Source organism: Lissotriton helveticus, chromosome 3_1, assembly GCF_964261635.1.
Source record: "Lissotriton helveticus chromosome 3_1, aLisHel1.1, whole genome shotgun sequence".
Taxonomy (NCBI): Eukaryota; Metazoa; Chordata; class Amphibia; order Caudata; family Salamandridae; genus Lissotriton; species Lissotriton helveticus.
The window spans coordinates 660,191,357-660,263,445 of NC_136061.1; the positions used below are offsets into that span (position 1 = coordinate 660,191,357).

Below are 72,089 nucleotides of genomic sequence, written 5' to 3' on the forward strand. Positions count from 1 at the left end.
TTACTAAAAAATTGCGGGGTGCGCGCACCCGGTCGCGCACGTCGGAATAAAATGGCGTTTTACCCGATTTACATAAAAGTTTCAGAACGTGAAAAGGAGGAAAGATAGACAGTCCCTGACCCCCTAGAGTTTCTCAGGGGGTCCCAAAACAACTCAGACGGGCAAAAAACCCTTTTTTAATTTTTTTTATTTGCGGGGTGCGCGCACCCGGTCGCGCACCTCACAATTGAATTAAAAATAAAAAAGTCGTCATGTGACTCAAAAACAACATTTTTCATTGGTTCATAGTAGTTTCAGATCTAGAATCTTCAAAACCCCACCCATTTCCCTCACTATTTGCTTTATTCTCCTGGAAGAAGGACCCTTTTTGGAGCTGGAAGCAGAAAAAAGAACAGGATGGCAGAAAGACAAGAAACATCATCTGACTCCCACATGGAATATCGCCAGCCAGCTAAGAAAATGAAATCTTTTATTTGGAAGTTTTTTACTTTTCCTGAGCATCAAAAAAAGGTAAATGCCCCTAAAGTAACGTGTACCCTTTGTGGTACTGTTCTTTCAAGGGGAAACCCTCTTAAAAAATACTCTTTTTCTATCCATACCATGGTAAGACATTTAAAAAATGTGCACCCTGTGCAATATGCCCAAGCAGCCACAAGAGCTCTGGCCCAGCAGATTCCACCAGCTGTGGCCAGCACATCTACAGCTCCACCTCCATCGCCAGTAACAGCAGAAATGGACTTTAGGCCATATTTGGCACATGTGCATATGCGGTGCAACAAATGTTTTGATATTATTGTTTATGGAGAACATAGCCTGAATCTAATTGAACGCATGATTCAGAATCATAAATGCTCTGAAAGGAGATAATTTTTTTTCTATTTTTTATATATTTTGTTCCGGTTGAACAGTTTCCTTGTTGCAGTTCCTTAATTTTCTTCAACAAAAAAAAAATACATCTCAATTTAAAAAAAAAGAAATAAAATATATAAAACAACAAAAGAAAAAAAACTGTTCTTTTCAGAACTCATTCAATTCTCTAAAAAGAGTTATATTCTTAAACACTGTGTCGTTCATTTTTTTTAATGAAAGCGTAGTGCATAAATGACTGATTGAAATGACTGAGGGAAGGAAGGGACTGAGGGAAAGAGTGAGAAAAGGGGAGTATGGTGAGTGACAAAAGAGGAGTTGAAGAGTAACTGAAAGAAGGGGACTAAGGGTAGGGGAGTGAGTTAAGGGGACTGAAAAACTAAAGGAAGGGCAATAAAGAAAGGAGGAAAAAAACTACTTTCATAATAAAAAAGGAATTTTACACATATTTTATTTAGGGGTTAGCATTTAAAAAACCTTGCAAATTCACAAAAAAACATAGGTTTTACACATGTTATAGTTAGGAATTAGCATTTAAAAAACCTAGCAAATTCACTGAAAAAACCATAGGTTTTACACACGTTATAGTTAGGAATTAGCATTTAAAAAACCTAGCAAATTCATTGAAAAAAACCCATAGGTTTTATATCAGTTATAGTTAGCTGGACAATTTACTCATACAAAACCATTGAAAATTCCCACGTTATAGTTAGTTGTACTCACTATAACTGGCGCACCCGCAAAGCACTGCTAATGACGTCACATATTACATCACTCATGACATAGTCAGTGACATCACTGATGACATCTCAAATGACATCACTGATGACATCATCCAGTGAATGTGTATCTTTCTGATAAAAAAAAAATATATTTTATATATGTGTACCTAAACATCGATGGAAAAACAAACTATTAAATTAGAGTTTAAATGGATGGGGTTTTTTAATTGATTGTATAATTAATTTATTAAGTGTATGTTACTAAATATATGTATTACCAATTATTGTTTAAAATTGTAAATACCTGTATCACTGTCTCCCTTTATCTATAGACGGATGCTTAGGTTGGTGAGTAGCTACATGATTGTCTATATGGGTTATTAGTTAGTTTTTTGAGTATTAGTACGAGTGTCTTAAGTTTGGTGGGAGGTATTACTTTGTGCATATATGAATGAATGAGTGCCTTACTGTTTGCATATGTTTTGAAGACAGCATGTGTGCACGACTGTATGGATGGATGAGTGTGTGTATAGGTGTGTTAGTGAGTAAATGACTGTCAGAATCATTTCTTTATGAGTAACTACATATGTTTTAAATTACTATAAGTAAGAATTAATGCATATAGGTAAGTATATGTGAGAGTGAGAAATTGTAAGAGTTTCTGTATAAATACTTTTTTGTTCCTATAAGAGATAGTTTTAGTAAAAAAGAATGTGTACTGTGAAGGGTCAAAGCCTACCTCCGGGTTGCAGCGACCACGTACGAACGCCCATAGGGGCGACCACACTAACCTGCCGCCCAAACCGGCTACACCTCTCTCTGTCTCCCTGCAGGTACCGACAGCATCGCCGGCGCCCAGCGGACCGGAAACGACCTGGAATGACCCCGGAAGTGCAACGGCCACTAAAAGACCGGAAGTGACCCTGCGTGACCCCGGAAGCCTTTCCTCAGCGACCCAAGGGGATCGTATAAAGACCGACAACACAGAGGAAGATGGATCCCTAGCGGTGGACTCGTGGCAGGAGTTGGCGAGAGGCGAAGGATCAGCGACGGAGGTTGTAGGAGAGCGGAGGCGAGGAGAGAGCGAAGAAGAGGAAGAACTGTGGTGCGAGGATTGGTGGCATCCTCAGGAGGAGGCTGGAAAGCGGCCGTAACTCGGATGAGAGTTACGGCGGGGCACGTGAGTAATCCGTTATCATTCTCCGTGTTTACCCCTCCTTGTGTAAATAGAGTATATAGTGTAAATCTTGTACAGACATCACGCGCACTTGCACTGTGTAAAATAGTCACCCCCACACTGTATGATACATATCCGCCCCCCCCTTCCTTCACGACAATCCACTCTATCCCGACCCCTCCCTTTTCTTTCCCATCTTACCCTACCCTGTTCTTCTCCCACACCGTCTATTTCCGTCCCTACACTCCTGGTGTCGGTAACGGTCTTCTAAGTTCCGTGTGCTTTGGAACTAACTGCCCTGTGTCTTTCTTACTTACCTCCGAGGGTCACCCCAACACCCGCCATCAGGAAGGAGATCCCCAGCCCGGTGGAGGAAGACCTGCCTGTGTTCCCCTCTTCGGACCCCCTCTCGAGGACCCGGAACAGGACCAGCAAAGCGTATACCCGGACACTATTCCCAAGGATTTGATTTCTTTTGTATACAATAAATACCTGCTAACCATAGCACACTACATTCGGCCTCCACGCCTGTTATTCCGGCCCGCACACCCCCACACCCCACATGTACGTTTCTGTAGAAGTAAGAGTAGTGGTGTATGTATAGCTGTATAAGCAAGTGCATGGTTGTTTTATAATTTATTTGCTTGTGAGTATGTGTGTGAGTAACTAAGGATGAGTGTCGTTTTGTAACAAAATGTATAGATGAATGAGTATTTATGATGATTGAGTATGTGTATGAGTAACTATATGAATAAGTTGGTGAATGAGCGAATGTGTATGTAGATTTTGCAATTTCTGAATAGATTGTTGTAAGTGGAATTAGTTTCTCCATTGTTTTGTAATTATTTGATTCTATTTTTCAATGTGTGTATCAAAACTTATATTACACTGAGAGAGTCTGCCATTTTTTCACAAGGATGATGTCATCAGTGATGTCATTTGAGATGTCATCAGTGATGTCACTGACTATGTCATGAGTGATGTAATCTGTGACGTCATTAGCAGTGCTTTGCGGGCGCGCCAGTTATAGTGAGTACAACTAACTATAACGTGGGAATTTCAATGGTTTTGTATGAGTAAATTGTCCAGCTAACTATAACTGATATAAAACCTATGGTTTTTTCATTGAATATATATATATATATATATATATATATATATATATTATTCCAAGTTGCCTCAGAGCTCAAAGACGCGACTCCGCAGTAGGTTGGACAACACTCCTTTATTTTCAGAACCGGCTCACCCTCCAAATTTATAACGAATCCCCTAACGCGTTTCAATGCAAACATACATCTTAATCATAGGGCGGGGACTGGCAAAGTCACGTGTCCATAGTTATTATCTCCACCTTTCAATTCGTGGGATGCTGGGTCATGTAGTCCTTAATTTCTCCCTTTCAGTAGGGTCCGTTTTTCTGCCAAATTATGCTCCCAATGTCATTTCAATGTGTCTGGCTCTCCAGTGAGCCTTGGAGGGGTGCTCCGGTTGTAGCGTGTTTGGAGGCCCCCGCACATCAAGTGGCCTGACGAGTTGCTGGCAACGCTTCGGCATTGGACTTGGTCATGTTGACATTGTCAGGCCCACCACATCATCCAGGTGAAATGGACGCGGTGTTGAGGACACTGTTCCTTACGCTGGGCTAGCTGCACGCGCCGCATGCCCCCGCGAAAGAGACATCTGGGAAGTGTGGTTGTGCGGTGGGGACGGAAGGAGGCTCTTTCTTTGCCAACTTGGGAAACACTGGACAGTGAGAGTGCACCGCCCTGCTTAATGGCCTTTTCCTGATATCATCAACGCCGCGGGACCTCGGAATAATACTGTGCATTCTGGGTCCTGTAGTTCTAGTACCGACAGTACGAACTACCTGCGGTGGAGCCCTTCAGGGGGAGGAGTTATGGCAGCCAATCCAACGGCAGCAGGACACCTACAGGTGCAGACCCACTTCCTTCTTCCCATTATTTCCACGGCGCTGATGATGGCAACAAGACGCCGAAATGCATACGCCTTGGTGGAATTTTTGTTAAATAAAGGCTTCCTACCTGTTCCTGTGTGGCCTCCGCCTTTTCTGTTTGGGAAGGACTGTTGTGCATCAATTACGCGCCTGCCAGTGGCGTGTTTGGAGGCCCCCGCACATCAAGTGGCCTGACGAGTTGCTGGCAACGCTTCGGCATTGGACTTGGTCATGTTGACATTGTCAGGCCCACCACATCATCCAGGTGAAATGGACGCGGTGTTGAGGACACTGTTCCTTGCGCTGGGCTAGCTGCACGCGCCGCATGCCCCCGCGAAAGAGACATCTGGGAAGTGTGGTTGTGCGGTGGGGACGGAAGGAGGCTCTTTCTTTGCCAACTTGGGAAACACTGGACAGTGAGAGTGCACCGCCCTGCTTAATGGCCTTTTCCTGATATCATCAACGCCGCGGGACCTCGGAATAATACTGTGCATTCTGGGTCCTGTAGTTCTAGTACCGACAGTACGAACTACCTGCGGTGGAGCCCTTCAGGGGGAGGAGTTATGGCAGCCAATCCAACGGCAGCAGGACACCTACAGGTGCAGACCCACTTCCTTCTTCCCATTATTTCCACGGCGCTGATGATGGCAACAAGACGCCGAAATGCATACGCCTTGGTGGAATTTTTGTTAAATAAAGGCTTCCTACCTGTTCCTGTGTGGCCTCCGCCTTTTCTGTTTGGGAAGGACTGTTGTGCATCAATTACGCGCCTGCCAGTGGCGTGTTTGGAGGCCCCCGCACATCAAGTGGCCTGACGAGTTGCTGGCAACGCTTCGGCATTGGACTTGGTCATGTTGACATTGTCAGGCCCACCACATCATCCAGGTGAAATGGACGCGGTGTTGAGGACACTGTTCCTTGCGCTGGGCTAGCTGCACGCGCCGCATGCCCCCGCGAAAGAGACATCTGGGAAGTGTGGTTGTGCGGTGGGGACAGAAGGAGGCTCTTTCTTTGCTAACTTGGGAAACACTGGACAGTGAGAGTGCACCGCCCTGCTTAATGGCCTTTTCCTGATATCATCAACGCCGCGGGACCTCGGAATAATACTGTGCATTCTGGGTCCTGTAGTTCTAGTACCGACAGTACGAACTACCTGCGGTGGAGCCCTTCAGGGGGAGGAGTTATGGCAGCCAATCCAACGGCAGCAGGACACCTACAGGTGCAGACCCACTTCCTTCTTCCCATTATTTCCACGGCGCTGATGATGGCAACAAGACGCCGAAATGCATACGCCTTGGTGGAATTTTTGTTAAATAAAGGCTTCCTACCTGTTCCTGTGTGGCCTCCGCCTTTTCTGTTTGGGAAGGACTGTTGTGCATCAATTACGCGCCTGCCAGTGGCGTGTTTGGAGGCCCCCGCACATCAAGTGGCCTGACGAGTTGCTGGCAACGCTTCGGCATTGGACTTGGTCATGTTGACATTGTCAGGCCCACCACATCATCCAGGTGAAATGGACGCGGTGTTGAGGACACTGTTCCTTGCGCTGGGCTAGCTGCACGCGCCGCATGCCCCCGCGAAAGAGACATCTGGGAAGTGTGGTTGTGCGGTGGGGACGGAAGGAGGCTCTTTCTTTGCCAACTTGGGAAACACTGGACAGTGAGAGTGCACCGCCCTGCTTAATGGCCTTTTCCTGATATCATCAACGCCGCGGGACCTCGGAATAATACTGTGCATTCTGGGTCCTGTAGTTCTAGTACCGACAGTACGAACTACCTGCGGTGGAGCCCTTCAGGGGGAGGAGTTATGGCAGCCAATCCAACGGCAGCAGGACACCTACAGGTGCAGACCCACTTCCTTCTTCCCATTATTTCCACGGCGCTGATGATGGCAACAAGACGCCGAAATGCATACGCCTTGGTGGAATTTTTGTTAAATAAAGGCTTCCTACCTGTTCCTGTGTGGCCTCCGCCTTTTCTGTTTGGGAAGGACTGTTGTGCATCAATTACGCGCCTGCCAGTGGCGTGTTTGGAGGCCCCCGCACATCAAGTGGCCTGACGAGTTGCTGGCAACGCTTCGGCATTGGACTTGGTCATGTTGACATTGTCAGGCCCACCACATCATCCAGGTGAAATGGACGCGGTGTTGAGGACACTGTTCCTTGCGCTGGGCTAGCTGCACGCGCCGAATGCCCCCGCGAAAGAGACATCTGGGAAGTGTGGTTGTGCGGTGGGGACGGAAGGAGGCTCTTTCTTTGCCAACTTGGGAAACACTGGACAGTGAGAGTGCACCGCCCTGCTTAATGGCCTTTTCCTGATATCATCAACGCCGCGGGACCTCGGAATAATACTGTGCATTCTGGGTCCTGTAGTTCTAGTACCGACAGTACGAACTACCTGCGGTGGAGCCCTTCAGGGGGAGGAGTTATGGCAGCCAATCCAACGGCAGCAGGACACCTACAGGTGCAGACCCACTTCCTTCTTCCCATTATTTCCACGGCGCTGATGATGGCAACAAGACGCCGAAATGCATACGCCTTGGTGGAATTTTTGTTAAATAAAGGCTTCCTACCTGTTCCTGTGTGGCCTCCGCCTTTTCTGTTTGGGAAGGACTGTTGTGCATCAATTACGCGCCTGCCAGTGGCGTGTTTGGAGGCCCCCGCACATCAAGTGGCCTGACGAGTTGCTGGCAACGCTTCGGCATTGGACTTGGTCATGTTGACATTGTCAGGCCCACCACATCATCCAGGTGAAATGGACGCGGTGTTGAGGACACTGTTCCTTGCGCTGGGCTAGCTGCACGCGCCGCATGCCCCCGCGAAAGAGACATCTGGGAAGTGTGGTTGTGCGGTGGGGACGGAAGGAGGCTCTTTCTTTGCCAACTTGGGAAACACTGGACAGTGAGAGTGCACCGCCCTGCTTAATGGCCTTTTCCTGATATCATCAACGCCGCGGGACCTCGGAATAATACTGTGCATTCTGGGTCCTGTAGTTCTAGTACCGACAGTACGAACTACCTGCGGTGGAGCCCTTCAGGGGGAGGAGTTATGGCAGCCAATCCAACGGCAGCAGGACACCTACAGGTGCAGACCCACTTCCTTCTTCCCATTATTTCCACGGCGCTGATGATGGCAACAAGACGCCGAAATGCATACGCCTTGGTGGAATTTTTGTTAAATAAAGGCTTCCTACCTGTTCCTGTGTGGCCTCCGCCTTTTCTGTTTGGGAAGGACTGTTGTGCATCAATTACGCGCCTGCCAGTAGCGTGTTTGGAGGCCCCCGCACATCAAGTGGCCTGACGAGTTGCTGGCAACGCTTCGGCATTGGACTTGGTCATGTTGACATTGTCAGGCCCACCACATCATCCAGGTGAAATGGACGCGGTGTTGAGGACACTGTTCCTTGCGCTGGGCTAGCTGCACGCGCCGCATGCCCCCGCGAAAGAGACATCTGGGAAGTGTGGTTGTGCGGTGGGGACGGAAGGAGGCTCTTTCTTTGCCAACTTGGGAAACACTGGACAGTGAGAGTGCACCGCCCTGCTTAATGGCCTTTTCCTGATATCATCAACGCCGCGGGACCTCGGAATAATACTGTGCATTCTGGGTCCTGTAGTTCTAGTACCGACAGTACGAACTACCTGCGGTGGAGCCCTTCAGGGGGAGGAGTTATGGCAGCCAATCCAACGGCAGCAGGACACCTACAGGTGCAGACCCACTTCCTTCTTCCCATTATTTCCACGGCGCTGATGATGGCAACAAGACGCCGAAATGCATACGCCTTGGTGGAATTTTTGTTAAATAAAGGCTTCCTACCTGTTCCTGTGTGGCCTCCGCCTTTTCTGTTTGGGAAGGACTGTTGTGCATCAATTACGCGCCTGCCAGTGGCGTGTTTGGAGGCCCCCGCACATCAAGTGGCCTGACGAGTTGCTGGCAACGCTTCGGCATTGGACTTGGTCATGTTGACATTGTCAGGCCCACCACATCATCCAGGTGAAATGGACGCGGTGTTGAGGACACTGTTCCTTGCGCTGGGCTAGCTGCACGCGCCGCATGCCCCCGCGAAAGAGACATCTGGGAAGTGTGGTTGTGCGGTGGGGACGGAAGGAGGCTCTTTCTTTGCCAACTTGGGAAACACTGGACAGTGAGAGTGCACCGCCCTGCTTAATGGCCTTTTCCTGATATCATCAACGCCGCGGGACCTCGGAATAATACTGTGCATTCTGGGTCCTGTAGTTCTAGTACCGACAGTACGAACTACCTGCGGTGGAGCCCTTCAGGGGGAGGAGTTATGGCAGCCAATCCAACGGCAGCAGGACACCTACAGGTGCAGACCCACTTCCTTCTTCCCATTATTTCCACGGCGCTGATGATGGCAACAAGACGCCGAAATGCATACGCCTTGGTGGAATTTTTGTTAAATAAAGGCTTCCTACCTGTTCCTGTGTGGCCTCCGCCTTTTCTGTTTGGGAAGGACTGTTGTGCATATATATATATATATATATATATATATATTCAATGAAAAAACCATGGGTTTCAGGCCTTATATAGTTCGGAATTAGCATTTAAAAAACCTTTGAAATTCACTCAAAAAACTATACGTTTTAGGGGTGTTATAGTTAGCTGGACATTTCACTCATACAAAATCATTGAAATTGCTCCTATATAGTTAGTTGTACTAACTATATTTCGCGCACCCACAATCCACTGCTGATGATGTCACATAGTACATCATTCATGACATGGTCAGTGACATCACTGATGACATCTCAAATGACATCACTGATGACATCATCCAGTGAATGTGGTTTGCTTCGTTATTTAAATATGCATTATATATATAGCAATTTGCATTGAGGAATAAGTAGATATATAAAAATAAATATTTGGATGGAGGATTTAGTAGCAATGTAATTGACTGTTTACTTTAACAATGTATAGTGTCTCACTAAATATAGTGGATAGTGACTAAACTGTGTGAATATCTGTATCACTTTGTCAGTTGTTGTGTGAACTGGTTCTCCAGTTGCTTACTAGCTTTGTAAAAGTGTATTTTAGTTATTAATTAGTTAACTGAGTATTTGTATGGGAGAGTGAATGTGTGTGTGTGGTTCGGTAGGGGGTGTGTGACTGCCCAAAGATGTGTGAATAGTTGATTCAGTAGATATATGAAGTTAAAACTACATATTCTAACAGTTGTTTGGGTGAGTGAATATCTTTATGGGTGCGTTGATGAGCAAATATATTTCTCAATGGTACATGTCCAACAAACTAGAAAAATAAAAGGCAGTGTATGTGACAGTATAAGTATACATAAGACTCAATGATTGTGTGAGTGACTGTATACTTGTAATAATGATTTTATAATACACTAAGTATGACTTACTATGAAGTGGTGTTTGTATAAGTATGTAGCTAAGTAAGTATGTAAGTATGATCCATTGTTTGCATAAGTGAGTAGGATAACTTCATATGTGAATAGGTTGTGTGCTTGTGTGTAATGTCGATATAGGTGTATAAGTATTTTTGATAGTGTTCTATTGTTCATTGACAGCATGTATGAGTGAATCTACAAGTAAGTGATTAGATGTGTGTATACATCTAGGAATCACAGAGTGGGTTTTTAGATACTTGTATTGCTGTGTCAATGGATTCAAATATGATACTCTGTATTTTACAAAGAGTGATGAAAGATTTTACTAGAGAAGGAAAAATTGTATGTGATTGTCACGTGGATGATGTCATCAGTGATGTCATTTGAGATGTCATCAGTGATGTCACTGACCATGTCATGAATGATGTAATATGTCACATCATCAGCAGTGGATTGCGGGTGCGCGAAATATAGTTAGTACAACTAACTATATAGGAGCAATTTCAATGGTTTTGTAGGAGTGAAATGTCCAGCTAACTATAACACCCCTAAAACTTAGTTTTTTGAGTGAATATATATATATATATATATATATATATATATATATATATATATATATATATATATACACACACACACATACACAGGTATGTACTTATCTAAGTGTGCGAAACCAAATCAAATGTAAAAAGCTTATTTCGTAACAAATTAATATTCAGGAACAATAATTGTATATATTTAAAGAAAGGAAATCAGTACTAATAAACATATCCAGGTACAGGTGTGTCGGTTAGGACACTGGACCGAACCAGTTGAATTTTGTCAAAGATTTTATGTAATAAGGCTGAGAGCAGGTCGCATTTTAGTTCTGTGTTAGTTTGTCAGATCTTTGATATTATTTCTGGTCCTTAATTTGTTGTTATGGCAGATTGATCACGTGTTAAACATGTCATCTGACCCTCTGTGAATCTTTAGTTGTGTATTATGGAGAGTTGTGGTTTTCTGAAATTACACAATGTTTGGTGGGTGGTAAGTAAAGGAAGTGTTAAAATACACTTGCTGGAGTCTGGTGGGAGAGTTGCAGTAGTGTTTGGTGGGATCTCTCAACCAACCAAACACTATGCTTTGGAGGGACTGGTAATTTATATGAAGTGTAATTATTTATGTTAGCCATGGGTGGATAATTGAATCCATCCTATAGGACTGATTGGTCTAGGTACAGATATTGGTTTTTACTAAACTAATTTTCCACCCACATGGTGCCCTTTCTAATAAGCCATCCAGTTCATGTTTGAGGGCGATACCCGATTGGGGGCTGAAGTTTACGATGTCCTGCGTGTTGAAGTGGTGATGATGTATTTCAGAGTTTGTACGGTCAGCTTACAGATGAGTCTCATTAATTTTGGAGGGATATTAACATTAAATCCCGTAGGTGTAAGGGAGAGAGTGTATTGTGGATATGCGTCCGGTAGATCATCTGCTGCATCCCGGTGCCCTGCAACCGAATCTGGAAAAGGTGTAAAGAATGGATCCGAAAGATACTTTTGGTATTATCAGCAGTGCTTAACCCTGGTGCAAATCAGCAAAAGGAAGGATGATAGGAGATGAAAATCACAGCAGAGGTGCTAACCAACGAGATCCAAGAGCAAATCAGTACATCATCACAAAACAACAAAAGCGTTAATAGCAGCGGGTTAAGGTAGGTAAAGAGCAGTGAAGGCGAGATGCACACTCTAGATCTCTTAACAAAAACATTAATACTGCCATGTGCCCCAACCCCCAAGCGAATCTACACTACGCACATGGACAAGCAGTGCTGATAGCTGAGCTGCGGTCTTGTTGTCATTCAACTTAAATATGTTCTTGGCTGCCACTCTGGCTAGTAACCAACAGCACAGAAAGCACAGAGGTTGGTGGTGTGAGAGGATTGCATGCCGGGGCTAGGAGTGGAAAACCTGGCACTTGTGGGTAATGTGAATATCTAGCACTGGTGTGAAGTGAGAAAGAGCATTAGTGTGCACTGTGAGCGAGTGGCACTGATATGCAGTGCGAGAAGCTTGCACTGGTGGGCAGTGTAAGGAGCTAGCAGTAGCTGCCAATGTGAATAGCTGGGACTGAAAGGAGCACACAAATGGGGGGCAGTATAAAGATTTTCCAATGGAGAATAATGGATGAAACTGACACTGATGGGCAGTGCGAGGTGAAGGTACTTGCAATAGTGAACAGTGCACAGCATTACCAAGACATGTCAGGAGCAGGCACTAACGAACAGTGAGAAGCGGGAAGAGATGCATCCACTAATGGGCAGTGTGAGGAGATTTCTACTTTGTGTGCGGTGAGGATACGACAGTGGTAACAACATAAGAAGGTGGGCTATGTGACAAGCAGCCCACCGTCAGCTTGCATTAATGTCTATCTGTCCTGGTCATTGTGAGGAGCTGCCACTGGTACGCCATTTGAGTATCTGACATTGGAATGTAGTGTGAGAAGGTAGAACTGGTACGGAGTTGGTGGGACTCGTGCATAGTATTGAAAACAGCCATGATTATGGTTTTTCCATTTCCAAGATGGCCATCAGATCCTACACTGTAGCAATATTATCACAAGGGCTGCCTCTGGGACATAACATCTCACACTATTACCATGATGTAAAAAAAGGGATGCATCTGGGACCAAAGATATCGCTCGGAGGCAGCTGCATCTGGGACAACAGATCCCACACATTGGGACCAGCCTGCATCGGTGCCGTTTTCATCAACACGGTATAGAAAAAGGGGTCCTCAAACCAATCATTCAACAAGGTAAGCACACATTACATCAACTTTACTTTATCAGACCTAAATTAATACCATTCTCTTTTTGGTAAACCATAATTTACACAGGAAAAAAGGTGTGCGGCAGCCAAACGTCAAATGAAAAAACAGTAAGTTTTTCTTTCATTAGTTAGTAAAAATATATACCTTTTTTAAATTTGCAATAATCTAAGAAGAGGTTTCTCCGAGGAGAGCGTGCAAAGGAGAGATGTGCTCAAAAGTTTCAGTGGGCGGTAAATGATCCTAGAGTGAAGTAAAAAGGAAAAGTAGAAGGGTTGATCTGAGATTGAGCAAACATATCAATCTTATTCGCCTGGCCCAATGAAATATTTTACAGGGTCTATTTACATTGTTCACAATCACAGATTATTATCTTGTGTGGCACATAGGGGATATGCACTGGTAGGGTCCAGGTAAAAGGGGATGTTCGTCGACGTTTCGACTCGTGGCAATTAGGCTAGTTGCACCTGGGCCTGCGAGTCTTCCTCAGGGCAGGGGTGAATGGGAGCGGGCAACCAACAAGTGGTATGGAATTCCTCATCTAAAGCAAGAAAGGCTGCTATTAATACTAAAGAGATAAAGGGGTTAGTCTCACTCAGGATATGTTTGTTCGAATTCGTCCATAAATATAATGGCTAGGTTAGGGGCAAAGCTAGCCCCCATAGCCACGCCATAAGTTTGCAAATAGTATATACCCTGAAAGCAAAAGAAGTTCTTAGTCATGGCGATCGATAGGAGTTCAATCAAGAAATCAGTGGGTACCAGATGTGGACGTGGTTGTTTATTCAGAACTGACCTTATGCAATTAAGGGTTTGGTCTTGGGGGATATTGGTATATATTGCTGTATAAGACTGATATGTTTGATCAATCTCAGATCAACCCTTCTACTTTTCATTTTTACTTCACTCTGGGATCATTTCCCGCCCACTGAAACCTTTGAGCACATCTCTCCTTTGCACGCTCTCCTCGGAGCAACCTCTTCTTAGATTGTTGCAAATTTGAGAAAGGTATATATTTTTACTACCCAATGAAATAAAACTGTTTTTTCATTTGACGTTTGACTGCCGCACACTTTTTTCCTGTGTAAATTATGATTTACCAAAAAAGAGCATGGTATTAATTTAGGTCTGATAAAGTAAAGTTGATGTAATGTGTGCTTACCTTGTTGAATGATTGGTTTGAGGACCACTTTTTCTATACCGTATTGTACCCAGGTCCACAAACTTGTATTGGGGTAACACCTTACCTGTAATGTTTTCATAAACATAGCAGTCTGGCACTGTGTAAGGCAGCATCGGAGGCAGCCTGGGTGCAGTGTGGTAGTTCAAGGAAAGGAAACAACACTTACTGGACAGGGAAAGAGAAGGGCTACAATAAGACTAGAATTTAATGGTGTACCAAAGATCCCCACGCATTTCTGTATTTTCCAAATACCAATCTTTAATTGAGGTCACCATTTTATACATACGATCATCAAAATAAAATAAGGCTTCATGTCAATATTAAAACAGTAACTGCATCTTCCTTTAGGCTTCTAAAATAGATTTTAAGATAGATGCGATACAGTGAGGTCTCTTGAGCGCCTGTACAAAAAGAAACAGTATCATTTCGAGATCCCAATTTTTTTCCCCCGCTAGCCCCGTGCCAGGTTGGGTTTGTAAGTAAGAGATAATACACAGCCATCCGACATAGATGGCATTAGACCACTGAGAGAGCAAGCAAGCCATTCTTGGTAGTGTTCAAATTTGACCGATGGTGTGCTTGGCGGACTTAACTGTGGCGAACATCAAGGAGGAAGCTCTGCTTATCAGCTATGCAGCAAAGGAACAATATGACCAGAAAAGGGTGAAAGTAAAATCGCTACTTCCTAAAAGGTTACTTTCAATGCCCCGTTAGTTGGCTCCAGAGGGTAAACCCTGCACTTCAGACAAGCCTGTCCTTTTGAATTACAGGTTGGGTGGGCAACAAAACAAATCTTGTAGCGTGCCCAGCTCTTACTGAAACTGTAAAAGGAAAAGAAAAACATGCCTTCCTTCCTTATGGTCTTTCTTTTTTTTCTGCCAGTCACGAAAACCGCTTTGTAGCAGCCACAAAAGACACGTCTTGACAGATACAACCATGGACAGGCAAGTTAAGCCCGTCAATGCAATGGCACTTGCTGCTCCTACAAAACCTCTATCCTTTTTCACTAATATGCAAAAGTAAGATAAAGGTACTAGGGGCAATGACAGTGGAAGTCCTAGCTAGCCTAATGGTAACTGCCAAGCAGTGGACCTGGTTCTGTCAGCTACTGCAAATAGATTGATTCTTTTCTTACAGCTTCTAAACAACATTAAACTGTTTAATCAAAAAGGCACTGAAGATAGAAAGGGATTGCTTTGCTTATCTTCACGTGTGAGCGCAATTTTAATAGAGATGGAGTGAGGCTATCTATGTATGTTAGAAGTAGGATGAACACAAACGAATATCACCTGAACCCCAATTTACCAGTCCTGAAGCATGTATTAGATAAATCAGTTTATCCTCAGAGTTATAGACTTGGTTCTTTGAAATCAATAAATAAAAAAACCTGATCAAGATTTGTTAAAGAATAACACAGTAAAAATTGGTGTCCCAATAAAATTAAGTCCCAATAAAATTAAGTCATGTAAACTACAAGTTACCATAAGAGGTGGGGTAAAACATACCCTGTAGAGTGAATGAAAGCATGGGTATTCAGTCAGTGCATGTTTGTGCAGGGAAGCAAACAGTGTTTGCTGTGAGAATGCACAGAGGGCAGTGGGCAGCTACAGCAGGACCAAATCTACAGGAATACTATTGTGGTTTTTGTGGAAGCAAGCACATGTCTTCAGCGTGAAATTCAGTCATTAAGGGACTGTGCAAATAGAGGCTTCCACAATTGTAAAGGTCTTCTGAGAGCCCCCCTCCCCCTACAACAGCAAGACAAAGACACCAATGATGGATCAGTCATTCCTCTTGCTCTGCATATCACACCACTAACAGCTTCCAGTTGAAAACACTGGAGTGCACACTGTGCTCTCAGTATCTTTCCACATTTACAATATGCACTCGCAGGAGAAAAATAGCAGACATTTAGCAGCAGTCAGCACATGTAGCATTTATAGTTCATTCAGTCCATAGAGGTCGGTTTTCCCTGCTGGTATAAGAGGCCGTCTGCCTCCATCTATGCAACAAAACACGGAACACGTCCACCTCAAAAGTGCTGAGGTTCCCAGATATTGGGCTGATGAGTAACGTTAGGAAACATCAACAGTGTATCCAGGAGAGTAGCGATCTGGAGTAGGCTTCAACATGTACATCCATCCGCATGTACTCGAGGACGATGTTGGAGCGTAGGATTTGTGCACACCCGGCAGAGAAAGAGCAGACTTTCTACATATGGCAGCAGCCTAATTTTTCCATTAGATATCAATGATGACAAACACTTCTGGCTTCTCCTCCTCGTGAATCTGCATTGCTGAATAGGTGATGGCCTTCACCTCTGTGCCCTGAGGGAGACAGAAAGGGGTGGACATATCAGTGCTATGGACTGTACAAGAATTCTTTTGCTAGGTTCTAGAGAATCAATAAAGCACAACCCTCCGAACCCCACACACCTTTTTGCCCAAGTAGAACAGGGAAGACAATTTGATTATCTGTTGTCTCAACAGCCCGTGGCAGGGGCTCCGATCTACAGAGCCCCATGGCCATGCCCTTTCTTGACACCACTAAAGAACATCCTGGCACCTTGGAGCCTTAAATATGCACATTTCTTTCAGTGTTAGGTGATTTTAACCTCCATAAGGACCCGCCTTTAGATGTTGAGGTAGCCTCCTTTAGACATTTTGTCTTCACGCGGCCTCGTCCCACAGGTGTTCAAACCTACACACCAGGGCGGTCATATCTTAAACCAAATCTTCTCCAACTTAAAGACTGTATTGTTTGACCCTTCCCCATAAGTATGGTCAGATCATCATTTAATTTGGTTCACATTTATTCACAATCAGCTTCAGAAACTAAGACCATGGCTAGAACATTACATAGAGTTCTTCCGCCAGCCTCTAGCTGCGTCTTAGAAGCAAATCCCCTTTCTTTGTCTGGGGATCCTGAAGTAGACACTGTGCACATGAATGATTGGATTCTTAGGAGCATTAATGACTAGCTCCACTCTCTGCACTACGATCCCTCAGAACTAAACAGTCAGTCAATTGGTTTAAAGAGATTCTCAGGACGTGTAAAAAACACTGTAAACGTCTTGAGAGGAAGTGGCAGAAAACTACAGTCTAGAAGACAAATGCACCTATAGGGCAGCACTAAAAGACTTTTACTCTCTGGTCCGCCTAGACAAAAATTGAAGAATCAGATAAAATCTAAAGACATTTTTCAAATTGTTAAAACATTTCTTAACCCAGATGCTGCTATTAGACGCCAACAACCCTCGCCAACTGGGGTGACCAGCTGGCCGTGTACTTTTACGATAAAATAACCACTACTCAAGAAAGCCTGTTGAGTGTGACTCAGGTGGCTGACTGTTCTAATGAGGTGCCTTACTCCAGTGTGACCACCTCCGAGGCGCCTAACCTATTTAATTTTCCACCCATTTCAATGGACGAATCTTTACTGCCTATCAAGAGATTGAAGTCTAGGTCCCCGTCCGATCCCGGTCTGCTTAGACTACTTGTCAAAGTGGCTCAGACTAATAACCCCGCTGTAAATAGTTTTGAACACGTCAATGTCTTCTGGAAGGGTGCCTACCAAATGGAAACAAGCCAAACTTCTGCCAATACTCAAAAAGCTGTTGGTGAATTCAAAGGTCCTAGCCAACTACAGGCCAATCTCTCTTCCGGCATTTTCAAAAGTATTAGAAAACATGTTAACTCTCATATTTCAGGCTACCTCTAAAGCAACAATCTTCAGCATCTAAGTTAGTTGGGTATTAGAGCAAACTGCAGTACTGAACAGCTTTGCTGGAAGTAATTGACCTCATTGAAGACAAGCTAGATAATGAGGGCAAGGCCATTCTGCTTATGTTGGATTTATCGGCGGCCTTCAATACAGTACCCCATGAAAGACTGCTTGACTCGCTACAATCCATTGGGATTGGAGGTCTGGCCGTGAAGCGGATGATTTCCTTTTTGAACAACTGAAGCCAAGAAGTATGGATTCCTATGCTTGCATCCCAAATTCGAAAGTTGGAGTACCTCAGGGCTTGGTATTGAGCCCTACATTATTCAATGCCTATCTTGCCCCTCTGGCCGTCCTTGCTGAGGCATTGGGGGCTAAAGTAATATCATACACCGACAATACTCAGCAGCTTTTCAATTGTGAAAAAGGGGCACAATTTGACGGAGGAGATATTAAATCCTGTCTTATTAATGTGTTCAATTGCCTGTCAATTAAACAACTAAAATTCAATCCTGATAAAACATAGATTGTGTTTTTTGGCTTTACCCCACTTTAGGTTAGGAGGTCTTGATGCCTCAGGGTGTTCCTCCCCCTGGCACTAAGAGCTTGGTAAAAAAATTTGGGAGTTAAAATTAAATTGACAGTGCACTGACTTTTCAACCTCAAATTCGGCCTCTGGTGGGCACCTGTTTTCGGCTGCTGCGCACTGATTTTTGTTTTTACCTCTGCTATCTGTCAAAACTAGGAAAACTGTGATCCAGGCCCTGATTACATCCAGGCTTCGCAATGAAACTTTACTTTATCTGGGTCTTCCTGATTATCTTCTGAGTCGTCTGCAAGTGGTCCAGATTGCGGTGGCCAGAATAGTCCTCAATCTTGTTGCTAGAACTTATATGACCTCGCATTTGAAATCACTCTATTGGCTACTCATTAAAAAGAGGATTCTCTTTCAGACAGTGGTCCTGGCTCATAAAGACCCTCATGAGAAAGGAGCAGTGCACCTAAGGCCAGCACCCCGAAAATGTTCCACACAAGAATTGGAGGCAGATTCTTTTCTTATCTCAGATCAAGGGCCTTGAACAAACTCCTTCTGGAACTGCATGCTATCTCTAAGCATCAGGTTTTCAGAAAGAGGCTAAAACCTGGCTTTTCCAGCAAGTGGCTTAGAACATTCATCTTTTAGTCTGCAGGTTACCTTACACCCCAGCATCGGACACTCTCTGGAGCATACATGCGCTCTACAAATGCCTTTTCATTTCATTAAAGTAATAAAAAAAAGTATGATGTACTGAACTTGCAGTTACCTGGGAAAAGGTGAGATTTTAACACATGCCTAAAGTTTGGATTGTTGTCCAAAACCCTTACTTGAAGGTGCAAACAAATGCATAACTGTGCGTTATAATGTTTGATTAAGAACACTGGATTCCAAGCGGAGTGTAATCTTTTAGTTGGTATGTAGAAGTCAAATCTGGGGGAGGAGCCGCGTCAGCGACCAAGATGGCCGCTTGAAGACCGGATTCGCCGTCCCTTTCCTCCCGACTTATTATCCTGAGGTCCATCCTTGGCCCCCTGACCCCACTCCCTGGCGGGGGAACGGTAGCGGTGCCCGCAGGCGAAATTCTGGTCTTCCCCCGGCATCCGGAGCCTGCGAAATGGAGCCCGGGAGGTCGCGACCTGCCGGCCTATAAAGCCGGGGTCCCGAGTGGCAGGCTCCCCGCCACGAAGCTTGTCAACATCGGCGGCCAAGAACGGGTGACGTCGGTCCGTCAAAACGACCTGTGGGAATTATTGATGAGCGTGTGCTTCGCAGGCGCATAAACACACTTTAATCGACTGGGCTCGGCCTGACCGGTGGGGAGAGGCCGGGTGTGACCGGGCGGCCGGGCTGTGGCCTGCAGTGATCCTTTAGTGGCCCCGCGGTGCACAGACGTCGGCCGTGCGAGAAGAATTAGATGCGGCGGCTTTGGGGCCCCTAGGGACCCGATCAGTATTGAGGGAGGTGTGGTTGTGGCGCGCAAATCGCATGAGCATCGGACCCATCGGCCTAGCGATAGTGTGGGGCCCTGAGGTGTTGCCGACACCGATTGTCTGGTGTTGCCTGGATTGTCTGGAAGCTTGGATTCCCTGGCTGGGCCGTGGCAGTGGAGAGCGGACGCCTATGAGATATAGGCCATAGGTCCCCGATGGTCCTGGCAGTTATTGTCACAGTTTAATAGCCGTTTGCCTCGAGATCGCACCTGGATTTGAGTGAGACCTGGACTTAACGACTGCGCCTCTCATAGCAGTGGGCTGCCGGGAAGGACCTGGTGGAGCTGCTTGATAGCGAAGTGCGGCTGTATCGCGACTGAGTGGGAGGCATTGGAGATGAAGCCTGAATAGACGTCCGGGGCGGGGGCTGGCAGGAGAGAGCGTGGTGCACCTGGAGGCTTGCGGTCGCTTCCCTCGGGAGCTGGAGGGGACGCGGTTACCTGGAAGGTGGTCGAGAGGAGGCGCACAGTTGTCGAGTGGCGTGATGGCGGCGAGAATAGACCCAGACAAGCCCCCTACTAAGTCCATGAGGGGGGCCAGACAAGTCCATTCCAACAATCTGGATCGCTACACGCTACCCAAGGGGTCCCCGATCGACTCGAAGAAAGGCCAGACGGGAAGCTCTGAGGAAGCTCCTACGAGTGAGGATCCTACTTTGGCAGATCTCATGGCTGCAATCACCGGCGTCTGGACTTCCTTGGACCAGAAGATGGAGGCGCTGGACAGTAAACTGGATACCGTGACGATCGAAATGGGGCTGGTACGGGCGGACCTCACAAAGGCAAGTGAGAAAGTCAAGTCGTTGGAGGTCAAAACAGCTAGCCTCATTAACAACGTTAACCAGTTGCAACAGGAGGTGCTTGATCTCAGGGCTTCCAGGGATTTGACGGACCGCAAGCTTGATGAATATGAAGGACGGGCGCGGCGCAACAACATCCGCATTTTGGGAGTACCTGAGAAATCAGAGGGTCCAGCGCCGGATCGGTTTGCGGAAAACCTTATCCTCAATCACCTCAAACCTAAAGGCCTAAGCAAATTCTTCACTGTTGAACGTGCCCATAGAGTTCAGAGTGAGAGACCTCGCCCTGGGGTGCTCCCTCGCCCGATGATAGCCAGAATCCTTAATTTCCGGGATAGAGATGTGATCCTCCAGGCGGCTCGGGCTGGGACCCCATTGGCATTCGAGAACGCGACCCTTCTGTTCTTCCCATACTTCACTAAAGCAGTGCAAAAACAGCGACAGGGATTCGTGGCGATCAAGAAGAAACTGAGAGACCGGGGCATTAAATACGCCATGATGTTTCCGGCCCGCCTTCGTGTAGAGCTCCATGGCAAGACTTAGTTCTTTGACAACCCTGAAGTGGCAGCGGACTGGTTAGATAATGTCCACATCTCGGACTCCGGGGCCAGAGACAGGAAGGAGGCGGAGGACCAATGACTTCGTGAGGCGGGGCTGTAGGGGGAGGACCCCATGATGTTCATTGTTATTGGGGCGACGGGGATATATATTGATAATCCTGGCTCATGCAGCCTGATTAGATTTCTTGATTGAGAATTGCAGGGGTGGTCATTATGAGTCGGGGAAGGGGAGGGGATGGCGGGCCAAGCAGAAGGTCCTCCTCAGTTTTTTCTACCTTTAGTTACTTGTAGATTAGTTGGGGCGACAGGCACACTGCTAGTTGGGGGTTAGCGTAAGCTATATGCAGGGGTGCAGGGAGGGGAGTGGGGGTTTCTTAGGGCTGAGTGGGGGTTTTTGTTTTGTTTTGTTTTTTGTAATGAAGTTTCTACTTATTGGTTTTTTTATGCATCAGGTGGCTTGAACAAGTTGTATTACCTTAATGTCTTCGATTAGACAGGGAGTGGGGATTACCACGCTTAGCTGGAATGTGAACAGGTTGGGGGATAAGATAAAGCAAGGGATGGTCAGTCAGTTGATCTGGAGACATGCAGCCGATATTGTTTTGTTGCAAGAGACAAACCTTGTTGGGAATCGTTTTATGGCGTTGCACAGGGGAGGATACAAATTGGTAGCACATGCCGGATTCACCTCGGGGTCCAGAGGGGTGGGGATGTTGCTACGGAACTCTTTCCCGCTGGCAATTCAAGCCACCTGGACAGACAGCGGAGGTCGATATGTTGGGATCTCTGGGTTGTGGGAGGGTAGGACTGTGACTCTTTTGTCCGTTTATGTTCCGCCCGCTCTCCAGTCTGACACCTTCCGTAACCTGAGTAGAATTTTCCTATCCTTGCCCCTTGGAATATTGATTGTGGGAGGTGATTTTAATGCAGTGATGAATGGTGAGTTGGATAGGTTTCTTCCCCGAGTTTTGCCGTCCTCTTGCCGTTGGTTGTCCGCAATTGTTGAGACTACTGGTTTGACGGATGGGTGGAGACTGAGAAATCCGTTGGACAAATACTATACGCACTCTTCAGCGGCTCATGGTTAATTGTCGAGAATAGATTAGGTCTTGGTGCCCACGTCACAAATAGCCGGAGTTCGAGAGGTGAGACACCTGGGTAGGGGAATCTCCGATCATTCGCCGATCTCGTTTTGCATAGAGGCAGGTTGCAGGGATGTTAGTAGAATTGTCCCCATAAGTTAAAGGATCCTTCCATCAAGAAAGGGGTGAAGAGAACTACAGATAGCTACTTACATAATAATGTGGGCACAGTTGAGTCGGGGAGCACCCTTTGGGAGGCATACAAAGCTGTGATTCGGGGAGAAGCCCTGTCCCTGATTGCCGGAAAGAAGAAAAAAGGTCGGGAAGAGGTGGATAGATTGGAGGCTGAATTAGTGGCGCTGGAAAGGGAGGAATCTGAGACTAGCACTCCGGAGGTGCGGCATAGTTTGCAACTCCTCCGTATTGAGTATAAGACTATGGCGAGAGAGATGGCTAGGGCGCAACATGCGGACACTCAAAGTAAGCTCTATGAACATGGTTACAAGGCTGGGAGGTTGATAGCATGGCTAGAGAAAGGGGACAGGGCGGTGAGGTCCGACACTATTCAACATCTATGTGTCGGACTTGGCGAGGGTCATTAAATCCCATCACCTGGCGGTGACATCCTATGCTGACGACACCCAGATTGTCTTGGCTATTAATAAAAACGGAAATGAAGTGGCTTCTAATTTTAGCTCAGGAATGCTGGCAATAAGTGACTGGATGTCCACAAATTGCCTGAAGCTTAACTCCGGTAAAACGGAGGAGATGGTGTTTGGTAATCTCTCCCCAGCTTGGTCACCCACTTGGTGGCCTGATGTTCTTGGACCACCCCCATCTCCAGTGGCCAAAGCAAGAAATCTGGGGGTGATACTGGACACTAAACTTACATTTAAACACCATGTTAATGCTGTAGTGTCATCCTCATTCTATACTATGAGAATGATCAAAAAACTCCTCCCTTACCTTCCCATGAATATGGCCAGGACTTTGGTCGGTGCATTAGTCATATCCCGCATTGACTACTGTAACGCGCTCTTAGTCAATGCTCAGGAAGGAGTTATAAAAAAACTACAATTGGTGCAGAATGCTGCGGGCAGACTGATCACTGCGACCCCCAAGTTTACCCCTATTTCCAGCACTATTGAACAGCTTCACTGGTTGCCAGTAAAGAAAACAACTAAATTTAAGTCACTCTGCATTGCCTATAAGGCAATTCACTCCCTAGGATCTGCTTTCCTAAAAGATGCCTTTTGCCCTTACACTCCTGTCCGACCCCTTCGTTCTTCTACCGCTGGTCTTGTACAGGTCCCAAGGACTAGGAAAGTTTACTGGGGTGACAGGTCCTTTATAGTGACCACCACCAAACTTTGGAACAGTCTTCCTAGCCAAATAAAAACCTGCACTTCCCTCCTTTCCTTTCGCAGACAGATAAAAACCTGGCTTTTTAAACAGTAATTCACTTCTCAGACAGCATAGTGGACACTCAGCGCCGAGACGCGCCGAGACACCCTCGGGTATTTGTGCTTAAACAAATTTTCAAAAATAAAACAAATTTTCAAAAATAAAATGAGGTTGGTGCCAGAGCTGCATTCCAACGACTTAGGTAAAATCACGGACCCACAGCAGATAGTGGAGGAGTTCTAGTCATATTATAAGCTAGTTTACACGGCGGCTAGTACACATACGGAGACTGAAAATGCAGACAGGCTGCATGATATTTGTATGCTGGTTCTGTCGGAGTAGGATCGGAGTTTTCTCGACTCTCCCCTTACGAATGATGAGATAGCGCAGGCAATTAGGGGAGTAAATTCCAAGAAGGCCACAGGCCCAAACGGGATCCCTGTAGAACTTTACAAACCGAATGCCAACACTTTGGCGCCCTTTCTGCGGGGTATGTTTTTGACTAGCAAAGAGGAGGGACAGCTTCCCTATGACCAGCGTATAGCTAATATTGTAGTCTTTCCCAAAGAGGGAAGACCTCCAACGGAGTGTTCCTCCTACCGACCAATCTCTTTATTGAACGCGGAGCCCAAGATACTGGCGAAATTATTAGCCACCAGACTAGTGAAAGTTATCACGGCATTGATCCACCCGGATCAATCTGGATTTATGCCCCGCCGTAACACAATATTAAATGTACGAAGGCTACACGGGATTCTGGCCAGCACATCATATATCCATGAGCCAGCGGTTCTCTTATCATTAGATGCCACCATGGCTTTCGACAGGGTTGAATGGCCGTATTTATTCGCAGTTTTGAGTAAAATGGGCATTGGCCCGGAGTTCATTGGGTGGGTGCGCCTCTTGTACTCACGCCCTCTTGCCAGAGTCGTGGTGAATAATCACAAGTCTGCAGACTTCCCTCTGGGATGGGGGACGAGACAGGGATGTCCGCTCTCCCGTTGTTGTTTGCATTGGCACTTGAGCCGTTGGCGGCGTGGGTGAGATGGGACAGAACGATTAGAGGACTAAGATGGACACCGGACTGGGAGGACAAGATATCGCTATATATGCTGATGACATTTTGCTTTATCTTACCACTCCCCGTGTCTGATTGATTAATTTCCTAGATGTCCTGGCTATATTCGGGAGACACTCTGGTTTTGCCATTAACTGGAACAAGTCGGTCCTCTTTGTGATCAGCGGTTATCCACCGGAGATCCCGAGCTACTGTCCCCTTCGGAAAGAACAGGTAGGCTTTCGATATCTGGGAATCTTCATTACTTTGGACCCGAAGTTGCGACACAATAATAATCTGAGGCCCCCATTAACTCAGCTCCGCCAGGACATGGAGAGATTGAAAGAGTTGCCGCTCTCCCTGTTGGGACGGGCCACTCTGTTTAAAATTATTGCATTGCCCCGGTTCTTATATGCGCTCCAGAATGCAATGGATCCGGTTCCTCCCTCATATTTCAGGGATATAGAGTCTCTTCAGAGACGACTCATCTGGGAAGGACGGCCGCGTATTGCTTATTCCAAGCTCACACTGCCTTGGTATGATGGGGGAATCGGTTTACCTGATCTCCGTAAGCACTACTGGGCCTCTCAACTGGCGGCGATTAATCACGCGGTTTATGGGTCACCCCTAGACCCCGGGTATGCAATGGATCGGGGCCAAATGCCTGGACATGATTATATGAGAGCCCTATATGCCAAGTTGGGTAGGATCTCCCTCATTGGTCTAGCGGCGCATGCAGTTCGGGTGTGGCACACGGTCAATCGGCATCTCAAGTGGGATGGGAGAATCACTCAGGCCACTCCTCTCTGGAGCTCTGAGGACTTAGGAAACTTGTGGAAAACGAAGGGGTTTGACCGATGGGACCTCGTCGGGATCTCAAGAGTCAAAGATGTGTGGGGGGGAAGATGGGATCCTCTCATTTGAGACCTTGCAAAACAGTTACGAGCTGAGTGAGAGCGAGAGATATAGATACCTACAGATGAGGCATTCCTTACTGGCAAATATTCCTCGGGGTGTTACGCCTCCTGAGGCTTCCCCACTGGAAGATTTGCTGGATGGTCACCTCCCCAATAAGACCATTTCACTGATATACAGGAAATTGATCAATCATATGGAGGATCCACTGGCGACCCCGAGAGAGCAGTGGAGTGCGGACGGTTTAGTCATAGATGATGAAAATTGGAGGGAGGCGATGTCTTCTCCCAAAACAGTGGCCGTCCAGATGAGGTTAAGGCTAGTGCAATTGAAGATCTTACATCGGTCCTATATGACGGGGCCTCGACTGGTGCGTATGGGTTTGGCTCAGGATGAGGGGTGCAGGAGAGGATGTGGAGAGATTGGAACATTTGTGCATATATTGTGGCACTGCTCAGAGATACAGGCCTATTGGGCTAAGATCCATGAAACATTTCGAGAGGTTTTGGGGGTGGAGGTAAAGACAGAGGCTAGACGTTGTATTTTGAATGTCTGGGAGCCCTCGGACCTCACAACTGGGAAACAATGGGTGACACTGGCATGTATGATTGCCAAGCGCAACATCGCGCAGCTGTGGGGTGCTACGCAGGCGCCTAAACTTGGTAAATGGATGGAAGATTTAGATCGGAGTATGTTCAGGGAGAGGTCGGTATATGTTGCCAGGGGTCACCCTGGGAAGTGGGGAAAGATCTGGGGCGCATGGAATAGCTATAGAGGAGATATTTGCGCCCATCCGACTGTACAAATTGATGTTGCGGCGTTGGAATCTCCGTGATCCCACTGAAAATCTGCTGTATCTATTGTACTGATTGGTAATGCCTAATTGATTACTCTGAATTTCTTGATGGCCACCTGACGATTCTTATTTCTTTTGTGTTTTTTGAATAAAAAGATTTAAAAAAAAAAAAAAAAAAAAAGAAGTCAAATCGGTTTACAAGAAACAGTGTCCTGCACATTAATGGCTTTCTGTACAATTTTTTTAAATGAATTAAGCCACTGTACGGCAAGGCTTGGCGAGGAGTGTTTATTACAGTTATAATATGCATACATCTACTCACAATGTTAATGCTGCGAAACAAAAAATAAATAAAATACATCAAATCACTTAATTCATTAATCCTTCAAAAGCCTTTTAACTACAATACAGCTTGTTGCATATTTGCATAACCTGACTGCTGAGGGATTTATCAAAGCAGGCTGTATACAGGATATGTTTTTAAATATTCTTGAGATTGATCTTCTCAACACTAATAAACCTGTAACATATAGTGTTCTTCACAGAGTAAATGAAATGCCCAAGAAAAAGGACAGCAATAAATGAAACTATTCAACCCTAAAGCAACACACTAAAGAGGTGGCGATACAAGCACGTACTGTACAATAGCGAAATAAGGTTATAGAGAAAACAGCAGGAGACAAAAACCTTTTTTTGCGAGCCAAAAATCCAACAACATACAGATCGCCGATTAGCACAGGCTTCCCTTCTTGATCGAAGTGTAAACGGTTTTCAAGTAAAGGCAGTGATGCTTGGAATCACACATGAGGCTCTTGCAATCCCCAGAGAGCTTTCTTGTTTGTCAAGAAACTAGCCACTCTATTTGTGTGATTCATGTGGAATTTCTTATCTCGGAGCAGATGGCGAAGCACTCAGATTTGCATCGGTCTCACCAGCCACCTTCTGGTGTAGCGCGTGGCTAACAAGATGGCGGTAGTTTAGCATACATAAGAATAGTTGGTTGAAGTGTGTGAGGTTTAACGGAGTAGTAGGAGCATAATACACCAAACTTCACAAGGAATAAGCTTGATATCTTGCTGAGAGCATGAGCAAAGGCCTGCTGTGCATGGAGCTACTTACTAACTTTAGGGTAGATTTAGTATACAGAGAAACTGATGTAAACAGGCAAGGTCCAAAATATATAAATACAGCTTAAGAAGTCTAGTCAGCAGAAAACAAAAAACCTTCCTCTAGTTGCAACAGATGGCCGAATCCACCAGAGGCACCATTAGAAACCAAAATAAGGAATCTACCCATGAGCAATGAGGGCTAACCCACTAGTGGTATTACTAAGCCATCGTAGACTGATGTATGAAGTCCATCACTGAGTAAAAGTATCAACCCCACTGGATATAGGATAACTTTTTGCAGTAAACACATTTGGGTTTTTAAAGATTTGGAGTTAGTGGAGTAATATTTTAGGGAATAATAAAGCTTTTATAGAGTTTCAGAACTCTAGGTCGATTGCGTATTTTATGGCAAGCCATGGATACCCACATTAGGCATAACTCTTTTACTGCTCTTCATACACTGTAGCAACAAGGATAGAACTTTAACACTAGATTACGTAAAACATTCTGGAACATGCATAAAAAAAGAAAACCTACAGCTGTCTTCATTCTTTTATTACTGCTCATGCACATATAAGTACTATCTATGCCTTAGGGTTGGTGATTTATGTATGAGCTAGAATGTTTACAAATTTGAAAAAGAGTTAGTGGAAAAAACGGAAATTGGTAACAAAATAATTTATGGAAATATATTAGATTATATTTACACTATAGTAAATAATCTTATTCGGTCTTTTAATAATTTTATATATACTATTGATGGTTATTGGGGGACTTCGCATAAGGATCATACTGGATTTGATTATGAAATGGACTGCAGTGAGTGCTGTTAGACTTGGGCGACCGCAGTGAAAGGAAAGCTGAGGAAGTATCTGTGGCAGTCAGAGCACTTCCCTCGTGCTTAATTTTGAAAAAAAGACATGGGACTAGTGCGCAACGTCTCAGTGACAGACAGAGGCTGCTTACGTACATTCAATGTGTATTTACAGATAAGCGCACTTCCACTGAAGCTGGACAGGGCATGGAGGGTTCTGGCGCAGGCATTGCTTAAAGACCAATGTTGTTCGTAAACGGAATTTACTTTGATGAGCTGCCATACGTGTCTCCATTCCAACGTCATAGGGAAGCCATTTTGAAAGGTTGAGAGAATATTGTATTTAATGAATATTTAACACTATCATATCATGGAACAACACAAAGAGGAATTTGGTACATCAGCGCTGTTCAGTTCATTAGGTTCATCAAGAAGGAGTTTGTTGTATTGGAGGTATTTTAGAGAGAAATAATTTGGTTTTCTACGAAAGGTAATAAATAGATATTAAATTATTTTCATTAAGGCAGTTGCTTTAGATGAACACAGACTTGAGAAAACTCAGACATATATGGACTTATCTGTCTGAACAATTAGATAAATACTTTGATGAGTGTGCAGGGAAAACAATACCTCCTAAAGAGAAAGTTTGCGATTTAGCAGAAGAAGAAAGATTTTGGTCGATAAGCGAGTTTGAGTTGCAGATGACTATGGGTACATTGGAATGGAAAAACGTGACACAGAAAAGCAAACATTTATGTAAGAAAAGGGCTAAGGATCGAGGCATAAAAGGACAGGATGGTTCTAATATTAAGGTCATGAAACCCTCATGCGCCCTCTGTTTAATGGGCCTAACAAGCAGAGCTCATGTCGCGTTACGCCTGTGGCACTTTACGGTGCACGAACACTTGCTTGAGCTTTCCCTAGACCATTGATTCCATTACCCATGATGGAGTGTAGCGTCATTCCCCAAACCACAAGTGTCCTTTAACCTTAGCTCTATGTTGTGTGCAGCGCTTTCTGGCGTGCCATGATTTCATGCCAGAGTTTCCCACTCCCCCTGATTCCATTATTCCTGATCAGGCAAGAATTCCCTGAACATGTGAACCAATGGCTTGCCTTGCTTTCGATGTTACTAGGGTCTTAGTGTTATTCCTCAGCATATTTAGACAAAATTAACATCCGTTTCCTGTTTACTGCTTCCATCCATTACTTTGCCCCTGCTCTTCCTGTAAGGTTAAAGCCAGTATACAAACACATATTTCCTTCAGGAGTCTGGGAGAACTTTCCATACTGCCACGTGCACCACATGTTTGCGTTGTATCCATTGGACACTGAACATGTTATATAAACCATGCCCAAACCCAGTCCCCGTGCTTGGCCTATGCTCCCTGCAGAACAAGCTACCTGCATACCCACTCACCTGAAGAATCGACCGACCCGGGCAACTCACTTCTTGGCGGCAGTTCAAAGTTCCTTCGGTGATCCCCTTGGCTCCAGCTCTCTCGAGGCAACCTTCATCTCTGCCTCCTGCTCAGCTACTCCAGTTCCTCGGCAACTTCCAGAGTCAAGACCTCGAGACCGTCTTCGAACATAGGACAAGTTTAAGTACTAGGCAAACGTCTTGATATCAGGTTAGTGCGCACTACTCTTTTATAGTAGCAAGAAGGCTGTAGTATCAGCGTCGTCAAGATTATAGACTTGTCTTCAAGTTTCCTTCCAGTGACTTCCCTCCAGTTTACCTTGATTGTATTTGCTCCGGACCCTTCCCGCAACCTTAGCCTTTGAACTGTGGTTGTACAAGGACTAGAGACTTTGCTCAGTATTTCTCTGATGAACAGTAGTGCCTAGAGAATTCTCCTCAAAGCGTATTAATTCATATGCGATCCTTGTACCAAGATCAATGTGCCTAGTATAACTTGGGAGTGTCATACTGCAAACCGTGTTCCTAGTGTACCATGGGAGTGTCGTACTCCAACCTGGATGGCTAAGTTTACCTTTGGGGTATCATACTCCAATCTGTGCTCCCAGTATACCCTGGGACAGCCAGAAACTCCAACCCATGTTTCGAGCGTAATCTTGGATGTGGCTTACTCCATTCTATGATTTTGGTACTGCCCTCATGCTATGCTGCTGGTGAAACTTGTACATGTATGTTACTAAAGTTAGGGCATGGTTATTGTATGTTGAGGCCTGTTACTGTACTGATGGTAATTGCCTCCTCTTGTTACTTCCAGTGTATTACGCCATCGTAAACTAAGAGGCTCAGGTCTGGTGCATATCTACCGCACAGACCCAGAAGGTCTCTGAAGTGACGAAATCCTGTTACACACTATCATCCAGCTGCTGAGCATTTCCAGTACCACTAGTCTCTCTTTTCTTATTTTATTCCAACCCCATCGCCCCCTGAAGGATAGCTTGTATTAGAAGGTTTTGCTTCCTTTGGCATGTCCTGTCTTCGGGAGGGATAGAAGGTCCAGCATGGGCTCCATTGTGGTCTCCCTTGTTGGGACCAGGTGAGTGCACAACCGTTAAAAAGATGGCATCAACTCATAAAGGAGCACTAGAGAAGCCTATAAGGGCCAAGAACATGGACCACAAAGATGTGGCTTGTGATGAATCATTCAATAGTGGAGATAAGTGGTTCATCGGATTTTGACAAATCAGATAAGTAAATTGAGAAGCCTAAAATAGAACGTTGGAAATATGTTTTAATGTTCAAGATGGCAAAAGGTTATTTGACCCATTTGGGACTATATGTTTGATCCATTGTTAGTGCAGCATCCTCTGTCACCTCAGTGGTCTCCAAACTGGCATGTAGCCCATTATTTTAAATGTTGGATTTGCAGAGAAAGGCCAAAGGAAGTAAGGACATGCTTAAATGAGAATATCCTAGAACGAGTTTGTAATAAAAAATGTTGGTGTTCTTGACAGAAAGAAAAACCCAGCTTAGGAACCGAGGAAAGGACTAAACAATGTTTTGGGACCTTTGACAAAGGTTTTTGATAGGTGTGGGGATGCGTATTTGCACAATACAGTCATCAATGTGGAAGAATTGCGCCAGTGGGTGCAGAGAGCTGTTTGATAGAAAACACTGCTATTTTTCGTAGATGTGTTCCTCTCTCATTGAGCCCCACTCTTGCGCTATTGTACATTCAGGGGGAATGCTACAGCATGGAGCTAAAAACGTCTGATCACATCTCCATGGCCTAAACTGGCTACTTATCAGACCCATGAGTAATTTGTAACTATGCATCACTGTTCACAAAGTAATGCAGAACGAGAACTGTCCACACGCGCTGCAGAACTGCTTACCTTCGGAGGAGTTTCGAAAGGCTTGGGAAGCTAATACACCTTTCTCCTGGAAGTTCCAATCTTCTAGATGCAATTAATCCTTCAGCATAGAACGCGTTGCCAGCATCCTCGAGGAAATCTGCTCCTTTCCTACCTTTCCGGTAGCAACTCAAGACGCACCTGTTCAAGCAACTTCTGGAACTCTGGTATTTGCTTATTTCCTCCACACCAACCCAAATTTCTCCGTATGTATCCACCACCCTATGATTCTCTAATTTCTGCTTGAACAGAACTCTATTTTATTATATTAGTTTATCTCCCAGATCTCATGTTTTAACACTCAGATTATTTCGATGTAAAAGCACTCTTATAGCTGTTGTTGGAATATATATATATATATATATATATATATATATATATATATATATATATATATACACACACACACATCACAAAAAACTCCGTTTTCTGGGGGCCACCGACTCTGCAGGGCGGGCTCAAGGATTGCAGGAGCGGAGAAGCCTGCTTGTTGAACATTTCACAAGGATAGAGCCCCACTCCGACTTCTGTGCAGACAAGAAACTTTATTGTTCTGAGGCAGCATTATATAACTCACATCCTGACCGGTTTCGGCGTCACCACGCCTTGCTCACAGGTGAGTTCAATTTTTTCCAAGTGGTCACGAGGCCATAGTATTACCTACAAACCCCAGCATGCATCACCATTGTTTCATAATAACGAGGCATTGCATAATTGTTCATATTTGCCAAATAGCGTTTTTTTGCACAATGTCACAGCAAAGTTCCAAATAGTAGTGTGCACGTATTTTTTTGTCCAGCAAGTGCACTGTAATGCTGCCTCTGTCCTCGATAAGGGTCTGCACTGCAGAGCTTCCAAGAGGAGAACACAGCTCCCCTATTCCCTTTCTCCCAAATGCGCAACCAATACCTGTGGCAGTCCTTTGGTTGGTGCGCGAGAGCGTGTCATGCCCCCTCCTTTCAACACATCACAAAAAACTCCGTTTTCTGGGGGCCACCGACTCTGCAGGGCGGGCTCAAGGATTGCAGGAGCGGAGAAGCCTGCTTGTTGAACATTTCACAAGGATAGAGCCCCACTCCGACTTCTGTGCAGACAAGAAACTTTATTGTTCTGAGGCAGCATTATATAACTCACATCCTGACCGGTTTCGGCGTCACCACGCCTTGCTCACAGGTGAGTTCAATTTTTTCCAAGTGGTCACGAGGCCATAGTATTACCTACAAACCCCAGCATGCATCACCATTGCTTCATAATAACGAGGCATTGCATAATTGTTCATATTTGCCAAATAGCGTTTTTTTGCACAATGTCACAGCAAAGTTCCAAATAGTAGTGTGCACGTATTTTTTTGTCCAGCAAGTGCACTGTAATGCTGCCTCTGTCCTCGATAAGGGTCTGCACTGCAGAGCTTCCAAGAGGAGAACACAGCTCCCCTATTCCCTTTCTCCCAAATGCGCAACCAATACCTGTGGCAGTCCTTTGGTTGGTGCGCGAGAGCGTGTCATGCCCCCTCCTTTCAACACATCACAAAAAACTCCGTTTTCAGAAGTCGGAGTGGGGCTCTATCCTTGTGAAATGTTCAACAAGCAGGCTTCTCCGCTCCTGCAATCCTTGAGCCCGCCCTGCAGAGTCGGTGGCCCCCAGAAAACTGAGTTTTTTGCAGATTCAACTAACTACTTTTTAAGGTCCGTCGTTATGTAATTAATATTAATACCAAAGCAGATCAACACAGGTATGGCCCTTTTGGGCACAATGCTATATACTTTGTAGATCGAGAGGGTTGTTGTTTTTATTAGAAAAAAATGCGATTTGCTTATGTTTTGCTCTTATGGAACAGTCCAGAACCAGTAACAGAAAGAAAAAAAATGTTACAATTCTAGGATTCTTTCGTAACATGTTAATTATGCATGCTTCTAATAATCATTTTGAAATTATTTTAAACAATTCTGCATACTTTTAAACTATGTTTTTTGTTGTAGACTTGTTTCAAAAGGGAATCAAAATACCAGGTTTCACTGTGTTTCTAATGTTTTTTTACCAGCCTGGACATAAAAATACAGACAAGGCTGGTACAAAACAAACCAGGTGGCAACCCTATCTGTAAATCCAAGGCCAACTAAATTTTGGTACAGGTGGGAGTGCAAAAAATAATTTGCCACAACAGGGTGCAAAGCCAACCCCTGCACTGAATTTAAGAAGCATGCCAGTTAGTAGTGGGACAGAAAGGAAGGTTGTGTAATCCAGCTGATCTTGGTGAGAAACCCAACATGTTAAACTGCGTACTCATCTAGCAGCAATCAATCTGACCCCGTTGTGGCTCTTCAACATTTTCCACAAGACACATCTCAAGCTAGAAGGGGACCAAGGTAGGACCCTGTGACCCTACGATCACTGAGACACCTTGCCCCACCCTCTTGACCTCTGCCTGGGGACATCATAGGCCAGTCACCGGGTAACCATTTTTCCCAACTCAAAAGTACGCAAACTTTCATTTTCCAACAATATGAAAATCTGTTTCCTGCTGTACTGCAGCTTTGTGGCCAAGCTGGGGGGAGGAGAGTCTATTGGGTGCCACAAAAAAAAGATTGAACAAAGCTGTAAAATGTTCTCCCTGTTCAACCCATCCTTAAATTTGAATGGCCAAGGCACAGGGTAATTTAGGGGAAGTAGAATAACGAACAGCAGTGGTAAATTACAATACAGACCATTTGTGGTGTCCGGAGCTCCTAAATGTCAGTCTCTGGTGCCAGTCTTGAGACCACAAAAACGTATCATGCCGAGTTAGAACTAATGCATTATTGACTATTGAGGTCACAAATACCACCCACGCCAAGACAGCCAGGCGCAGATTTACATATTTGTGATGGTGCAAAGTGATGTAAATCGATGCCAAGTCTTGCAAGGGTAATTACTTTCTGGCGCAAAAAGTATTTTGTGCTGAAATGGTGCCCTTTTCTCAGTGCAAATAGCACTCTTCACCACTTTGCATTAAGGGGGCATTATTTGGGTATTTCTTTGGAAGATCTGTGCAAGCACAATTAGGCTTTGCGTCAAGAACACTTCCTTGAAGCAGCCACCACTGATGAGAAATGCTTTATTTCTGCAAATATTCTATACATTACATGTACGCTGCACTGCAGATCACACATACAAACTGTGGAATGTTTATGAATTTGTCTGGGCATAGTATTTTGTATAGGAAGGGTAGGCCTGTAGTACACCTCTTATGCCAAACAGCACACCCACACCTCTGTACCACTATGCAAAGAATGTGTGTGGCGCTAGGCAGGTTTTACAGTAAGGCACCAGCAGGAGACTAATTAAAAAAAATATATGGCTCAGCCCTCCTTTCTCCCTCCTTGAACAGCTTGAGTTGCTGCGCTACTCAACAAATAAGGAATCTGCCCCTTTATATAATCGTTTTCTAGTTTAATTGACTTTGTTTCTCACATCTTTAAAATATGAGTAGTGCAGGCAAAGGCCCAGAGCAGCAAGCTTTGCTGGGCGGCCCATAGGTTAATAATACAAATATTTGTGGTTAGAACCTGAGAAACAAAGGCTAAAGGCCTGTGGAATTCACTACAGATCTTCATTTAAAAAGTTGTAAGTCGAAAAAGAGAGAGAAAAAAGACCATTTGAAGCAATAACTGTCTGGGCTTTGATTTTTATTATTTACAAAGTTGTGTGTGCTATCTTGTTATCTTGTATCAACATTAATAACACAAAGAAAGAGTTGAGCATTCATACCTCAACTAAAGCTGAAGACTGAAGGAAACTAGAGCCACATCTAACCACTGCATATTTTGTACACAGAATCCTGATACGGTGTTGAGAATATGCATAATGGTATCTCAAAGTGCTAAATACTCCTTTCAACCAATAGGATCACAAGACAAAAATACAAATATGCTGAAGATGGAGAGGCAAAGCATATGCACAAGAAAGATAAGCAAATAAAAAGTCACAAACCTGGGGATGTTTTTCCAAACTAAACTCATCTCCCCACCTACAGGACAAAGTAAATGCAAAGGTTTATAAACCAACGAGCACACCAAATATTAAACATTAGCCAATGGCCATTAACACAAATGACCTTCCTCTATACCTTCAACTACCCCTGCTGCCCCCATGCAACCTCCTACTCACTCACCCAATGGACCGGATCTTGAAAGCCGTTCGATCGACATGCAGCACTTTCACCTCCTGTAAAGAAAAAGCTACATTAGTGGTTAGTTCCAAGAGCCCTCTACACATACTAAAATCTCAACTTACAAAATGATGACAACCTAGAGCTTTAGAAAGAAATAACTGAAATCATGGAACAAGCAATGTAGAGGTATTCTAATAGGATTTTCATCGAGTGTATCGTCTACAGAGGAAAATCTAAAACACTGAAGAAAGTTTTGTGAGAAATTCCATTCAAGAGAATGCCTAAAAATACATCCCCAACATGGCATCAAATCCCAAGCATGATAATGATAATTATTTTTCAAAATACTAACAAACTTCCAACAATTTTAAAAAGAAGGAAACACAGAGGGATTTAGAAAAAAATGAAGCAATATAAAAGAGAAAAACACCGAGTTTGGGGCATTTTTTTACGGACAACCTTACAAAAGATGGATAAGTCTGAGAGACACCTAAAGATGGAGCACTGTTGGCAGACAACAGCTACAGAAAACAAGCATTGGCATAGTCAATAGGTCTTGCCTTTGGGACCTTATAAGTGTTTCGTTTTCCAGCACAATATCCTTGGTGCAACAACATCAAGTGTTGCATGGCTAAACACATATAAGGTCCAAAAGGCGAGACCTATTGGCTATGCCAATGCTTGTTTTGAGTGAGTGGCTCGTGCAGGTATGCCACTGTGAGGTACAGATGCTGCTTTTGCTTTCACAGGAGCCCCTATGACATTACGCCTCTTCAAAATGTATCTTAGGTCTGGTGTAATACGTCTAGCCCCTATTCACGCACCCAATGCATCCTTAAATGTCCCATGTACAGCCGGGGTTGACACTCCTATTACCCCTGCCCTCCAGTGACACTTTACCCGTCACCGGTGCTGGTGGTGGACGTAGTGGTGGTGGTGGTGGATGTGGTGGTGGACATGGTGGGCGTGGTGAAAGTGATGGTGGTGGACGTGATGGTGGTGGACGTGATGGTGATGGATGTGGTGGTGGTGGGCGTGGTGGTGGTGGGCGTGATGGTGGTGGACAAGGTGTTAGTGGTGGATGTGGTGGTGGACGTGGTGGTGGACGTGGTGGTGGTGGACGTGGTGGTGGTGGACGTGGTGGTGGTGGACGTGGTGGTGGTGGACGAGGTGGTGGTGGTGGATGTGGTGGTGGATGTGGATGTGGTGGTGGATGTGGAGGACGTGGTGGTGGATGTGGAGGACGTGGTGGTGGATGTGGTGGTGGTGGTGGATGTGGTGGTGGTGGAGGACGTGGTGGTGGTGGAGGACGTGGTGGTGGTGGAGGACGTGGTGGAGGTGAGGACGTGGTGGAGGTGGAGGACGTGGTGGAGGTGGAGGACGTGGTGGAGGACGTGGTGGAGGTGGAGGACGTGGTGGAGGACGTGGTGGAGGACGTGGTGGAGGACGTGGTGGAGGACGTGGTGGAGGACGTGGTGGAGGTGGAGGACGTGGTGGAGGTGGAGGACGTGGTGGAGGGGGAGGACGTGGCGGTGGTGGAGGACGTGGCGGTGGTGGAGGACGTGGCGATGGTGGAGGACGTGGCGGTGGTGGAGGACGTGGCGGTGGTGGAGGACGTGGCGGTGGTGGAAGACGTGGCGGTGGTGGACGTGGTGGTGGTGGACGTGGTGGTGGTGGACGTGGTGGTGGACGTGGTGGTGGACGTGGTGGTGGACGTGGTGGTGGACGTGGTGATGGACGTGGTGATGGACGTGGTGATGGACGTGGTGATGGACGTGGTGGGGGATGACTATTGAGAAGGAGGGTACTGGCAGAATGCGGAAGGAGGGCACATGGGAGAGCAGAAAGGAGCTGAATATTAGAAACAAACAAACGCTGAACAAAAGAAAAGCGCACGGCTGCCATTGTTCACTATTCGGCTTAGCAAGTGCAGCTGTTGCGTTGGTTTAATAACGGGTGGAAGTGCTTCACGACGTAAACAAGCGGTCTTCACGCGGGAGCGAGCAGCGGACACATGTTTGTAATTAACATGGCTGCTCTGCTGCTCGCTCCCGCATGGTGGATGCCGCCACAAGCACGAGTGCGGGTGCTTGAAAAGTGAAGACCGATGGCTAAAGGCCCTCCTAGAGCAACACATGCGAGACCTAGACAGATGAGAAATGAGGTAACTGGCAGGAAAAGTTAATTTGTGAAGGGGGAACAATCCAGGGGCAGGGAAAGGGTCTAATTTAGTGCACATAACAATTAAAAGTAAAATAGGATGGTGTAGGAGGGAACCAAACACAAATAAAAGGTGGGTATAAGGAGTGAGTTTCCCTCAAATGATGATAAAATGAAAAGAAAATCCAGAGGTGGTACTATGAAAAAAAGAGAAACAAAAAGTAGGAACAGTCAGCGGGTCTCTCCTGAGGAAGGGAATACAAAACAAACAGGCAACAATACAGCAGTTTGTTAATGAGGGGGGTAGGTAAAAAAAGAAAATTAGTGTAAACCTTTAAGAAAAACTAATTTGTAAAGTGCAATTTTGTGATAAAAGGCATATAGTGAATTTGATCCTAATATTCTGTGAATGGAATTGATCTTGGAAATTTCAAGGAATAAAGGGATTCTCATTGGAAGTACTCAAAATTGGTATTCTACTGATTTACTTTCTCAGCAATCATATCCAGCCCTTTACAAGAGTGCATCGCGAGATGAGGGGATGAAATACTCACTATAGCTATAGAAAGATAAAAGGATGGAAGCACATACCCTGGGAATGAAGAACTTATCAGCACTGAATTGATACAGCCACTCATCAAGGAAATTGTAGAGAAGTGACAACATGTCATGACCTGGGAACATAGATACAAGGGGGCATTAGATTAATGAATTGAGGCAACATTGTGTGAAATACTCTGAGTGGGACCAACACACGGACCTTCTACCTCTACCTCCACCGTGTCAATGGGCTCCACTGTGTCAATATCTGTAATGTAACCAAACATGGCCATAGCACACTGCTCAAAGGCCTCTTCCATTGTATCACCCCAAGCGTGTAATCTGCAGAGAGGACATAAAAGAACTTTCAGAGGGTGTATAGCAGTATGGAAAGCTGGGGGAGGAGAAAGGTAGGGATGAAGTGGTGACATTAACCATATAAAGTGGAGAAGACCACCCTTCAGGCTGATAAACGTAGTCGCGGGGCAGTGGACCATGGACCAATTTTCTTATCCAAAATCAGATGTTTAGGCTGAACAAACAAGCAGATTACTGCAAAGAGATCCATTGCACATGATATATTTACAGAAATCTACATACTGCCCTAGATCCACTAGAGGGCACAAGTTCAAACATTACATGTACAGAACGTGGCCAAAGAAGTTATATTCTCTGGTCTAGAAACGAGCTGTCTCTGGAGAGTCCTAGACCATTTATAGACCCATTTGTGTTTGCCATTTGTTCTCAGTGCTCTCGGAAACTACCCCATGTATGTTCTTCTGTTCCCATGTCCCTTCAATATTTTTAAATACTTCCCTTTCTCGGACCCTTGACAAGTAATAGCTATCCCCTTTGCAGCCAACACTGAAGAAGGCCTCTACCACCAGCTACTCACTGCACATCCGCGGTGTGATCCAGATCTGAAAGAATAAACAGATCAAGCATTAATTGAGCACCACATGAATCTGTAATGTAACATTTATGGTTAGAGACTCTGCAGCGTGGGTGTACCATGTTTTATTATTTTGTAAGAACATTTGATTAATTGTGTCCAATATACACCACGCATTTGTTAAATGTGCCCTTTATCATGATTTAAACTGTGCATTATGTCTGTGCACCTAATTTATCTACAGTAAAGCACATTTCTTCTAACAAATATTTAAACCAAAACTTGAGTTAGCCTATCCCGCATAAGTATGCATTTATATCTGCACCAATATTATATTACATCGTTGGTACATGATTAGAGATGATTATATCAAATTCAAAATTAGCTATGTCTGCTTATACCCTCTTTGGTCCTCTCTTAAAAGTCTTTAACACCCCCAAAGTAGGTGTATCTTTACACTGCCTACCGGCGCATAGTGAAAGGCTAATTTCCTACAACAATCACATGACACCAATACTATATTTATCGTTGGTTTGTAGTGTATGAAGCATGCATACTGAAGGCTGGTTCAATGCACGAGGTTACACGACATGGTATTTTATTAACAAGCATTTACAATGCAATGGTCTCGGCATCATTAAAGGTAGAGCTATTGGCATTGCTCATGACATTTCTTTTTTTTTCTTGAAGAGGTGTGGCGCCGCGGCCAGGGCGACTGACGCTGGAATCTGGGGATCACGGTTCGATCCCCGGCTCCGGCGCCAGGTTAGCCCAGCACCATGTGACTCTGGGCAATAGCTCGCTTAATCTTCCCGACGGCCCCCCAGCGCCTAGAGACCCTAACGGGTGATTGTGCGCTTTACAAATGTGGACTTTTAAATGTGGACTTTAAATCATAAATAAATGGCATTGTCATTTACATTGCCAATACACAGCACTCTGCACTCAACAGCACACACTACTCTGTACTCAACAGCACACACTAATCTGCACCTGCACTCACTACTCTGCACACTCACTCTGCATTCTGCACTCACTACTCTGCACTCACTACTCTGCACACTCACTCTGCACTCACTACTCTGCACTCACTACTCTGCACTCACTACTCTGCACTCTGCACACTCACTCTGCACTCACTACTCTGCACTCTGCACACTCACTCTGCATTCTGCGCACTCACTACTCTGCACTCACTACTCTGCACTCACTACTCTGCGCACTCACAACTCTGCGCACTCACAACTCTGCGCACTCACAACTCTGCGCACTCACAACTCTGCGCACTCACAACTCTGCGCACTCACAACTCTGCGCACTCACAACTCTGCGCACTCACAACTCTGCGCACTCACAACTCTGCGCACTCACAACTCTGCGCACTCACAACTCTGCGCACTCACAACTCTGCGCACTCACAACTCTGCGCACTCACAACTCTGCGCACTCACAACTCTGCGCACTCACAACTCTGCGCACTCACAACTCTGCGCACTCACAACTCTGCGCACTCACAACTCTGCACTCACAACTCTGCACTCACAACTCTGCACTCACAACTCTGCACTCACAACTCTGCACACTCACTCTGCACTCACTACTTCACACTCTGCGCACTCTTCTCTCGCACTCACCTTCTGCCTCACAGAGGGATGAAGTGAGCGCCGTTCTACTGGGCAGACCTGGGGTCGGGTGTGAGATTCTATAGCAAAGTGTTTAGAAATGAGGAAACACACGATTTAAAAGCGTAGTTAATAAAATGGGGAATCACATGCAGAGGAGCAGGCAAAATGGCAGTATTATTCACCTGTGCCTGACCTGGTGGGAGAAGAGAGTAAATGTCCTCCTGGGTGATCAGTTGCAGACTTGGTTGGAATGCCCCCGGCCCTCCTGAATGCTCGCTTCCAGGCCTAGCAGCTTTCATCCAGACTCTCACAACATGACCGCGCGGGAGATTCTGTCACACGTGTAGACCAAACCTGCTGCCGCAGCGGGGGCACATTCTTCTCGGACAAGTGGAACAGCTGGCGGTTGGGCAACAGGCACAGCAGTGGCCTTTTATTTCGGTTTTAAACGTCTGAGGGTCTCACAGCAGCAGTCCTGTAACTCCAGAACCGAAAACCTCCTCCCTCGCAAACATCTTTAAGAGATTGCTTCTAATTTAAACCAATCAAAGAGCATAATAAGCAATGCGGCTTGAAGGAGCATTGGTAAAAACGAATAGCTTTTAGGTATATTGTATAGTTAATAACATATGGTTGGGCTATGCCGACATGAGTTAAGAACTCTGCGAGGTCTTGCCTGTGATTTTACGTGATCTCTAAGTTCACATGTATTTACTGATGACGTTTTAAAATGACCGTCCGGGTTAGAAGGAGTATTAATCACAAGCTGAGGATCAACGGGCGCGAAACAGCGTGGTGGGCGCGCACGAGACGCAGCGTGGGCGTGCACATCAGCTGAAGAACGCCGGAGAAGACACCGAGTCTGCCTACTGCCGTGACTGACCCGCTGCGGAGGGAAAGAGCCTGGTGAGTGGGGGTAGAGGGGGGGCAGCAGAGAGGGAGTGGGCAGAGAAGGAGGGTGTGTGTGTGTGTGTGTGTGTGTGTGTGTGTGTGTGTGTGTGTGTGTGTGTACGTGTGTGCGTGCGTGTGTCTGGCGCGTGCCTGCCTGCCTGCCTGTGTGTGTGTGTGTGCGTGTCCACAGACCCTGGTAGGCTCGTGCACCGCTCGGTCTTCCCTTGAGAGCGAACTCGGCGGCAATAGGTCTCGATGCCGAGACCTAATAAACCATGTGTGGAGCTATTTTGTGCCGTGCGTGCATTGGTATTTGTAGAGCACACTTATCATTGGTGTGTCTTTCATAGTGATGAGGTTGTTTGGGGTCTGCATTAGCACAGTAGTGTTTTTTTTTTGTTTTTTTTTTTTAGGAGGTCTTCCTTCTTTGATATCAATCACAAACAAGCATTTGCAATGCAATAGGTCTCCAATTGCGAGATTTTGTGCTTTTGGCATTGTAAATGACAATGCTTTTTATTTATGTGTTTAAAAAACCTGCAATAATAGAAGGCATTGACATTTACAATACCAATAGGTCAAAGTTTCTAAAACGCGAGACCTATTGCATTGCAAATGCTTGTTATATCTGGTGTTGGGCAGGATTTGGTTTCTCAACAGCTGTTCGGAATATGGAGGTCGAGGACTATCGCTCAGGGATGATGGTGGTCCGAGTAGAATTGTAAATTGTGGGCCCGAGTGCTATGTAAATTATCCTGCAGTGAGAAATTGTAATTAGATATATATTCTCTGGTAATTTTTGCAGGATGCAACTGTTAGCTCGTACTGTCTTTGAGATATGCTATAATTTCTGATTATAATAATGTGAAGACAGCTGTTAATCTTTCTTTGGCTCCTATAGAATGCTGAATGTTAAGGCTATACTTTCCTTTGAGGTTATGTTTTGGATAAATAAATGATGTTTCGTGTGATTTGGTGGGGGGGGGGATCCACACTTGAGCCTCCTGGGCCTATGTTTTCACGCACATACTCACTCCCTAAATATGTTGAATGACAAATCCTGTTTTCAGTGCACTTCACAAAAATTAAACTAGTCAGTTTTGCAAAAGTCCTGCCGATACCACGCACTGCCATCATTAATCTTAATGTCTTAATGTCAACGCTGCGGTGCGGCGTGTGGCGAGTTAACTAACACCAGAGCACCCTTCCGCTGGAGGTGAAATGTCAGAAAGGCCTTCGGGCACGATCTTTCTCTGGACAGGGAGACTCCGGACGCCTCGATCCTCCCTTGGCAAGTCTCTCAACGCCAGGGAAGCATGTTATTTATTTCAGTGCTCCATTGTCAATGAGCACAGCCATCAACCACTCCCAGCCTCCACCGCCACAGTGAAAACCGACACCCCTGCCTCTGAAACACTGCAATGGGTGCACACGAGATTTCTTGCTCTTCAGCTGTTCGTTCTCGCGCATGCACACATCTTCCACAGCATCTCACGCGCACACAAACACACACCTCTCTGCATGACAGACACCTCTGCATTACACACACTCACCTCTCTGAACAGCATTACACTCAAGCACACCTCTGCAGAGCCTTACTTATACAGATATACACTCAATCAATCAATCAATCAATCAATCAGAGCATTTGTAAAGCGCACTACTTACCCGTGAGGTGTGGGGAATGCTGCTACTGTTCGAAAAGCCAGGTCTTGAGGTGTCTTCTGAAGGTCAGTAGGTCTTGGGTCTGCCAGGGTGTTCCAAGTCTTGGCGGCGAGATGGGAGAAGGATCTGCCGCCGCCGGTCACTCTTCGGATGCGGGGGACAGTGGCGAGGGCGTGGTCGGCGGAGCGGAGCTGGCGGGTGGGGGTGTAGAAGCTGAGTCGGCTGTTGAGGTATGCTGGTCCGGTGTTGTGGAGTGCTTTGTGTGCGTGCGTGAGGAGCTTGAAGGTTATCCTCTTGTTGACGGAGAGCCAGTGCAGGTTTCTCCGGTGGGGTGCGATGTGGCTGTGGCAGGGGATGTCGAGGATCAGGCGTGCAGAGGCGTTCTGGATGCGTTGGAGCCGTTTCAGGAGTTTGGCCGAGGCTCCTGTGTAAAGGGCAGTTCCGTAGTCCAGTCTGCTGCTGACGAGGGCCTCGGTGACCGACCGACCTTGTTTCGGTGGGGATCCACTTGTAGATCCTGCTGAGCACGCGGAGGGTTTTGAAGCAGGAGGAAGAGATGGCGTTGACCTGCTTCGTCATGGAGAGGGTGGAGTCGAGGATTACCCCTAGGTTGAGTGCGTGGTCGGTGGGCGTTGGAGCTGTTCCTAGTGCGGTCGGCCACCAGGAGTCGTCCCAGGCCGAGGGGGTGGATCAGAGGATGGAGGACCTCCGTCTTGTCCGAGTTCAGCTTTAGTCGTCTGTTTCTCATCCAGTCGGCAACGGCCTTCATTTCTTTGTGGAGGTTTGTTTTGGTAGTGTGGGGGTGGGGGTGCTTGGTGAGGGAGAGGATCAGCTGGGTGTCATCGGCGTAAGAGATTATGTTGAGGTCGTGAAGTCGGGCGACGTGGGCGAGCGGTGCCATGTAGAAGTTGAACAGCGTTGGGCTGAGGGAGGAGCCCTGGGGTACGTTACAGATGATCTCGGTGGCTTCGGTGCGGAAGGGGGGAGGCGGACGCTCTGTGTTCTGCCGGTGACTAAGGAGGTGGTCCAATCCAGGGCCTTCTCTTGGATCCCGGCGCCGTGGAGGAGTGTTCCTAGTGTGCGGTGGCAGACCGTGTCGAAGGCGGCTGACAGGTCCAGGAGGATGAGGGCCGTGGTTTCTCTGGTCTAGCAGGGTCCTGATGTCGTCGGTGGCGGCGATGAGGGCAGTTTCGGTGCTGTGGTTGCTGCAGAACCCGGAGTGGGATGGGATCAGGATGCTGTTCTCCTTGAGGAATCTGGTCAGTTGTTTGTTGATGGCCTTCTCGATGACCTTTGCCGGAACAGGAGCAGGGAGATGGGTCAGAAGTTCTAGGAGGTCCTTGGGTTCTGCCTTGGGCTTCTTGAGTAAGGCGTTGATCTTGGCGTGCTTCAAGCTATCCGGGAAGGTTGCTGGCTCAAAGGAGAGGTTGATGGCTTTCCGGAGGTGGGGTGCGATGGTGGTGCTGGCTTTGTTGAAGATGTGGTGTGGGCAAGGGTCTAACGGGGATCGGAGTGGATGGTGTTCATGATCTTGATGGTGTCGTAGTCGATGTTGGTCCAGGAGAGCAGGCGGTTGGTGGTCGTGGGGGCGGGGGTCTTGGTGGTTGCCGGGGGCGGTCGAGGCGTTGAAGCGGTCATGGATGTCTGCGATCTTGCGGTGGAAGAAGGTGGCCAGCGAGCCGCACAGGTCCTGCGAAGGTGGGATGTCGTTGGGGTTGGAGCAGGGGTCGGGGAGCTCCTTCATGATGTTGAAGAGCTCTTTGCTGTTGTGTGCGTTGTTGTCTAGGTGGTCTTTGAAGGAGGCCCTTTTGGTGGATCTGATGAGGTGGTGGTGTCTGAGAGTGGAGTTCTTGTAGGTTGCGTAGCTTTCTGGTGTTCGTTCTCTAGCTTTCGGCAGGTTTGCTTGGAGGTCTTCAGTGAACCAGCTGGCTTTCTTTTTGGTGTGGCTGTTAGAGGGTTTCTTGAGCGGGGCAAGGGTGTTGGCGCAGTCATCGATCCACTGTCTAAAGTTGCGGGCGGCGGGGTCGGTCGGGTCTACGAGTGGGCTTGGGCGAGGGTGGTGGTTAGCTGGTCTTCGGTGACTTTGCTCTAGCAGCGGCTAGGCATCTGTTGGGTGCGGTGGTGCATGGTGGGTTTCCGGGAGGTGAAGTGGATGCAGCGGTGATCGGTCCAGTGGAGTTCAGTGGTGTGGTTGAAGGAGACTTGGGAGCTTGCGGAGAAGATGGGGTCAAGCGTGTGGCAGGCGGAGTGGAGTGGGTGGGTGTTGTGATGAGTTGTCTGAGTCCGAGGTTGTCAATCAGGGTGGAGGAGTTGGAGTCGTTGTTGTTCTCGGGGTGCAAGTTCAGGTCCCCAAGGAGGATGTAGTCCGTGGAGGGGAGGGCGTGTGTGCTGAAAAAGTCAGAAAGGGAGTCGCTGAACTGTGGTCAGGGTCCGGGGGTTGTGTTGGGGTCGGGGTGGATTTGGAAGTGAAGGTGTTCGGCGGTGCTGAGGGTGTCGTCGGTGTTTGTTGAGACTTTGAGAGTTGGCGCGGTCCTTGTGGATGATCTTGTAGCCTTCTGGGGTGGCTATGGCGAAGTTGGGTGCCGAGGAGGGGTTCAGCCAGGTCTCCGCCAGGAAGGCGACATCTGAGGTGTTGGAGTCGAGTAGGTCCCAGAGTTCAACGGCGTGTTTGCGGGTGGAGCGGGTGTTGAGGAGGGTGCATCTGAGGTAGTTGGGTTCTTTGGTGGGTGAGTTGGCAGGCTGGATGCTGGTGAAGTTGCAGTTCCTGCAGGAAAAGGGTCCTTCGGGGCGGCGAGGCAGCAGGTGCGTGATCGTCCGGCGTTGAGGGCGCTGGAGTCGTAGCGGAGACGGGAGTCTCGGCGTTTGCGAGGGTCAGGGGTTCTGGCGCTGGGCGTTGTCCAGGCACACTCGGGCTTGCCTTAGGCGCCCCAGCGGTGCACCCACTGCGCGGCCTCCATATGAGGGGAGGTGGGAGGGAGGAGCAGCAGGGAGGCTGGAGCGGGGTGGTGAATGGGCGAGCAGGGGGTCGGGCCGCAGGGACGCAGCAGCGGGAAGAACGGGTGGAGTACAGCGGGGGGAAAACAAAAGGCAAAAACAGGGCTAAGAAAAAAATAGCAGGGAGGAAACAATGAGATAAGGCAGGAGGGAAAAAGGATTTAAGGCAGTGAGAGGCACACAACAGAAATCAATACAGCAGCGGTAAAATAAGACAATGCCAACCAAGCAGTGCAGCAGCGTGGGGAGCGACCTGCCTGAGAGCAGGGTCAAGGGTCACTCCTCTCACCGCTGCGCGGCCTCCATGTGAGGGGAGGTGGGAGGGAGGAGCAGCTGGGAGCGGGGCGGCAAATGGCCCAACAGGGGCGGGGCCGCAGGGACGCAGCGGCTGGAAAAACGGGTGGAGTACGGCATGGGAAACAAAAGGCAAAAACAGGGCAAAGAAAAAATGGCAGGGGGGAAAACAAGGAGATAAGGCAGAAGGGAAAAAGGATTTAAGGCAGTGAGAGAAACAACAGAAATCAATACAGCAGCGGTAAAATAAGACAATGCCAACCAAGCAGTGCAGCAGCGTGTGTCGCGACCTGCCTGAGAGCAGGGTCAGGGGGCTCTCCCCACGAGCGACCCTTGAGCACACACCTCTGCACAGCATTACTACTTACACCTGTGTTACACACACACATTCAGATATCTTTGCATTTCACAGCACATGCCGCCGCATACACAAACACATAAAGTTATACACGGCGTTCCACAGCCCCTCTGAACCCTCTAAACATGGAATTATTGAAGCACACCTCTAGGCACGGATTCTCAGAAACACACACCTCGCTCTGTTAGTCATTTGCTCCCCCACCGCCGCAACACAAAACTTCAGACTGCAAGCCGAGTTTAGAATATTTTCCAGATGAACACATAAAAAAAGAAACTTCAATGGAGTGAAGCAGTATGTGGCTGAGAACTGGATTTCTTTTCTCACTCGGTACAGGTTTGACTAACAGAAATGTGCAGGTTGCTGTATCTTTTTGTTCTTTCAGTGTTTAAAGCCGTGATGTCCTTCGATGCGGGACGTGGCAATCCTCCCCCTGCCACAACTGTGGCCTGGGGGAGGGGGTGAACTGCAGAAAGCAGGCAAACTCTGCTCTTTGGTGCCTGCGTGCCGAGAGGGGGTGGGGGCTAGGTGTGCAGCGCATATCCCCAGACACTGCGATGCACCTCCCCTTAGGTCGGAGGCTGAGCTGTTGCCTTTTGCTCTCCAGATGTCAGAGAAGGGGGCATTGCAGAAAGGAGGGGTTGGGGTAAGAGAGAAGCTACAGGAACACTGCCAAGACTCTGAAGGAAAAACTGGCTTGCACAACCCTGCACGATCCAGATGTTACATGCAGCGTGATGCATAAGCAAAGGTTATTTCAATATCTTTTTAGGTAAAAGGAGGCTAGTTTTTGTGGGGAAAAAACATTTATACCAAAATTCCCTTAAATCAGAGCGCTAAAACAGCATTTATTTCAATGTAAAAATTTTTTTTTTTTTAAATTCAATATTTTGCATGTCGAGACAACCTGCACAGCCAATATATCATAAAAGTTGCCCTACAACTTGAGTGCTTGTGCAAACTTGCAGTTCCGAGTGCCTCTCCTCCCCACCCCCATAAGTGCTCATAACGCCGCCCATGACACGGGAACCGAAACACGCAGCTTGCTGTATATTCCTCCTCACACAATTCCTTCCAGCGCAAGAGCTAGTGTGAGTTTCCAAGTGTCCTCCTGTAGCCCGGCCCTGGAAGTTGAGCGTGCTCCCCACTCAGTGGCAGCCGCGCGTCTTCACCCCGGTTCCCTGCAGCCGAGCACCCAACCCGCAAGTGCGCCCCTGCACGGCCGGGACCTGTGCTGCTCCTCACCCCGAGCCTGCCGTGCAGCAGCAGCATAACTGCATGCTCCGAGTCACGAGTCAGCGAGTGCGGGAGGAGGCCCTTGCTGCATGCGGGATAAGGATTAGACAATCCGGACCCAAGGGCTGTTGCTGCTTGTGCAGTCGCAGTGTTAGACTGAAACCAGCTCTCCCACTCCACGGCGCTGGGTGTGTTTTGTGACCCGCGCGCCGTCCTCCTTCCTGCAGCAGCGGTATAATTACACAGTTTTTTCAAATAAGTTAAAAAAAAGATTGTAAAATGTAAAAGACAAGCGCGGTACCGCAAAGGCAGCTGCGTGTTTATATTTGCATTGTGCTTTCGCTTTAAGTGCCCACACAGGAACTGCCCATGGGGATGCCCCGCAGAGGAATCTGCACACCACCTCTTCTGGGCCTGCCCCTTTGCCCAGAGACTAAGGGCTGCCTTACGACAAGAACTGCTAGCCCATATCCCCTACGAGAACATTACTGAACAGTCCATGATGTACGGGCTGTTTCCAGGAACACACACAGAGGAAGCTATCCAGGGGTGCTGGAGGCTTCTCTGCTGTATTAAAGACATTCTCCTGTTTGCCAGGACCCGCCTGGTGACCAATGGAGAGGTGGTGAAAACGCGCCCGGAGGCGCTTTAAAACAGCGTGCTGCCTCTGGTCGAGCGGGTTGCTCTTGGGAAACTGCCGGCACGAACCTTGGTGTACTATTAAGGTGTACGGGCTCTTACCTGCTGCCACCTGCCCTGCTGATGCTTCCCCCGCCGCCTGCGCCGCTGGACATCGGGCGCGGCAGCAGAGTGGGAGAGGCTGTAAACTACAAGCCCCAGCAGCCCTCACTAACTCCACGCCCACAAACGCGCCCGGAGGCGCTTTAAAACAGCGTGCTGCCTCCCGCCTCGCGGGACGCAATGGGCGGGTCGTCTGTGGCCGTCCGGGGCCGAGGGAGGCCGGGCCGGGCCACCCCTCTTACATTCATGGTTGCCCAGTAACAGAGACACCAACAAGTAAGGTGTGAGGCATTGTACGACATTAATATACCAGGGCAACCGTTTCGATACACTTGGGTTAAGAGTCCTGTTAATCTACGTTTTGGTGTATTCTATTGTATTGTTATGGCTAAAGCTAACCCTAAAGTGTGTCCTGGGGTTGGTGCTGTCGGGACTTTAGATGCCTTCCTCAAACGGGCCGAATCTGCTGTGGCCAAGGAAATTGAACTTGTAGAAAGGAGGTGGTCCCTGGACCCATCTTGTCACATTGTTCTCCCTATCCTAATGCCAGAGTTGTTGGATTGTCCTATTGATTCATCTGGTCCCACAAATCTCCTGCAGGTTACCAACGGGTCAGTTCTAGATGGCAGTTTGTCTATCAGTTTGGTTCCTTCTCCTGTTATTACCTCCCTCACCCCCGGTAACACGCACTAGGCAACATCGGGCTATGCCAGCGAGTAATGCTAAAACCATAATGGGTAAAAGAAAGGCTAACAATGCTCCTAAAGGAAGCCGGCAACAAGCTAAACAACCTAGGAATATAAGTTCCTCATCTGGGCTGGGTGGTCAGCAAGATAATGTTCTACCCACGGCCACTGAAGGCAGAGTGCCGGGTAGAAATGAGCAGACTGTGCAAGAAGTAGTGGCTAATAAGGGATGTAATATGTCTGAGTTTATTAGGCTCATGGACGAACGGCTTAGGTCCTTTATTTCACCATTAATGGCCAAACTTGAGCTAATAGACGGAAGATTAAGTGTCATCGAAAAACACTTCCCAGTCAACAAAAGTCCAACACTTGGGAACGATCCACCTGTAGCTCATCCTTTGAGTACAATTACAACTAGAGTAAATGATTTGGTGGACTCTATGATGATCCCTCTGCCTCAAGTTACAACCCAAGCAGTAGCACCTACTACGTTATCTCCTGCTCTAGGAACTCCACTGACACAGCCCTCCAAAAAAGAATTCTCATTGCACCTCCCCCTAGAGGCATGCCCATACTCAGTAATTCTGGCAAATGTTCCGAAAACCCAGGATGGTCTTGAAGAACATTGGACCACACTAAAGAATAAAGCCCTTCATTTTCTGACCACCAAACCTGTGCTGGGTGAACACTTGCATAATAACTTTAAAATGGTGAGAAGGGTACCATGGGTGGGCAAGTCTAAGAAAAGTATGGAGGGTGACTGTGTCGTGGTGAGTTTTGGCTCCCCCAGATTGGTGGATGATATCTTGAGGCAGGCAGGATCAGCCAGAATTCACCATGACTATGTAAATGTAGTCCCATTGAGGTTTTTCGACCCCCTCCCCTCCCCCCCCCCCCTCCCCACCCACAACACTGGAATTTTTGGTAAGGGACATCCCAGTCCTCATGTAGCTCCCGATATTGACCCAGTCACATTAAGTAACAGATATGAGGCCCTGAGCTCACTGGATACTAATGACTGACTCGAGGATGATAACACTAGGGCTCAGGGAAGGGTGTGTCCAGTTGATGTGGATAGAGTGTATTTACCAGTGGAAACAGGGTTGCAGAGTCCAGCAGCACAGCTAATAACCCCCATTGGGGGCAGGGGCCCTGATATAATAGAGACAAGGAACAGAACTACTGAACAACCCATAGGGGATAGAGGGTCGGACCCAGGGTATGCCGGAACCTCTGATGGGAAATGGATTATTAGTGGAACAGGGGAAGCAGCGGAAATAGTAAGAGGTATCTCTTGGAATAGAGCTGGCCTGGCATCCCAATTTAACAATTTTGAGTGGCGTCAATATATCAGCAGGTACCATATAATCAGCCTCCAGGAGACATGGGTGGTTGACAATAGCCCCTTTCACATCCAGGGGTACAAATGTTTTTTTTGTCCAGGCACTGAAATCACGATCAGGTAGAGCTATGGGAGGACTGTCTATATATGTAGATTTCAACCTCCAGGGCACATGGTCCAATATGGACTGGTGCTCGCATGCTTTACAGGCAGTACGGTTTAGGGGCAAAGGATTAAGGTTGACCATGTTTAATGTTTACAATAATGGGGCTAGTGGAGATTATAACACATTTATAAGGGAACTGGATGATAGATTGAGCCAAGAATCCACAGCTAGGGAAGGGGCTTATGCCCCTACTATACTAATTATGGGAGATTTTAATTGCCACCTATGTCCGGCTTTAGTTCCTATAGACACGGAATGGTCACATTGCCCCGTGGAGGTCGGGCCGCATTTTGACCACACACCAGAAGGTATCGCTTTTAGTAAACTCCTACATAACCATGATATAGAGCACACCATTAATATGATGGTTGTGGAGAGAGACGGTAGTTTACCCCCGACATTCAAGGACAGAGGGTGTTCCTCATTTATTGACTACATCCTAGCTTCTAGAGCCTTAAAAAACAGAATTTCCAGTGTAGGGATAGAATGGAGCTCTTTCAGTGATCACAATCCTTTAGTACTGGAGTTCTCCTACTTGGCTCGGCCCAGGTGTAAACAGCCGGGTACAACTATTGAGAAGGTAACGGACCAGGGTAGACGGCTGAGGTGGTCTTAAATAGACGGGGAAACCTTCTACAAATCCTTGATGGATACTGGGAAATCCGCTGTTGAGGACTGTTTAGATATGTCAGTAGTAGGTTCTGCGTTACTCTCAGCATTTGGGCAGATCGCTAGCCTGATAGACGGGTTGCTAAAAACAAGGGCGCCTATGAGGAACAACTGTCAACCAAGATGGTTTGACAGTGATTGTTCCCACGCTCTAAGGGAGCTTAAAAGTAGCCTCAAAACTAGGCCTAGGAATACCCAACAAGTAGCAATGTGCAGACAAAAATATAAGAGCGAGACCAAGAGGAGGAAACTAGTCCTACAGGGGGAAGCATGGGCAGACTTAAGAGAGGCAGGAGAAAAAAGGGACTTGTCTGAATTCTGGAGAATTATTAACAGACCAAGCTTCCAGGATGACAATGCCTCCGAAATAGGGAAAAATATTTTGCCTGAACAGTGGGTCACACATTTTATGGGGCTGTACAGCCACGAAGCAGGAATGATTGAAGAGAAGGCAGGGACGGTACAGCAGGGTCAGCCTGTAGTTTTTTCCATTAAGGAAATTACTGCAGGAATTGAGGGTCTGTCAAAAAATAAAGCCCTTGGCCCAGATGGGATCCCGCCTGATTTGTTTCTGAGCCGTGTGGAGCTGTGGGCCCTATTATGACTAGAATCATAAATGCAGCTATTAGTTGTGGATTGCTGTCTTCATGGTCAACGGCCATAATCGTCCCTATTTTTAAAAAGGGCAATAGGGACAACCCCCAGTGCTATCGCCCAATTTCACTGATTGACGTGTCTGCGAAACTTTTGGGTCGAGGAATCCTTAATCGTATGGCTGAGTGGACTGAGGAAAATAACATCATCTCGGACACTCAGTACGGCTTTAGGATAGGGAGGTCTACTAGCGACCAATGCCTGAACCTCTACATGCTGACTGCCAAATACACCAAGGCCAGCAACGAAGTTATCTATATGGGGTTCATGGATTTGGCAGCCGCCTTTGACCACGTGAATAGGCATAAGCTCTGGGCTAAGTTGACCCTTATGGGGATTGATGTTGGCCTGATTAACATCTTAACCCCTTCAGCGCTGATGATAAAGCCAGCTCGTCATGGGCGTTACCTCCGCTACGCGGATGACGAGCTGGCTTTGTCACAAACCGCGCATTTTTCAAATTCCAGCGCACAGCGGGAAAACGCGGTAGCGGTTAAGGGAGCTTCATAGTGACACCTCAGCAAAAGTACGGTATAACAAGGAGGGTGGGTTGACAGAATCATTCCCATGTAGGAGCGGGGTACGTAAAGGCTGTATTCTCGCCCCTTTTTTATTCTCTCTTTATATAAATGGTTTAGAGCAGTTCTTGTTAAATCTGAAAACAGATTGTCCAAGAGTAGGGTCTCGTTACATCCCTGTTTTACTTTACGCGGATGACGCGGTCCTGCTTGCGCGTACGCCAAAGAGTCTACAAATTTTAATTGACGAATTTGTTAAATTTATGGAATCTTTAGAACGGTCCGTCAACCTGGGCAAGTCTTATGTGCTCTTGGCAGGCAATAAACCTTGCACCAAATCCACTTTCAGGATAGGAAGCCATAAAATAGAAAGGGTTAAAACATTCTCTTACCTAGGCTTACTATTTGATGGGTCTTTACAATTTAATTCCCTGGTGGAGGAGCGTAGTTGTAAAATGATTGCCACTAATGGTGCTACTGCAAGCTACGGGCGGAGGGTAGGCAGATGGTGTCCTGAACAGGTGATGAACCTTTATGGCTCGATGTGCTGCTCCAGAGTCATCTATGGGGCAGAGGTATGGGGCTTTGCTAACATTACGCAGCTTCAGCGGGAAGAAAATAAATATTTACGATCTATTTTGAAAATCCCACAAAGTACCCCTGCTGTTATAGCACACAGGGAATTAGGGAGGCCATACCTTGAAGATTTGGTGAAGCTCAGACCCATCTTTGCCTGGCTGCAAATTTGGACAAATCCTGAGGCGTCCTTAAGTAGGGAAATTCTAAGTGATTGCCTAGGAAGGGATAAATACATGAGCATTCCTTGGCTTAATTATGTAAAGGCCACCCTAGAAACTCTGGGCTATAAGAATCTCTTTGTCGATCCGGTAACAATTGTACCCCAGGACAAAGTGATCGTAAAGAGAGCCTTTTTAGCCCAGAAAACAAAACATAGAGCAGAGGTTGAAGGGTCTAAAAAAACTGTGAGTGCCCATAGTCTGGTCAAAAGCAATGAGGAAATGGAGCCATACTTATACCTCATGTACAATGCCCAGGATAGGTTTTTAATGTGTCGTTTTAGGCTCAATTTATTACCTTATTTATTAGCGTCCCCGTCAGGGTTTTTAACTACAATTGAGCAGAAGGGATCCTGCGGCTGCGACAATAGGTCTCCGCAGGATTCCCTTCATTTTGTACTACTGTGTTCTTTTTATTCAATGCCTAGGTGTAGATTCTTGGTAGATATTTTAAAACAAGCTAATTTGAAATTTGCTAGAGCTGCTATAATTTATTTACAACAAGCGACTGACCCTTTTACATTATGTTGTATTATGAACTTCATTAAAGTGGCGGTCAGACTGAGGGTAACTAGAGGGGGGGACTGATTGATAAGACCTCCAATGTATTTATATTGTTTTCTCCCTCTTTTTAAAAATTAGAATGTATTACAAATTGGGTTCTGATAATGATTTAATGAGATTTTAACTATCTGTATATATATGTGCTTTTATGGTGATTTTTAATCATCGAATAAAGAACTCTTGAACTTGAACTACTTCTTCACAAGTGTCACCAGTGAGCCATCCGTCAGTTTCTGCTTCAACTTCAATTTGTGAGTCACACAAGTCTTCTCGCAACTGTTCTATTCCTGTGAGATTCAAAGATTACTATTTGTCTTAAAAAACTTGTTCTTTTTAATGTTTTCGTTTCTTTTAAAGGAAGAGAGATGATGTAATGTGCTTTGTTTAACATGTGAGTTATTGAAGTATTATTTCTATTTCCATTATTACGTAATTTAGAACCCGGTATCGAACCTAGGTTCCTCGTGAAAGATAAGTTGTAAAGAGTGTATCTTCAAACATGTTTATGTTTGAAGATGCATCTCTCGTGCTTGCATTTCTCCTGTTGGCTCAGATGCAGACATTTAGTCATACAGCAGTTGAGTCTTCAGAGAACAGCAGCACTCCCGTGAAATGCTGGATATTGGATTTGAAGATTAAAGATTACTACTTGGTCAAGATTGAAGATTACTTGGTCAAGCTTCTTTCTTCTGTCACTAATATACTTTGAAATCCAATACTTTACAGGCAGGCAGCCAGAATTGTATAGTTGTGAAACTTAAATATGCATGGCTTCAACATAAGTAACACAGGCAAGATCAACAGGAAGATTGGGGCACTATGAGAACTAGGTTCAGGAAGGCAATATTGTTTGAATAAGGGGGTCAGGGAAATAGGGAGAATATAGGGTATTCCATTGATGACGTTTTGTACTTTAAAATAGCATGATTTATATCTTTATTTTTCTGGTTTCTGTCAGCCTCATCTATTAATTCATGAATTCCGCAGTCCGTACTATTCCAGCAGATCTGCGCCCAAGGCGGACTTCTTTCTGTAATCTATATACAAGTAGAACCATCTCATTTATATTAAAATGCACTTCTTTAATGTGAAAATAATTGTACTTGTACAGATGGGCACTACACTATGTGGGGGAAAGTATCGGCAGTCGGCAAAAGGAGCAAACAGGTACTCTAGGTAGTGAGTACCTGTAATTCCATATTAGAATTTAAAGCACTGGGTGTCCTAGTCCTACACATTCTTTCACAGACTCACAAGACGGCTCAGGAGAGCTCAGTCCAGTCGTGCCCGTAGATATTAAAAAGAGACTACACTGACCATATCCTGGAGGTATCCTAACCACCCTACTCAGCCGCGCTAAACCACACACGTCATGTTCATTTTAAGCAAAGACAGCAACGTCCAAAGGTAAAAAAACACAGATAAACGTAAATCCCGGATTTCCACGCCTCGCTGAGGCGACAGCGGCTGTCCGCATCTATGTCTTCTATCTCTGAACCTGCCTCCCACATTTTGCATCAAGGTTTCGTGCCATCGAAGTGAATTCCCACTACTTTCGACTGGTCGCCCAGATCCTCCAACCATTCTCCAACTACACTGAAACCCCTTCACGCCTTCCTAAAGGATATCGGTTTCCTCCATAAACTCGTACCCCCACAACAGCCGCCTCCTCCCACTCACACTCGTGTTTCTTCGTCACGGGTGGGTACTTGGCCTTCACCACCTTCTGATCCTCGCTCAGGTTGTAGTACCGCTCATCCATGGCTCCACACCTCGTTGCCGGCTTCGCTTCCGCCTTCCGGTCGCTATGGCAGCCTCCACGCCTGCCTCATACCCAGTCACGTGACAGAACTACCGGAAGTTCGACACAGTCCTCTACGAGACTTTTAGACGTGGACGCTCCCTTAATTTATGTTACGAAACTGTATCTGTTGGGTGACGAGACGTCTCGGGTGTTCAGGTGTTGTGTCATATATAGTACGCTACGCCATAGAATCTTATCGAGGACCGGCCTTTAGCGTGGGCGAGCTGGAGCCACGCACAGGGCGCCGATCTTCAGAGGAGCAGCCTGCAGCAATGTCTGCCCTGGCCTCAAAGAAAACCGTGTTGGCTGCCAAGAAAAGTGTGTTAAACACTCACACTGGCAACTATTCCCACATGTTGTCTCTTTATAGTCTCATCTTGTTTCTCACATTCCCTAGGCTGCACTAGTTCCAGGAGGCAGCTGTCTTCACTTCAAGAAGTTCCAGTGCGTGGCGATTGGAAAGAGAATTAAAGAAGGTAGAGTATCTGGTAAATGGTGAAGGCACAGGAGGGGTGTACTACAGCTGGTGGCTGGTGCCCATGCAGGGGTGTGCCACCTATGACTGGCATCTTCTCCTGCTGCTGACCCGCTGGGGCCATCTGATCTAGCGTCCATCCTGTTGCCATAGCAACACCGCCCACTGTTTCATCTCATACCCCAAAGCAGGTTCTACCAGGGAAGTGACTTGTTCTGATACGTTGTTATGTTCTTTTAAGTTCTTCGAGTTGTTGTTCCCTACATCCCAATTTGGCTGAAGCAATACCAGCAGGTGCAGCAGAGGGCACTGTTGTCATGCATGACTTTCATTAAAGCATTTACGGTGCTCCAGCCACATTAAGGGGTTGATTAGGATAGCGGTTTTTCCGCATCCTCCGGGCCGGCGGAAGCCACCGCCGGCCCGGAGGATGCGGAAAAACCGCAGCGGACCCACCAAAGACCCACCGCCACATTAGGATGACTGGTGGGTCCTGGTTTCCGTCCGCAGCTTTTCCGCCGCGGTTGGCTTACAACCGCGGCGGAAAAGCACTAATATGGTGACGGTGTCTCTCAGACACCGTCAGCCATATTAGGATGCCCAAAAAAAATGCTTTTCCACGGCAGGTTTTCCGCCGTGGAAAAGCATACGGAGCTTCACTGCGGGGGCCGTTGCGGGCCCCCTGGGTGAAGGGGGGTGGGGGGTGCACATGGGGGGTACCTATGGTACCCCCCTGCATTTGTATGCAGTAATCGGCAGGCACCGCGCGGTGCCTGCCGCTTGCTGCATACAAATGCAATGTATGCATTTTTAACATTGCGGCGGGTGCAGCTTGAAGCTGCACCCGCTACAATGTTAAAGATTGAGGATGTGACCACGGAGGGACCGCCGCAGCCCCTGCGGACGGTCCTTCCTACTCTATGGTGGCGGACGGACTCAGGTCCGTCCGCCATCATAATGTGCCCCTAAGTCAGAAACTGTAAATCTGTCCAGAGAGGCGACCTCAAGCTGCAAAGGAGGGCGGTCTAAAGCAAGCCGAAGGAGTAAAATGGGCATTATGTGTCCTCTATCATACGGTCGGCGAATCTGTAGTCTCTGTTCGTCAATGAACCCCATCCTCTTTCTGACAGTAGAGTCAGGGGTTTTCTGCCCTAACTGAACCGTTTTCCCCCTGCTGACTATTACTGGTTTCCTTTCCAGTTAACATTCTACCATTTCTCAACCTGTTGGCTTCCCTCTCATTCCTTGAGGTGCATGCGCACATGCTCACTGTTTTTTTTACATTTTACATTGCCGCTTTACATTATGTCATGTTTGAGAGCAGGTGCTTGGCTTCACTCCTTCAATTCACCTCTAAAGCCCTCTTTCTCAATCTAACACTCAATTCAATTCAACATCTTTATTTCGGTACATTTTTACCATAAAAGATACATTAAAAGCACGTACATATACATATTAACTCAATGCATTAAACTTAATTTGCATGATTAAGCAATGACAAGCAAGGTGTGTTACGATTAACAAAGATTCGGGAAGACAGTTTCGTGGGCGATCATCATTACATAAAAACTTCTATAAATAATTAAGAATATAAAAAGGCATATATACGAGTAAAATAAAAAATAAATTACCAGTAAGACCCCGACATTCCTACATTTAATAATAATTGGAGTCGGTTAAATAAGTGAATGGTCTACCAGTTCATTTATCACCATAAAACATGGAGCAGCATGCGGTTTTTGAAAAGCAACAAGGAATTTATACTAAGATTTAAAACGTGTGATTTATGCTAGAATTTTAGACCCAATTTAACTCTAATAAAATTCGTGGCTAACAAAAATCTGCTGATGCCAAAAACAATAACCTGGGTAGTATCCGTTTTTAAGATCCTTCCTGCTTCTTTGCATGATCTTACACCAATGTTTTGGCAAAGAGGTTTGATCCATCTTTGTCTAGGGACCACGTAAGCCTGGCAAAAGAACAAAATGTGAGATTCATCTTCCTTTACTTCACCTTGGCATAGAGTGCATTGGTTGTTAATATTAGTATTAGACCACCTTGCTACACAAGCATTTATTCGCAGAGTGCCATATCTATATTTCATATAAAGTGTCTTGGTTCTACCTCATCTAAAAAGCATTCATAGTATGCCGTATCTTTAAATGTGAGGAAACTATTCGTTATTGTTCCATACACTCTTCCATTCAATACGTTATGGTTTAAGTGGGCCCAGAATGATAATTTTAAAGTTTTCTTTGAGGTTGACGATAATGTGGATGGATCGTCCCAAAAATGTGCCAACCCAATTTTTGTTAACCAAGATCTAACGTGTTTAAACCATAAAATTGTGTTACTACAATTCAAGTCCATTATTTCTTTTTGACCGTGCTTGTAGTTTAACAATTCGGGGGTCGACCAAATTCTGACCGAGAGCATCAGAGGTCTCAAAATTGCATGGTAGTCAGTACGTTTCAAGTTAAGATCTAAGATGAGTGGTACTAACGGTGTACTGATCGGTAGTCTCAACAAAGCTCTACAAAATTTGTTTTCATCAGCTTCAAAATATTTTTTGCACATGGGTCCCCATAATTCAGCTCCATATAATGCAGCTGCCTGCGCTTTGAACGTAAAAATTTCCAGAGCTGGCGAAACTGCTTTGTTTAGACTGTTTCCATGTCTTTTCGTTACAGGTAGCAAGTTTTGCGTACATTTTACTTTGCTCTTTTCTATCTGGGATTTCCATAATAAATTAGAATCCAAGGTGACACCCAGATAACTAACATTTTGTACATGGTCGATTTTGTAACAAATTAGAGTCAAATTTTCCTTAAGATTTTTATGGGGGTTTATAGCCATGTATTTTGTTTTCTTAGCGTTGATATCAAGGCCTTTTTTGCTGCAATATGCCTCAAATGTATTTAGTAAGTTCTGTAGGACCCTAGGTGTTTGAGATATGAGTATGGTATCGTCAGCGAAGAGGAGGGCTGGAACCCTCTCACCCCCCCAGTTTAGGAGAATCATTACTACAATCCTCCATACTAGAAGGAATATCGTTGACGAACAAGGAGAACAATGTGAGGGCTAGCACACATCCTTGGCGAACCCCCCTCTTTATCGGTATTTGTCCTGTCAGTTCTCCTCCTGTGCCCCACCTAACCTTTGCATAGTTATCATGTAGCTTTATAATCTGCTCTAAAAGATTATCTGGTAGCCCTAAATCTCTAAGGTTCTCCCATAGCAATTTATGAGGAATTAGATCAAACGCCTCCCGAAGGTCTACGAAGGCTACATAAAGGTGACCTTTTCTCAGAGTAACATATTTCCAGCACAGGCAACAAAACCTTAGGACCTGGTCAATAGTACTTATTTTGGCTCTAAACCCTGCTTGGTACTTTGTAAGCACCGCTTTTTCCTCCATCCAAGTGTTTATAAGATTTAAAATATGCCTTGCATAAATCTTTTGTAAGATATCTATCAAACTGATAGGGCGATAGTTTGCGTGATCATTCCTATCGCCCTTTTTAAAAATTGTAATGATTTCCGCTCCCCTCCATGTCCTTGGGAAATCTGCACCTGCTGCTAAAGCATTACATAAACAATTGATGTATGGGCCCAGATACTAATCTCATCTTTGTACAGGTCACCTGGGATTTTATCTAGTCTAGGAGCCTTCCCATTTTTAACCGAATTAATAGCTATTTCGGTTTCCTGTAGATCAAAGACTAAACTATCCATACTTGAAATTAACAATGTATCAGCCTCAGTTGAAACCTGTTCCTCCACAGGAGCGTTATATAGATTGGTAAAATGATCGATCCAGGTGGTCTAATCGAGAAAGACTTCCCTGGATCCTTTTACTTTTTTGTTACCTTTGGCCACTATTTTCCAGAAAAACATTTGGTCATGATTTTTAGCTGCAATTAACATGCTGGACCAGATCTCCTCATCCCAAGATGCTTTCGCCTTCCTTTGGATTATTCTGTATTTAGTCTTAGCCTCTTTGACTACCAACATATTTTTGCTTTTTATTGCGTGAACTAAGTCGGCCTTTGCACTACGACATTCCTTGTTATACCAGGATTTTCTTACATTCTGTGAGTTACTATCTCCACAATTTTTTGTTTTTTTTGTGACCAGTGGAATGAGTCCTTTAAAAACCATCTATGTAAATCTAGGAATGATTTTTCCCCATCCTTTGAGGCATCATATAGACCAAACGTTTTGGCAAAAATATTGTAGATATTTGGCAACAAGTCGTCGCACTCCATCATGTACGCCCATTTATCTGAGCGGCGATTATTGCTGACTAAATTGTCGTCTGGACTAGTGTGGGTTATTCTCTCAATCTCACTAAGCGCTATACTGCTGCGAAGGAGAAGCTCAAGTGGACGGTGGTCGCTTTCTGTTCTATGTCTAATCTCTATGTCTACAGCAAACGGCCAAATATCTAATGACAGAATAAAATAATCAATTCTACTCTGGCACTTATTTCTGAAAAAGTTGGGGGCCTTTGTACTGTCCGATGGTAAACGACTGTTACATGCCCTCAAACCTTTTCCAGCCAATACCCTCGTAATGTGGAGAGCTAGGGTGGTTCCTGGGACTGTCCCACTACTATACATTGCCGGTATCTTGTTGGCCCTATCCTCATCATCTAATGGATGTCCAAACCCTGTAATTGGTTCGTAATTGCAGTTAAGGTCACCGCCCAATATTATACTTATTCCAGGATCTAGCGCGTTTAGAAGTGAGTCCAATTTTTCTATTTGTGGTGACTCCCTATATGATTGGCATGGTCTACTATAAATATTATATAAATGTACAACCCGTTTGTCTATGGTAACAATTTTAATCCCTTAAACATCTTCAGAGTCAATACATAATTGGGTGACATTAATATTAAGAGTCACTTTCACCCAGATTATAAGGCCACCAGATGGCCTTCATCTCACAGAAGGAACCGCAGCTTTTTGAAAGGTTTTATACCCAACCCTATGTATGGTCTAAATGGCCCATGTCTCCTGAAGAATACAGATATCACTCATGTTAATGTAGTTATTCCACTCGGGGTCACTAACATTTCTGCCCAACCCCGCTATATTCCAGGATATCAATTCTAAATCAGCATTATGCTTGTAGCCTGTTGCACTAGTAGATACATTCCTTATCGAGTTTTCAGTGCCGTTAACGGCCCTTACAAGTAAACTTTCACATAATACATTTGCTATAGGAATACAGGGTGCAGTTTCATGGGCTTGTAGCTCTGTTCCCACCACTGGTGCTTCATAATGAGTGTAGTACCCCTCTGAATCACACTCTATGGGAACCTCCTGAGTTTCTGAAACTATATTATTTATCATTTGTGGTCAATCCATCGCCTCCAAAGAAGCTAGTTCTTGGAAGCTGTTCAAGGCTACTGGGAATGTGAAATTATCGGGATTAAAAATTGGTCTTTTTACAACTGGTTTGTAGAAATACCCTAGTGGTAGGGCATAGATGCTGGAGTTTTGGGTTGGTATCTCTTCATGTGCTTTCAGAAGCTTACGAACAGTATGGGGGTGCCTAAAGTTTACAACAATACAGTCACCTGGTATATCTTTTGGTGAATCTCCCACCCACCCTACCCTTCTCACCATCAAGATTTCATTCGCCTTGTAAGGATTAAACCTTTTATATTTCGAGAGCCAGTCAACTACTTTATTCTTGAGATTATCCCAAGTTTCCCTCTGGTCTCTCCTTAGGGCAGGTACACCTGTTAATACTAATATGTAAGGACATGCAGCTGGTGGTAGGCCATCAGGATTGGGTATCAAATCAGTCCCCTTTGGGCTATGAATAACTGCCCTCCCACTATCGTTCCACACATGATTTATTCTATTGTCAAATAGGAGGGGATGGTTACTCTGGGGCAGCACACTGTCCCCTAGCCCTTCTGGTCTGGTCCCTGTCCTGGTGTGATTTACAGAAACAAGGCATGATTATTTAGGGCCTTGTGCCATGTCTTTGGCTTTCGCAATCTCCTTATTTTCTGCCCTCAACTCTAATAGTAGGCAGGACCCCCCTTCAATTATTCTGTTGCCTTCTTCAATTACAGAAGACCGTTTAGCTATGGTAAGATTTAACAGATCGATTTTACTATCTAATACCATCATTTTCGTGTTTAAACTTTCATCTATTTTGGTCTGTATCAAATCTAAAGCATTTTTAAAAATGTCCACAACAGTACGGTCTTCCCCCTCCTCCGTCACATTTAGCCTTCCATGACTTGGATAATGATCAATGTCCGTTTGTACCCAAATTGTTCTACATGAGCCCTCCTCATGTGTTTGTACATTTGCGTCCCCTTTGTTAGTTTTTGCAGATAACCCAGACTTCCCTTTCTTATCTCCAGTTTTTTTCTCCTTTGTTTTCCCTTTCAGTGCTTCTACTTGTTTTTGGGGTCTTGGTCTCGAAAATATCCCTGTGATCCCTGGTTCATTTGCACTTATTTGCCCCTCTGTAGTTTGTGGTACCTCTGTCGCAGGATGATTTGAAGTAGTAAGGGAGGTTTGCGAACATCTACCGTCGTTCTCGTGTGTAATAACAACCGGTGACAATACAGTAGATTGCCTATATGTTGGGAGATTAGAGGGATCGAGTGATAGCCTTCTCTGAGTCATTTCAATCTCGTGGCAAAGTACTGTTTCAGCTCTGTTTAAAAAGTCATCAAGTGTCCCGGCGGCACCTTTCCTTTTACTCATTGTGGGCCAAAAGCGGAATTCCAATTCAGTAAAGAAACCAACACCAGTCACTTTAACAATTGACAGTACCTCCAGCAATTAGACAACAAAGTTTAACGTAACCAGTACCTTGTTCGAAGCAAACCAAGGGGGGTGGCCCAGCCCAGTCTCCTCCGGCCTCGGATGGCCTAAGACGGTCCCGCCCTTGTCCCGGGCTTCTCCCAGCGCCGCCCGCGCGCGTCCCGCGTTGCGTGGGGGAAGTCGGCGCTTTGTAGCGCGATGACAGCGCCTCCCCCAGCAGCAGCAGCTGAAGTCACTTGGGCACTCAGACGGCGGGGAAACAGCCGGTGCACCCTGGGACCACGAGTCCCACCAGGGAAGCGGGGCACAAGCAGGGAACGTCTCGTTGCGCCACAAAACAGCTACGGGTCGGCAAAATATCCACAAGGTTTCTGAAGGGCCCCCCTCTAACACTCATTGGAGCAGTGTCCACTCCAGCCCTAAGTTAGCCTCTTGGGGTAAGGGCTGCCTGCTTACAACTACCAAGACAGAAGCTCCTTAATACCCTCTTCCATAGAGAGGACGGGCACTAATCTCCTCACTGTGTTGTCCTTACAGCACGGTGCACAGAGCAGCATCACCCCTAAGTCTATTAGAGTACTGATCACCCCTCTTTCTCAACCTCTCAAAAATGCGTCGCCTACATCCTCATCACCCACTAATCATCCCTCTCCCACATCCAGACAGGTCAGTCAAAGCTTGTTGCTTACTCCCCCAAAAGGCCTCTATGCCACCCCTCTGAGTAAAATAGATCCCGTGCGCACCTCTATGTACAGAAAAGCAACCACAGGGAATTCGAAATCCTGCCCCTCCACCAGTATCACAGAGTGTAATAGCATCCCTAGCCCAGATACCCGGGACCCATCGCCTCTATCACAAGCTACACTAACGGACCTTGAATCTCTGAATCACCAAACAGTCAGCATATCTCATAGAATCCATAACGCTATTCTTGAAATGAAGAACATCTTACACCTCACTGATTACTCTCTTGCTACAATCAAACGCATTCAAAAATCAGTACTCCACATTCAAAACAAGCCAAACCTTCAACCCTTGTCATTGGCAAACAGACGATATCGCCCTCGCACACAACTATCGGAGGATGAAATTCTAGCTCTTCTATTATCTTATGAGTCACCACACGCTTCTTCCAGTCCCCCGACAAGAATGACATAAACAAAATACATACGATCACAAGTAACACAAATAGATCTTCCACATTCAGAAATAGAAGAGTAAACAGCAACAACTTAAAATAAGTACCTCTACCCACCTCAACTCCCAAGACAACACCGGGGAACTTAGCGACACCGCTCTCTGGTCTTAATTAATTGCTGATCAGCAGTGAAGCACGCCTCTGACATCGCCGAACTCATCTTAAATCAAACTGTAGATGTCGTAATCTTAACTGAATATTGGCTCAAAGAAGCATCAACACCCTGCATGGATTTGTTGGTTCCTCCACTCTACAACATCATAAGGCTAGACGGACAAATTAAAAACGGGTGTGTTATCACCTGCATCCACCACTCCGACCTCATCATTACCCAACTTCACTCTGATCCCTATGACTCCTGCGAATACCTTGCACTCTCCATAAGCAACAACTCTAACCAACTATGCAAGCTGCACACCTTCATGATTTCACGGGCAAGAATGACCCATTCATTGACCACCTCATGGAAATCATCACGGCAAAAGTCTCCCCTCCCCTGCCACCCCCCGCCCCCACTCCAATGATATATTCCTAGGGGACTTTAACCTTCATTGGAATGACTTTAATGACAACCAGATCAACATCTTTCAAGATTTCCTAGCTGACCAAACACTTACTCAAGCCTGCACCTTGCCAAATCACATGAAATGCTCTACACTCGATTGGATTATCTCACAGGAAAAAGCAGTCAGGCTAACCCCAATTGCTCATTGCGACTTGTCAGACCACCACGCTATTACCTTCCTAATACCGACGCACTTAAAACAAGACCAGTGAAACCAAAACTATGGCGTAGGGACACAAAAAACTTAGACCATGAGATACTGGCAGCACGTTGGTTTTAACCCCTTTAGTGCTAAGGCACTTGAAGGATTTTACTCTAATTTCCATTGAAATGAATGGGCAGTCCATGACGAGTTACCCTTGTCATTAGCATCGAAGTGGCTAATTAGGATATCCCCCCTGCCCCCAAGCTCTCTAATGTCAGCGAACGTACTGAGCATTACAACACAACAATGTCTGATATAATCGACTCTAGCCCCTTTAAAACTGAAAAGAATCCAGGTTAAAGATAAAAATACCTGGTTTAATAGGCTCCCTAAACAATGAAAGGAGAAATCTTAGGCTAACGGAACGGAAATGGAGTCCACACCCCTCCTCCTCCCAGCTAAATCTTCTTAGAAAGACCAGGAATGCATACAACAAACGCATTTTCAAATCTAAAAAATAATTTTTTAGATTGGAACTGGAGAACACTAAGAACAGACCTTGTAAGCTCTTTGAAATGGCAAATCAACAATCAAACAAACTGGCCAAATCCTCTAAAGAAGCAATAAAATCCCTAATAACCTGTGATGAGTTCGCCTCCTTCTTCTCAGCCAAAATCAACTCATTGGGAAACGAGCTGAGGTCTGCAGATATCACCAGTCTCATTCACTGGCGGCACAAATCAATGTATCTAGACACACCCATAGGCAGCACCCAAAAATTAAGCTTACTGGACCACCTTTTATCTATATGATGACAACAACATCTCGAAAAGTCTATCGTCCATAAAACCCAATAACCACTTCAATGACCCGCTCCCCTCTGTCTATCCGCAACCTACCAATTTATCCTACCCATCTGGACTACAATAATCAACGCTTCCCTAACGCGAGGTTCCATGCCCGACTCTAAATTCTGGTAAAGTCATCCCCATCTTAAAAAACCCCACATTGAACTCTGCTGAACAGGACAATTTATGACCCATATCTAATATTCCCCTTCTAGCTAAAGTGCTAGAGAAATGTGTGCAACAACAACTTAGCCAACACATCGCCAAATTCAACCTGCTAGACGATTGCCAATCTGGTTTCAGGCCAGACCACAGTACTGAAACTACTATTCTCCATATAGTGGATGATGTCCTTCAAGCCCTAGACCAGGACAAAACGTGTCTCTTAATTCTTCTGGACCTTTCATCTGTGTTCGAAACAGTTAACCATGAGAAGTTACTTGGCGGGCTCGAAAACATGATGGGTTTAAGGGGAACGGTTCTCAAATGGTTCAAATCGTTTTTACTGAACCGCTCTCAGAGATTCTTAGTTAATCGTAATCTATCCTCTCCCTCCCCGATTACTATTGGAGTCCAGCAAGGCTCAACTCTCCCCCAACTCATTTTAACCTCTATCTGGAACCTTTAACTAAAATAACGCCAACATCTCTTTCCACATGAATGCAGATGACACACAGATCTACATCAACATTTTTATCCCCAGAAGAGATCAAAACAATGAAAGAGGCTCTAAAGCTGACTGTGCAATGGCTAGCTAGCAACCCGCTCAAAATTAATGCGCAAAAAACAAATTCTTACTAATTTCCCCTCCCAAAGCTCCACTAACATACTGGAATGGACCAAATCGATCTCTGCACTGAACTGCACCACGATCACAGATTACGCGATTCTGGTAGCATGGACAATGTTTAGCATACAGCACACTTGTACCTCTCTGTAACTTTACTGGGCAGAGGCTGATGTTGTGCAATCCTCCCTTGCTCCTGTCTGTATTTTCTCCCTCAAGTGTATTCATGATCAATTGTTCCTAATCTTTGATTTTAGCTTCTTATCTCTGTAAAGCGCTCAGATACCCTAACAGGTCACGTTTGCGCTCTATAAAACACTAAATAAATAAATGTTGTCCCATGCTGGCTAATTACACAACATTTCACCCACCTTTTTTGAAGGAAAAAGAACAAGTGATAAATGATTCAGTTTTTTAGTTGAACTAGCGCACATGACAAGCATGCCAGTACATTACCAGCTTGCTGTATGTGGGACACCATCCTTCATATCGCCTTTCCTCCCCCCATTTATACAGAGAGGGCGGCTGCGTCATACTGTTTTTACTGTAACCCGAAATGCTGCAAACACCATGCTGTGTAGTGTATGCTTTATTTATCATTTTTGGACATATCACACAGAAGCTCTGATGAACTGAATTGCATAAAATTGTAATTGAAACTGCTTGAACAAATGTAGCACTGCTGACGTCCATAGCGCACCCATAGTAGCTAAGTGGCACCATGTCCTGTGGTTCACATAGAAAAACAAAAAGTGACGCTTTGTCCCCTGTGTCCTGACATCTTTTGGTTTACCTAGGCGTGTGTCAGCAGAGAATTGGGCGTGTGGATGCTAGTGATAATGCAGTAATTTGTCTAATCAAGGAAACACAACCTTTCAAGAACTAACCTATTTACAATTTGAAAGATTGTTATGTTATGTTCTATTGGAATTTGTAGCTCGCACAACTACTCTTGAGTATCCTGGCGCGATGCAGTGGTAAACAGATGGCAAGAGAAAATTGAATTAGTAGGCCTGCTTAAAAAGGTGAATTTTGAGGAGCTTCTTGAAGCATCTTAAGTCCTGAATGTGGGGCAGCGCTATAGGGAGGGCATTCTAGAGAATGGCTGTTTTAACCGAAAGAGACTGGCCGCCCATCCTGGCGCGACGAAAATGAGGAATTACCACCAGGCGCTGGGCAGCCGACCTTAGGGATCGGTGAGGAATGTAGAAGGCCACTCTTTTCCTAATATAGGAGGGACCAGAGTCGTGTAAGGCTCTGTGTGCTAAGACAAGAGCCTTAAACTGTACCCTCTGGATCACCGGCAGCCAGTGGAGAGTGCACATTTGTGGTCTTATGCTGGTTCTCTTAGAGATGCCAAGGAGGAGTCTCGCCGCAGCATTCTGAATAAGTTGAAGTTTGTTAACCAGGTATCCCGGGATGCCAAGAAAGAGCGCATTGGCATAGTCCAGGTGGGATAAGTGCCCGAGCGACCATCTCCTTGGCCGGCTGAGGGAGTAAGGGAAAGAATCTGCCTAAGGACTTGAGAGTCCCGAAGCAGACACCTGTGAGTCTTTTAATGTGCTCTGTGAACCTAAGGTCTGCTCCAAACCAAATACCTAGATTCCTGGCTGGGCCACCCTCAGATAGAGGACGGGGAAAATCAGGGGGCCACAAAGCCTCTGTAAAATCAGAGGGAAATTGTCCATATAATAAGATTTCTGATTTCCCCTCATTTCATTTTAGTTTAGCCTGAGCAAGCCATGTGAACACGGCGGCTAGGCATCTTTGCGCCGCCTCAGTGCAAACACCCGAGTCGTCCCAGGTAAACAAAAGCTGGGTGTCGTCGCCGTAGGCCATACTTGCGCCCAATTCTTCGGCCAGGAAGATCAGTGGGGTAATGTAGATGTTAAAAAGAAGCAGGCTCAGCGTCGAGCCCTGAGGGACACCCGTCTGAACCTCTCTGGCCGAAGATGAATAAGGGGGCATCCGCGCCACACTGGACAGACGTCCAGCCCCCCACTGGATACCAACAGATTTTTTGACCAACCTTCTGGAAATTGCCATGAAAAAGAACTATTTCATCTTCAAACGGCAATTCTACTTCCAGTGCAAAGGAGTAGCCATGGGCGCAACTTATGCTCCCAGCCTGGCGAATATAGATATGGATAACTATGAGGAGGAGTTCCTATACACACATGAGAACCCATTCATTGACTCAATTACCATCTGGAAGAGATATATTGACGACGTCATTATGATCTGGACCGGCACCGAAAACGACCTACAAAAGTTCTTTGAGTGGCTCAATGAAAGAAACAGGGACATTCAATTCACCATAGCCTACGGTCGCAACACCATTGCATTCCTAGACCTCTCATTTCAAGTGGAGAATGACATGCTCTACTGTGATCTCTACAGAAAAACCACAGAAAGAAACACCTTACTCAAATATGACACACCATACTCGAAATCTACGTGATAACCTGCCATACGGCCAATATTTGCCAATGAGAAGAAATTGCACCAGAAGAAGTGACTTCTTCAAAGAATGCGAAGCGTTGACCGAACGCTTACGCGAAAGGGGCTACGCCCTAGGACTTCTTAAACGTGCCAAAAAAAGAGCCTGGTACTGCCCCAAAGATCAACTTCTAGACCCTAAGGACAAAAAACCAGCAACAAATAACCTTGTATGTGTCACCACATTCCATACAAAAAGTAATATGGTCAAGAAAACAGTGATGAAGTACTGGAATTTGGTTGCACCGGAATTGAACATGAAGGAAAACCCCCTGTTTGCCTTCAAGAGAGGATGCAACGTCAAAGACAATGTAGTAAAAGCTTTTCTGGAACCCCACCAAGCACCGGATCTACGAGATCTACTGGGCCTCCCACCCATTGTGGGACACTTCAAATGTGGAACGTGTAAGGCATGCCCACACTGCATAGAGGGTCAAGCTCTTGAACATGAAAATAAAACATACAAACTTCCCTCTCTAACAAACTGCAATACCACCAATGTCATCCACATAATTCTATGCCCTTGTAACATGCCATACATTGGGCAGACCACGCAAAAGGTGAAAATGAGGATCCTGCAACATATGAGTAAAATCATATGTAAGACACAAGGTGCACCCCTAGTGGAACACTTCACAGACAAAGGCCACAGCCCAGAGAGTATACGTTGGAGGGTTGTTGAAAAAATCAATGCCAACCCCAGAGGTGGGTCATTAACATCTATCCTCAACAGGAAGGAATGTAAGTGGATTCACACTCTGAACTCTGTAATGGTTGGTCCAAATGAGCATGAGGAGATAGCTAAACAAATGGGTCTATTGTAAATTTTGTTGTATCTACCATTCATTTTTGCTAGCTACACATTCCACTGTAATATTCCACCTTAAGCTCTACACAAACCACGGAGCACGCAATCTCATCTGGCATGGACGTTATGCACCCTGTTCTTGATCTTTAGCCATGTTCATCCCGTTATCATTATAATCTAAACGCTCTATGGCCCCATTGTTACGCATTAAGCCATTGTCTCCCATAATGCATACTATGATACTGCAACATCCGTGTGAATAGGCACTAAAAATTGAACGCTGTACATACTTAGCTGAATGTCCTGGTTTCAACTTAATCTCCTCAGATTACGATGTTGTTATGTACACCACAATACTGTGGGACTTTCCTATACACTGACCCCATTGTTACATTCTAAGCCATTGTCTCCCATAATGCATATTATGATACTGTAACAGTCACTTAAATATGTACTAGAAATTGCACTTAGTCAAATGTTTTGGTTTCTATTTAATTCCCACAGATGATGTTGGTTTTATGCACACCAATTCCGTTTGCATCTCAAATAGAACTTGTATGTCCCACCTGGTTTGGATTACCTACCCAGTTATCCCTAACTCCAAAGCCACCTCGGGTTCTTTCTCACTAACCCACACACGTCATCATTTGCCGTGGGTCTTCTTTTCCCTACCACTCACGCTGCGTGATACAGTGAGAGGTATTGCGCCGTTGCTACTCAACGAACGCATTCAACGTGCACGCCACAGCCGGATCAATAAAACGGCTTGTAGAGTACGCGCCTCCAGCATCCGCGCCCGGACGAGAGGAACTAAGCGCCTCCGTGTCCCGAAAATCAAGCCTTCTAGTTACGAGGTAAGCCGCTGTGCATCCGCAGCCCGCCTTCCCCATCCCAGTGCCACACAATCCCGACTCCTGTTACTTACTCGTTACGGCTAAACCTCGTAATGATGTGGTGTTAGCCTCATGCAACAGGTTACGTCTTTAATTTAGGAATCTCGAATCCCCCTTGAAAGTTAACCGCTTTTGGGAGGCTTCACTCGATTGAGTAGCGATTTGTTTATTTTTACTTGCACTTAGTCGGTCCCCCAGCCCTTGGCTTAGAATGCAGACCTGAGTTACTCTGCTCTCCGTGCACAGCTCTACTTTGACTTAGGCTTCACTGTGCGTCGTGCACACAACCCCGACTCCTTTTACTCACCACGTAATGTTGTGGTGTTAGCCAAATGCAACAAGTCACGCTTCTTTGATTTAGGAATCTCGGCACTCCCTCTGAAAGGTCACTGCTTTTAGGAGGCTTCAATTGATTGAGTAGCGATCCGTTTAGTTTCACTTGCAATTAGTCGGTCCCCCAGCCCTTGGCTTAGAGTGTAGACCTGATTCACTCTACTACCCGTGCACAGCTCTGGTTTAACTTAGGCTTCACTATGTGATGTGCCCCCCCCCCCCCCCGACTCGCTGGTTCTTTTATTTACAAGTCGCATACGTTTTAATTACTCTCCCTCCTTGAGACAGGAACT

General features: G+C 45.9%; 1 protein-coding gene across 1 annotated transcript; it reads right to left on the reverse strand.

The window, feature by feature from the left end:
* Window positions 1–14,320: 14,320 nt before the first annotated feature.
* ZBTB8OS (zinc finger and BTB domain containing 8 opposite strand) lies at window positions 14,321–56,491 on the reverse strand. Its single transcript, XM_078680735.1, has 7 exons — window positions 56,322–56,491; window positions 39,445–39,469; window positions 38,770–38,891; window positions 38,601–38,683; window positions 35,850–35,902; window positions 35,669–35,705; window positions 14,321–16,409 (listed from the first exon to the last, which is right to left on the reverse strand). The coding sequence occupies exons 1-7, from the start codon at window positions 56,401–56,403 to the stop codon at window positions 16,323–16,325; spliced, it is 489 nt and encodes a 162-aa protein (XP_078536861.1). The 5' UTR covers window positions 56,404–56,491; the 3' UTR covers window positions 14,321–16,322.
* Between the last annotated feature and the right edge of the window lie 15,598 nt (window positions 56,492–72,089).

Bases quoted from the DNA above. Each gene is read 5' to 3' on its own strand.
- ZBTB8OS (XM_078680735.1), bottom strand. From the start codon at position 56,403: ATGGATGAGCGGTACTACAACCTGAGCGAGGATCAGAAGGTGGTGAAG. The intron at 38,892-39,444 runs GTGAGTAGCTGG...TCCTCTCTGCAG, and splicing joins GATCACACCGCGGATGTGCA to ATTACACGCTTGGGGTGATA. The intron at 35,706-35,849 runs GTGAGTGAGTAG...TTTGTCCTGTAG, and splicing joins TTCAAGATCCGGTCCATTGG to GTGGGGAGATGAGTTTAGTT.